This window comes from Moschus berezovskii, chromosome 20 (assembly GCF_049115385.1).
Source record: "Moschus berezovskii isolate FMDL1 chromosome 20, NW_MosBer_1.0, whole genome shotgun sequence".
NCBI classification, from domain to species: Eukaryota; Metazoa; Chordata; class Mammalia; order Artiodactyla; family Moschidae; genus Moschus; species Moschus berezovskii.
In genome coordinates, this window is record NC_142479.1 from 61,859,172 (window position 1) to 61,929,081 (window position 69,910).

Consider the following 69,910-nt stretch of genomic DNA (forward strand, 5'->3'; position numbering starts at 1 on the left):
CTGCCCCATGCACGCCACGTGTCTGCCCTCTCCGAGCTTCTCCTCAGGGCAGCCCCGGCACGTGTGCCTGTTCACTGTCCCCGTCTGCTCAGGGAGCTGGTGCTTTCCCTGCCTAAACACCTCCTATCCCCCAACCCCACCCCTTCCTTTGCTGCAAAACTCCCCCAGTCACCATCACTCCCTCCCACCCCCTTCGCCTGTTCTAATGCAGTCGTGGTCACCCTGAGTGCTGGGGACAGGAAGTAGGGGTCCAGCTTTGCCCTGGACCCAGAACAGTGGGAGGGGCTGAGAAGGCACCCCTCAGCCTAGCCGGGCCCTGGGTGGGGGACCCAGTGAGGCCTTCATGAACTCCTGTATTCAGGGCTCATCTGATACCTGGGGCGGAGGGGCTGCGTCAGGGCAGGCCCTGGGCAGGTCCCGCCAACCTGCCCTGTGTCTCTTTGGCAGAGCCGGATTACCTGCTCCTCCCACCTCCCTCATGTAGGTGTTTCTATCTTCATCCTGGGCTACAGGAGGGGAGCCCCCAGAAAGCCCCCTTGGGTCTTCCCTCCTCAGACACCCTCACCCTCTGTGCCCGGAGCCCTGCCCATCCCATGCACCCATCCCCCTGCCACTCTCCCACCCACGGACTTCTCAACCACAGGCGATGTCCCCCTCGAGGGTGCCCCCAAGGTGGTCAGGGGCTCCTGCGCAGGTGAACAAAGGAGGGAGTTCCACCCATTTTCTGCAAGGCCCCAGATGAGCAAACCCCCTTCTGATCTTAATCCTGAACACAAGAGCCAGATCCTGGTAATCTTCCCCATCCTCGCCCTGGTCACCCTCCTCAGTCTACTGATCTGCACAGTGGCCTGGTGCCAAAGGTGTCGCTCCCTGAACTTCAAGCTCCAGAAGGTATTGGCCACTGAGCCTGGTCTGTGGGCTGGGGAGGGGTGGGGTCATCTCAGACCCGGCATAGACACTGCCCCATGGTCTGGTATCCACCAAGACTAGAGAGAGAGTGGGGAGTGTTGGAGGTCCCAGAGAGCCAGAACCCCTCCCCCAGAGGACTCCAGTCACAGGCCCAGAACACAGATGCCTCCCCTCCAGACAGGCCACTGAGTCCACACTGGCCCTAGGACACCCTAGAGGATGGCATGGGGGCTTCCTGCTCCTTCCAGGAGACCTAAGAAGTGCGGGCAGGGATGTTCCTACAGGACGCACTTGGAGGCAAAGGTGTCCGTGTGGGGTTCTCATCCCTCCCTTCCTCCCTCTCTCCCCAAGTCAGGCAGCTCTGAGCCCGGGGTGCGGAGGCTGAGGCTCTGAGCCCGGGGTGGGGAGCTGTGCTCACCGTGCACACTGGACTATGCAGAGGGGACCTGCGGGGAGACCAGGCTGAGGACTAGGAAGCTCGGCAACTTCCTGGCCTCTCCCTGATGGACATGCCAGGGAGGGCTCCTCAGCAGGTCCTGAGGCCCAAAGTACAAAACTCTCAGGTTCCACAGCACTTGACCTAACAGGACACTCCCCCTCCTCCACCCCACCCAGGCCTGGGCTCCCCCCCTGGGAAGGAGTGCCACGCTGCGGTCACCTGGGAGATGCCCCAGTCTGGGGCCTCAGCTGATCGTGGACACTATCTTGTCTTTAGAACATGAATAAGAACCAGTTTGAGGGACCTTCCAGGAAGCACTTGTGGAACCGAATGAGGGTATCAGAGGCCTGAGATGATGCATGGGGGCTCCTCCGCCACCCCCAAAGGGTAGAGCAGCCCCTCTGGATGGGAGTCCGGACAGGTGGCTGCTGGTGGAATCTGTGTCCAACCTCCCCAGTCTCCCCCAGCCCTGGGGCTCCCCTCTCTGCCACCTGCCCCACGTGCTGCCCCTTCCTGTTCCCAAACCGGGCCCCAAATTATATATGCCAGATGTCTTTACAAGAAAAACTGTATAACTCCTGTGAGTGTATCCTTTTTTTTGGGGGGGGGGGTGGCAGTATGTCTTTTTTTCTTCCTTTCCTCTTTTGTTCCCTTATGATTTGATGACTTTAGTGCTGTGCTTGAATTCCGCTGTGACCATGAGACTCTGGTACAGCAGTGTGTATATACGTGCATGATTGCTTTAAGTCGCTGAGCTCTTCCTGCCAATGCATTTCAAACATCCTGCGTGTGTGCTCTCCTCCTCTTGTGATTACTGGTTTTGTATCATGTTTGCGTGTGTGCATGGTTTCCTACTTTTACTGTATGTTTGCCTTTAGGTGAGCCCTCCCATTTCATCCTTTTCTTGTTTCCCGTTGTGACCTTTTCTTTTCAGCATAGAGAAGTTCCTTTAAAGATAGAGCTGGTTGGTGGTTCATTGAGTGTATTCTTAAAAGGTACATATAAGGTGATAAAAGGTTTTTCTAGAAGTGCTACCTTCAGCGCTTTGCAAAACGTCCACATTGCTAACCCTCAATGAGTACACTAAACCTACTAGCAAATCATCGAAAGAGCTGAGAAATATATCTTTAAGTGAAGAAAATGAAAATCTGAAAGAAGCTGCTGTGAGTCTTACAAGCTAAAAAGTCCCAATGAGGGCTTCCCTGGTGGCCCAGTGGTTACAAATTCACCTTGCAATGCAGGGGACGTGGGTTTGATCCGTGGTGAGGGAATTAAGATCCCAAGTGCCGTGGGGCAGTTAAGCCTACATGCCACAATTAGAGAGCCCATGAAACCCGACACAGCCAAATAAATAAATATCAAAAAAACAAAGAAGTCCAAATACATCCAGAAGGCCAGATATCTGGGAGTCCTCACTCACCATGAAGAATCTCAGATTGGACACGATGCACGGTGCCTGGTGAATGTGTCCTCACAGGAGGATAACAATCCCAGAACAGCTTCGCTGGCATCCAGAGTCCAGTCCAGAACTGACTGTATTTGGATCTTCTAGGTTAAAGAAAGGTTCATGCCAGAAATGCTGGGTTTGTTCTACCCCCTGGGCCAGGCCCCTAAGACACAGTGGGTACGGCATGGGGACCGCCATGCTTTGGGGGCCGTGGAAATCTGTTGCATTTTGCCTAAAACAGACCAAAGGTGTTGATGCTTTGAAAGTCATTCAAAGGTCATTTCAATATTGCTATTACGGTGGGACGGGCCCACATTAAGTCATTCAGCCCCTGCACACCCAAGGCAGGAAACCTAGAAAGAAATACTGTCTGGGTCTTTGACTAATTTTAATTTTCTACTTGTTGCTTATCTGTATGTTCAAGGATTCCTCTAAAGGAAGGTTAGCCCTGAGTCCTTGCAGTGCCCTAGAGACCCTTCCGTCCAGGCCCCCCTTGCTCCTCCCAGCCACACTGGCCCTCTTGCAGGCCCTCAGAAACCCCAGGCACTCTCTGGCCTTGGGGACCGTGCGTGTGCTGATGCCTCTGCTTGGAACCCTGTTCCCAGGTACACCGCCTGACCCTCTCTCACCTCCTCAGTCCTTTACTCCTATGGCCCCTTGAGCTTCGGCCCCAACTCTCCCAACAGGTGCTGTGTGTCCTGCCGCAGATCTGCTCATCCATCCCTGGAGCCATCTTCAGGCCACCAGCCTCTAGTCCGTTTCACCCTCTGCCCTTGGCACTGGCACTGGCACGTGCGGACACCCAAGGAGTGCTGGTGATGAACAAAAGCAGGATGAAGTTGGAATGGGGCGTGTTCTGACAAGCTTGATGCTTTTATTGCTTCCTGCCACAATTTTGCTAGGATCCTCTGGGCCTTTGGCAAGATTCTGCCCCTGAAGTAGATACCCCATCATTCAAGAAGTGTCTGTAGGTTGATGGACAGCCCCTGCCAGGGGCAGTCAGTTCAGTTCAGTTCAGTCGCTCAGTTGTGTCCGACTTTTTGCGACCCCATGAATCACAGCACGCCAGGCCTCCCTGTCCATCACCAATTCCCGGAGTTCACCTAAACTCATGTCCATCGAGTCGGTGATGCCATCCAGCCATCTCACTCTCTGTCGTCCCCTTCTCCTCCTGCCCCCAATCTTTCCCAGCATCAGAGTCTTTTCCAGTGAGTCAACTCGTCGCATGAGGTGGCCAAAGTATTGGAGTTTCCGCTTTAGCATCAGTCCCTCCAATGAACACCCAGGATTGATCTCCTTTAGAATGCACTGGTTGGATCTCCTTGCAGTCCAAGGGACTCTCAAGAGTCTTCTCCAGCACCACAGTTCAAAAGCATCAATTCTTTGGCGATCAGCTTTCTTCACAGTCCAACTCTCACATCCATACATGACCACGGGAAAAACCATAGTCTTGACTAGATGGACCTTGGTTGGCAAAGTAATGTCTCTGCTTTTTAATATACTCTCTAGGTTGGTCATAACTTTCCTTCCAAGGAGTAAGCATCTTTTAATTTCATGGCTGAAATCAGCATCCACAGCAATTTTGAAGCCCCCAAAAATAAAGTCTGACACTGTTTCCACTGTTTCCCCATCTATTTCCCATGAAGTGATGGGACCAGATGCCATGATCTTTGTTTTCCGAATGTTGAGCTTTAAGCCAACATTTTCACTCTCCTCTTTCACTTTCATCAAGAGGCTTTTTAGTTCCTCTTCACTCTCTGCCATAGGGGCGGTCAGCCCAGCAAACTTAATCTTCCCCCACCCCAAACCTCACCCAGGACCCCAAGCCATCAACACAGGAAAGTCCAGTCAGAAGAGGGAGTTTCCAGGGAGGAAATATCTTAGGGCTTTCTGGCCATGCGTGAGCCCCGTGCACACACCCGGCACACGCACACGTGGCTTTGGGGCCAACACTGGAAGCTTGGCCCTCTAGCCCAAGGACCCCAAGACAGAGAAATGTCTTCCTCTTCCTGGTTGCCCAGAGTCTCTTCTTCAAGGACCTCCGAGCCCTCGGGGTCACGGTCCAGCCATGGGTCTCCCTCTGCCCTGGGGGCTGCTCACCAGGACCCTGGTGCACCAACATACTGGATGGTAGCCCAGCTGAGCGGTCTCCAGCCCTTGCTCCCACAGGAAAGAGAATCGTGAGCCACTTGGGCAGCCACAACCTGGGCACATGCCCCGGGCCTTTCCCTACGACCACACCCAGACCCCAGGCTGCAGAGCTGACAGACAGGATACTCCAAGTTTCTGGACCTAAATCAGGTCCCAGCAGAAAGTGAACCAGGAGACCGGGGCATCTGGAAGCTGACCCCATCCCCACCTGGGGACCCCCTTGTCTTTCTCCTGGCCCTGCCCTGCCCATTCTTGCCCTCCTTTCTCCTCTCCATGGTGTGCAAGTGGGGCAGAGGGGGAGGATTGCGGGCTGACCAGTGTTTTCCTAACTAGACACTCCCATGAGAAAGTCAGCCCTGAGCTTCTGAGGGCGGCAGGAGCAGCTTGAGTTATCCTGGATGATCGGGAGGGGTCTCTGACAGGCACTCAACCTGAAGGCCATGTGACCAGCCCCCAGCTCCTCCCCAGGCTCGCCCTAGAGTGTGGCAGGAAGGCGCGCTCCAGCCTGGAGCTCATGCACACCAAGAGGGGATCTCTAAGAAAATTAACACAAAATCACCAGTACAAGTCCTGGGACAGAAGCAAACGCTTATTTGGAATGAGAAAAGAGATCACAAATTTTATAAAGCATCGAAAATATACAGGAAGTAACAATATTTTAGAATTCACTGACACCGCAGACCATTCTCTCTCTCTCTCTCTGTTTTTTTTTTTTTTTTTGGCTGCATAATTTCACTGCCTCCTCTTTGGTGGCCTCTTCAGATGACCACAAAAGAGCACAGAGAAATATCATTCTTATGAAAGCACAAGCCTGGCCGGAACAAGACGTTTATGATGGATCAGGATGTGCTTGGCCTGCTGGGGATGTGAAACAAGTGCCTTGGCTCCCTACAAACACAGGAATTTCAGAAAATTCTACTTTTCAAGAGTCTCACACAAAAAGAAAAACGGGTAGCGGGGGGAGAGGGTGCAGTTATAAGAGCAGTCCTGGAAGTGACATGTGTGTTGACCAGCATGCACGAGTACCACGGCCTCTGCCAACAATCTCATGTTCTATACACCTCACCTGACGCTGCCAGGCACCGAAGGACACGGATCCTTTTCGTCCACCCCTTGAATGACATATCTCACACTTTCCTGTCATGAAGCCAGAGAGCCCGCCCAGAGCAGGGGGCGTGCAGGGAAGAAATCTGTACCTAGAGGCCATAATGAGTTGCAAATGTAGTGGTTTAAAACAACAGAATCTAATTTTTTCACAATTCTGGAGGCCAGAAGTTCAAAACCAAGGTAGGGTTGGTTCTTCCTGGAGCCTCCGAGGGAGACTGTGCCCCAGGCTTCTTCCAGCTTCTGGGGGTGCCAGCAATGTGTGCTTCCTGGGCTTGTGGCCACACCTCTACACTCTCTGCCCCTGTCACCACACAGCCTTCTCCCAGTATCCAAAATCCTCTCTCCTTATAAGGACATCAGTCGTATCGGGATTAAGGCCAGACAGGATGGTTTCGTCTTGACTACATCTGCAAAGACCCTGTCTCCAAATAAGGTTCCATTCACAGGTCCTGGGTGGACATGAATTTGGGGGAGTGCCATTCACCCTGGGGCTTCCTAGGTGGTTCAGCAGTAAAGAACCTGCCTATAATGCAGGAGCTGCAGCAGACGTGGGTTCAATCCCTGGGTCAGGATAATCCCCTGGAAGAGAGCATGGCAACCCGCTCCAGTATTCTTGCCTGGAGAATCCCATGGACAGAGGAACCTGGTGGGCTACAGTCCATGGGGTCACAAAGAGTCAGACAGGACTGAAGTGACTAAGCACAAACGTCTTCAAACTCAGTGTTCCATTCCTCTCCCAGATAGACAGCAAAACCTTCATCGATCTTAGAGTCACTGGCACACCCATAAATAGACCTACCAAATCAACTAAATGTATCCTAGCTCAACTTCCTCTTAGCCAGGCCTCAGAGATGCTCTGGGCCAGACTGAGGCCGCCTGACACTCAAGCAGACTGGAGAGAAACAGGGTTCTGGATCACCGCGGTTACACACTTTCCCCAACTTTTCCATAATACGCCATGCTCCAGGCTATGGGAGCGTCTGAGGCCTGATTGTCAGAACCACACAGTAAAACCGCCGGGGCCCACTGGATAGGATGTTTGCAGGAGATGGTGTCCACACTGTGTTCCAGCTCAAACCACCTACACACAACTTCTAGACACCATAGAGTGGATGGTTATTCCTATACAGGAGGTGCGATGGGGTCCAGATACTTGAAGGGCAGCACAGATCCCAGGTCAAAGACCCACCTCAGCCCCACATCCTGAAGCTTCCCTGAGCGTCTGCTGTGGGTCTCTCGACCATCAGAGCTGAGACCACCGCAAGCCTCTACCACACAGTGGAACTTTCCAGCCCTACCTCATGCCACATTGCTGTGGGCTCAGCTCTGGGCTCTACAAGGAGGACACACCCAATTCACAGTCAGTGGGTGCTCAGCATGAAGAACACTCTGGGCTGTGCCCTATAGATGCCGGATTGATGTAACCACATGAAGATCCAAAGACCCATGGACACCCCAGACTCAGTCCTGCTTAAGAGGAGATTCACCATCCTCTTTAATTCACCCTGGGCCATGAGGGAGGCAGCGGAAGGGGACTCAGCCTCTAGTCCACAGTCCTCCACCCAAGGAGGGGATGCCGGCACCAGTGGGCCCAGAGAGCCTGGGGAGAACCTGGCTGCTGTGGGAGCCTCGGCCCTGGGAGAGCTGCCACCATTCCAGCCCCTCAGCCCAGGGTCCCAAAACTACGAACTGATGCCCATGTGGTCACCATTGTCCTGGCCTCCCTACAACACCAGAGGCTGGGAAGGACTGACCTCTCCACAACAGCCCCGGTAGACATGAATGAGGACTTGGGCCTGGAGAGGAAGAATGGTGAGTGGCCCAGAGACTGAACAATGGGGCCCATCGCAGCATCAGGAGAAAGGGACACAAATACCTATAACTGGGAGGGAAGTTCCCTCTCAGATGGATTTTTTTTTACCATATGAGCCTCCAGGGAAGCCACAGAGTGACCCTCGAAAATGCTTTTGCATCTGGATGACCCTCCTCCAGTGTTTGGGGTTCCCAGCCACATCCCATAGCCACACAGACCAACTGGATTTAACGTATTCATTTCCCTGGAATGGAGCAATATTGTTTTTCTTTCTTTGATAGAGTTTATGTGGGCAGCTAGCAGCTGAAACCAGATATCTCAAAATATCCATCTCCCCATCATGGCTGAAAGCCACCTATTCTTGCAAAGGATTCTGGTTTCAGACCACCTGCCCTCCCAGTTCATGGGGAGCGTGCCCATCTCCCCATGTAAGAAGAGAGTGGCTGTGGGTTCACGCCCCTTGTCTCATGGGTGCCTGAGGCAGGCAGGGTCCTGCAGGCTGGGTGAGGGGTGGCAAGTGAGGGCGCGGAAGGGACTGGGTGCCTGTCACCACTGTCACTCAGAGTTGTTTGCCATCGATGGCTCCCTGCTCCCACCAGTGGCAGAAAGCTCAGTCTTGTCACTTCCAGCAAGAGTCAGGCCGTTACCTCTGCCACCAGCCCAGTGTGCCCCTGGATGTGGCCCTGTCGGTGCTCCCCGATCTGCTGCCTAGAGACTTGTGGGAGTCGGGGTGCCTTTGGAGTTTGGGTCACAGGCGCCCCTGCTGGAAAGTTCCCAAGGAGGGAAGGCAGCACCACACCTCTGCTCAGATTTCCTCTGACTCCCTCCTCACTGCCTCCCCAGTGCACAGGTGGTGGGGGAGGTACACCTTCCATCCTGGCTTTCAGGACTCTGCGTGTGGCCCTGCCACCACCGGCAGGAACGGATGCTACCCTGTGACCCAGGCTGGGGTTCCCCTGGTTCCCGTGAGACACAGAGCAGGGCCTGAGCTCCGTGACCTGTGCCCAGCTACCACCGCCCCTCCCTACAGGCCACCGAGGGGACTTAGGGTTCATGCTCTGGGGTGCATGGACTAAGGAAAGTCTCTGATCTGATGCTGATCTGGACGAAACCGCCCACTCTGGCCCCACCTGAGAAATGGAGAGGTGGCCCCGCAGACACAGAACCCGTCACAGACCTTCGCTTAAATACACCGAACACAAAAAACTTAAACCTGGGATGCTTCTGGTAGTCTTTCTTTTTTTTCTCTCACCACGCTGTAAAAATAGCATCTCCTTCAAAACACACATTCTAGGAGGCTAAGAGAAAATGCTGAGGATTAAACACTCTGGGCAAACCATAGCAATGCGGCCTCACCGACTGGCGGCGTGCCCTCATAGCGACCGGGCTCGTCACTGTCTGTCATCTGAGTGGATGGTTGAAGCGTTCGATGAATAACACATTTTTCAGTTAAAAACCATTTCTAGGATTTATTTCAGTTTATTTGCTTGAAGTCAGAGAAAACCCAAACTTGTACGGAGAATGAGCTGGGAGGTTCAGACATTTGACACAGACACAGGCCACACTCACTCAACTTTCGCTCCATGATGGTCCTGCCCGCAGGCTGGAGACTGTCCTGCACGGGAGAAACCACAGGACACACGTGGGCAGCCCTCGTTACCGCCACGGACCCCACTGCTGGACACGCGGGGGGATGCCATGAGGGGACATCCTGAAGGGAATCATGAGGGGACCCAGAGAGGAGGCACTACGAAGGGATAATCATGAGAGGATGCCACAAGGAGACACTATCAGGAGATGTCATGAGAGGACACCATGAGGGCAGCCATGAAGGGAACATCATGAGGAGACGCCATGGGGGAAACCATTGGGTCCACCATGAGGGGAACAGGATCAGGGGACGCCATGAGGGGATAATTAGGTGAAGACACCGTGAGGAAAGAAACATCATCCGGGGAAGCCAGGAGGGAACATCCTGAGGAGATGCCATGAGGAGAATATCAAGGGGAACAGCCATGTGGGGAACTTGAGGGGAACCGTGAGAGGACTCTCAGAGGGGATATCAGGGGGTGTGCCACGAGGGGACATTGACAGGCACACAAACTGCCCCACAGAGGCAGCACAGCCATGCCTCCTATTTTACCTAATGGCTCAGCTCTCAGCTCCATGTGGGAAGAATATGCCACCCCTGGCTGAATGAAGACCTCGCCTGGAAGCAGGAGCATGCAGATGACAAGGACCCTTCTCAGGTGCCCCTGATCCTGCTGTGCGTTGCACTTTTGTTTAAGGACCCATAAAGATAAGACTGAATCACACCCGTAAGTCTTTGGGTGGTGAAAGGCTTATGGACACTGGGGGCTTCCAGGAACCCTTGACTTGCCCCACTGGCCTGTGGCAGGCCCCTCAAGTTCCTGGGGATCCCAACGACACTGGGGAGCAGCCCTGGGGCAGCAGCATCCGCTCCCAGGCCTGGGACTCTGGTGCTGACTTACTGTTTGCCAGTGGCATCCCCTGGTGGTGACTTCAGGCTGCATGGACTGCTGTGTCCCCACCCCAAACCACAGCCGCGAGAAAGGCGCCCCAGGCCAATGCTGGCCTGGCTCTCATCAGAACCAAAACTAAGAGCCTGTCCTTTAAAACATCTGAGAACGCCCGACTCTGATCTCCTCTGGCCTCTATTTTCTGATCTGTGGAGTCAGGATGTTGCATTCTCAGGGTCCTTTGTTCTCTCCTGGCAGAGCCCTGTCTGGTGGGTGGAAGGCATGTGGAAGCCATCCCCCAGTCCAGCTCTGTTGCCACACCAGTCCCACAGACCTGCTGTGAGTGTGCAGTTGTGTCACGTCTGTGAGTGCGGGTGTGCAGTGCCTAACTGTGCATGCATGTGCCCCTGGTATTAGGTGGGTTCCCAGGGCCCTTGGAGCAGGCATCTTGGTTCCTAGATCCCTCCTGCCTCGGCCAGGTCTAGTGAATTAAAGTCAATAGAAGACTTGATTAATAACCATAGGACCTTGAGATGCAGAGGGCTGGACCCCAAAGGCAGGAACCACAAACTTAGAGGACTGAGAACCAGATGTTGGCCAAGGCCACTTTTGGGAAGGATTTTCTGCTTATCTGCGTTTTCCAAGGCTTCTAAAATGAACATAAACTACTGTGGAAAGAAAACTCACAGCTGTAACATTCTCACCCAGTCTGTAGCCTGTGTGCACAGTCTGGGTGAAGCAGAGACACAGAGAAGCATCAAGAAGGGCAAAGGGGCGACCCATCCAGCCTTCCCCTGCAGATGGAAAACCCAGGCCGTGCAGAAGCCTGTGAGCAGAGTGCGGGTGTGTGGGTGTTATGTCACTGTGCTGGGTTCGACAGCAAAGGGGCGGGGGGCGGTGCTAGGGAAATTAAAATGGAGGAAGCCTTGTTCAGGTTTCAGAAGCAGGAAAGCAGGCCTCTGACTGACTTCTGATCTTGCCCAGAGTATGTGTTGCTTGCAAACACACAAACTGTCCCCAGCAAGTCAAGTGGCACTTTGGATAAGAAAGGGAATGAGGCTTGGATTTTCTAGAGCCCCTGGAGTTCTGGGGTCCAGAAAATCTTGTGACTTCCAAGGTGAAACAAACAACATTGTAAAAGTTAAAGAAAAACCAGAGCTGGATTTTTGCACATCCACTGATGAAGATATTAGCTTGCAGCCTGGGATTATAAGCGGGAGCCTCCAAAACTGCAATTAAAGTCTCACCTGCGTGATGCAGACCTTTTCCCAGTTGGGACTCCATATGGCTGTTACTGAGGGACTTTCCAGCTCTGGTTAAGTCTGGATGTTGGTCGGCCCCAGGTGATGATGTGTGTGCTGATAATTTTCTCTGTTGTTTCTATTGCTCTTCTTTAATGGCTGTATATTGAAATTAAGCCAAATCATCTTCTAGTAAATATTGAAATTGTTTATTGTGTGACAAGTGGTTTCTTGATGAATCTTTCGAACCAAAAACAAAAGTAAAATTTTCAGCAAAATGATGAGTGGAGGGGGGACTCTGAGGTCATCCAGCCAGATGTGATGTGGCACCATCCTTGAGGACTGTTTTACCTCTTCTGGTGAAAATTGAGATTCTCTGCAATTTCAACACACTGTGCTGGCAGCAGAGGTGCCAATGAACACTCCCTGTGATGCCGGGAGCAAGTGATCCTGTGGCGGGAGTGGTTTCCAAATCGGGTCCTGGAGCTCATCTTTGTACTAAGACTCCAGGAACAGTCATGCTTGTCTGGGGTTCATCCTGTGCCAGGCCACAGATGACATGTGTGTGCTTACCACAGGGCATCCAACCCTGAAACAGTGTGAGACCAGTGCCGAGAAACTTCAAAACAGCCCAGTTCATCCAGACTGGTGGGGCTCAGGGCCCTCAGAGCTGGGTGTGGCTCCTCAGCTGGACTCTAGCCTGGGTCAGGCCCCTTGAGAACCAGAGAAAGAGAAGGTGCCGTGTCAGAATCCAAGGCTCCGAATCCTCAGCCAAAGGACACTCTCATGTGGAGAAACCTCTGCAGCCTGTTCAGGGTCTGGCATTGACTGGTTCACACCCTGGGCATCTTGCTCTGGAAATGACACTCTCTGCCCTAACTTTCCGTTCGCCACCAGATACATCCACGACTGAGCATCGTTTGCACTTTGGCCCAGTCTCTTCATTCTTTCTGGAGCTGTTAGCGATCGCCCTCTGCTCGTCCTGCTCTTGCCCAGTATCATATTGGACACCTTCTGATCTGGGGGTGGGGTGGGGTGGGGCGCTCATCTAGTATCATATCTTTTGGCCTTTGCATGCTGTTCATGGGGTCCTCATGGCAAGAATACTGGGAGGAGTTACCATTTCCTCCCCCAGTGGACCACGTTTTGTCAGAACCCTTCACTATGTCCTGTCTCTCTTGGGTGGCCCCATGTGGCATGACTCACAGCTTCACTGAGTTACACAAGCCCCTTCACCACGACAGGGCTGTGATCCATGAAGGGGCTAAGAAGGTGTATGTGCCATAATCATGACGCTGGAGATTCTTATGGGTGGTTGCCCAAACATCTCAGCAGAGGCAGTGGCCGGTCTGCGATCTTTTGGTGGACTTTGCTTTTTGGGATTTGGTGGCAATTCCTTTTCATTCTTTCCTGATTCTGCAGAAAGAGAAATTGTAGGAGCAAGTCCTCGGAACACTCCAGCACAATGTTCAGTACCCCAACTCATCTTTGCCGCAATAGAAAGGAGGTCACCGTAACTGTGACTTGGGAATGGGCTAGGTTATCGGCCTGGTGGATGGAGGTCACACCCTAAACACAATCTCTTCATAGCCAAGCTTTTCGAACAGGCCGAGTAATGGGGCAGAGTGACATGCTGTCCCTGTGGTGGGATAGGGCCTGTCTGGGGAGAAGGAAACGTGCCTTGTGCCAGCCACCCCACGCCCGGCCCTTGGTTAAAGCTGCAAATTCTGCTTCGTTTTGGAAAGCAAGACTCTAGATGTTGACTCTCAGGACATTTGGGCTAAAATGTACTCACATACTCAGACCCAGACGACATAGGAATTCTCTGTCAATTTAAATGCCATTCTCTCAGTAATAGAAGTTTACAAGTCATTTGTATCAATGGCTTGGGGAAACAGGAGTTGTGGGTGGTATAAGATGTTTCCCCTTTTGCAACAGTCTTATAATTAGGAAAACCACTAAGAAAGATGCTATTAAACCATGTACGTGGTCTCCAATCTAAGCTGCAGGCCAATGAGTAAAGGAAGCACATTGTCCGGGTGTTAGGAAACCAAAACTAGGAGGGCCAGGAATGCGGTGCAGGAAGCACTAGAATCATCCACTAATTAAAGCCATTGCTGCCCCCCCTACCCCCAGGCTTGGCTTCCAAGCCACTGCTGGAGGAAACTGGAGAGACAGGGTGGAAACGGCAAAAAGGGGCCAGGCTAGTTGCTGCCCTGATTCTGGTCACTTGAGTTTGAAGGAGGAGGAGGAACTTGCTGCTCTTACAATAGGTTGCCAAGCTCCACATTTCTGCCCTGTGATCTTGACTTTCCAGTGTGTCCTGATCCCAGTGAAGATCCTCATTATAACGCCTCCCTGTCTCTGGAAACCCTTCCACACCTGTGCAGTTGGCGCCCTCTGCAGGGTGGCTCAGCGACTTACAGGTTCATCATGCCCTCGCCCCTGGGGGACAGGTGTGCTTTCCAGGCTCTCCTAAGGAAACTGGTCAAAGGAATGTCTCAAAATAAAACCTGGCAGGGAAAGTGCATCAGATGTCAGGGTGGGCGAGTTGGAGGAGGAGAGAGAGATGAAGAAAGGTTGTGAGGTGATGGCCAAAGCAGGACAGTGGCAGCAGTCTGCCCGAGGAATTGCAGGAGACCTTTGTGATGACCCCTTTTTCCTGGCCAGCAGGTGGGGGGCCGTTTGTCCAGCTCTGGTTTCCTTTCGTGTGTCCTGAGGCTCTAGTATCTTCCATCCCTCCAACCACTGGGATTCAGAACAAAACAGAAACCCAAATCCCACTTTTCCACCATGAGGACAGTTTAACCTGAAGCCTCGCAAAGGAAACATGAAAGAGAAAGTCAGAAGGCTTTAGCTCTAATGAAAGAAAAATATAGGTCCTTTGGGCATCTTGGCCTTGATTCTCCAGTGCTTTGATGTGATCTGAAATGACTGTGTGTCTTGCAGTCCGATAGAGAGAGCTCTGGCCACTGATCAGCCCTTGAAGCTAGGCACCCCTCTCCCTCTGGGACCAGTAACAGGGGAAGGTTTTGCCCCTGGGAGGGCTGGCCACAGTGCCTGCCTGTGGGGCTGGCTTGGACCCACCTGAAGCAACTCTGTGGCCACCAGGTTTGTGAGGTGTGGGCCAGCACGTGGCATTGCTCGGGGACACCTCCCCCAGTGTGGTCCAGGAGCAGCAGCAGCTGGTGACAGCACACAGCATCGCAGCTGTCCAGACCTGCGGAACCAAAGCCACACGTGACCGGGTGTTCCGGATACACGCAGGCAGGAGACAGGGTCGTTCACACCAGGCACTGTCCTGAGATCTGATGTGTCCTGTGTGTTTATGAGCGGTGTACTGCCCTCTCCTCTTCAGCAGTGCTTAATTCTAAAATTAAATTCTCCTGGCAGTTTTGAACCCCAAACCTGTCCTTGAGCTTTATTCATTGTCTGACACTAGGATAGCAGAGATTGCTCCCAGCCCCGTGGCTCCATGCCATTCACCCATGTGAGCACACGTGCGCCTGTGTTTGTGAGAGCACCCGGCTCTGGGTCAAGCCGAGCCCGAGGGCAGTGGCCACCGTCATGGTGCAGGTGGGCTAACGGAAGTGCACGGTGAGCCCAGCAGGACAGCACCGGGTGCTTTGGGGCAGCCTCCTGTGGCATGAGGGGCTCGAGCCACACTGAGCTCCAAAGTCAAGTCACTCTGCAGAATCTCAAAGCTGTCTAAGTGAAGATTAAACAAAAGGCAAAAAACAAAAAGATACATGCAAGTTGTGCTGAAGTCTGTTTTGAGAAAAAGGTGATCTGGGTTGGAAGGAGACACGGGGCAAAAGTGCTCCAGGACACTCTCTTTCCTCCGAGAACTGCCCCGCGACAGTGACAGCGCCACATGCAGCCAGGGCAGGCCCAAGTGTGATTCTGACGATGACAGTGTCACCAGGGGGAGGGGTTTCTGGCTGCCTGGACCCCTGAATGACCTTGTAGCACAGGCCCCCTGCACAGGCTCCCAGGTTAGGGGGGAGGCTCCTGTTTCCACAAATCCCCCACCACAGACCATAACCAGGAGGCCCCTCTTCCAGCAGACGGCACGAGGGGAGACGTGGTCAGGGGAATATGTTCACAGGGAATCACCCGCACCGGAGGCCCCTCACCACGAACAGACCCTCAGACCAGCCCCCAGCATGCTGACTCAGACCTGCCAACAAGGGGCCCAGTTCAGAATGGTATTCCAACCCCCCTCTGCCCAACATCAGCTGCCTAGAAGGCCTGTCCAGTTAGAACCAGACATGAAACAACGGACTGGTTCCAAATTGTGAAAGGAGTATGTCAAGGCTGTATTTTGTCACCCTGCTTATTTAACTTATATGCAAAATACATCGTGCAAAAGCTGGGCTGTTTGAAACACAACCAGGAATCAAGATTGCTGGGAGAAATATCAATAACCTCAGATATGCAGATGACACCACCCTTATGGCAGAAAGCAAACGGGAACTAAAGAGCCTCTTGATGAAAGTGGAAGAGGAGAGGGAAAACGCTGGCTTAAAACTTGACATTCAAAAGACTATGATCATGGCATCCGGTGCCATCAGTTCAGTCGCTCAGTTGTGTCCGTCTCTTTGTGACCCCATGGACTGCAGCATTCCAGGACTTCCCGTCCATCACCAACTCCCAGAGTTTACTCAAACTCATGTCCATTGAGTTGGTGATGCCATCCAACCATCTCATTCTCTGTCATCCCCTTCTCCTCCCGCCCTCAATTATTTGCAGCTTCAGGGTCTTTTCAAATGAGTCAGCTCTTCCCATCAGGTGGCCAAAGTATTGGAGTTTCAGCTTCAACGCCAGTCCCTCCAATGAACACCCAGGACTGGTTTCCTTTAGGATGGACTGGTTGGATCTCCTTGCAGTCCAAGGAATTCTCAGAAGTCTTCTCCAACACCATAGTTCAAAAACATTAATTCCTTGGCGCTCAGCTTTCTTTATAGTCCAACTCTGACATCCATACATGACTACTGGAAAAACCATAGCCTTGACTACATGGACCTTTGTTGGCAAAGTAAAGTCTCTGCTTTTTAATATGCTGTCTAGGTTTGTCATAACTTTTCTTCCAAGGAGTAAACTTCTTTTAATTTCCAGGCTGCGTCACTGGTCCCATCACTCATGGCAAATTGATGGGGAAACAATGGAAACAGTGACAGACTTTATTTTCTTGGACTCTAATCACTGTAGATGGTGACTGCAGCCACGAAATTAAAAGACAATGGCTCCTTGAAGAAAAGCTATGACCAACCTAGACAGCATATGAAAAAGCAGAGACATTACTTTGCCAACAAAGGTCCATCTAGTCAAAGCTATGGTTTTTCTAGCAGTCATGTATGGATGTGAGAGTTGGATCATAAAGAAAGCTGAGCACCGAAGAATTGATGCTTTTGAACTGTGGTGTTGGAGAAGACTCTTGAGAGTCCCTTGAACTGCAAAGACATCCAACCAGTCCATCCTAAAGGAAATCAGCCTTGAATATTCATTGGAAAGACTTATGCTGAAGTTGAAGCTCCACCACTTTGGCCCCTTGATGCGAAGACTCAGTTCTTTGCAAAAGACCCTGATGCTGGGAAAGATTGAAGGCAGGAGGAGACAGGGACAGTAGAGGATGAGATGGTTGGATGGCCTCACCGACTCGATGGAAATGAGTTTGAGCAAGCTCTGGGATTTGCTGAAGGACAGGGAAGCCCGGCATGCTGCAGCCCATGGGGTGGCAAAGAGTCAGACATGACTGAGTCTCTGAACTGATCCTGAGAAGGCCTGCCTGGGTGATAGGGGCCTCAGTGAGGCTGGTCCCTGTCTGGTCTCACAGCCTGAACACCCAGCACCTGCATCCTCGAGCAGGTGCCCACATTTCCAGGTTCTTCTGATTTTAGGGGTGAGGCCACGGACAGCCTGTCAGACCAGCACCATTTCCCAGAACAGCGGGCACAGTTCAGGGCGGCATGGTGAGCCCGGGGGTCAGTAGGGTGAGGCTGTCTGGCTGACTCAGCTCTTCTGTGCAGACGTTGCTGAGGCTTGGCTCTCAAGGAAACATGGACCAGTTGTAAACAGTGAGGAAGGAACTCAACTCACCGCCACCCACCCTGACAGGTCTTCTCGCCTGCCTTCCAGACGTCTCAGCTTTCTGGCAGGATAGCCCTCACGGGCACACGGAGGCAGGAGGCTGGGCTGCTCCGTGGTCTGGCCTTTCTGTCAAGACCTCTGTCTAGTCCCTTGTCTGGTTTCTGAGACAGGATGACTTCCCGCTCCCAACAAGTGCCTTCCCCACTTACCTCCCCTCCCCCTGGCAGAGTGCAAGCTGAGAATGCAGGAGTGATGAGGAATTCCAGGCCCAAGACCACTTCATTTGTTCCAAGTCCATGAGCTCTTTGTGTGCGTGTGAGTCACTCAGGCATGTCCAACTCTTACTGACCCCATAGACTGTTGCCCACCTGGCTTCTCTGCCCATGGAGTTCTCTAGGCAAGAATAGTGGAGTGGGTTGCCATTCCCTCTTCCAGGGGTTCTTCCGGACCCGGGGATGGAAACTGAGTCTCCTACATTACAGGCAGGTTCTTTACCATCTGAGCTCCTGGGAATCCCGTCTGCTACTAAACAGTAGCAAACAATCCCCACATTCTTTTAGCCTCTGAATCCTTTTTTGAACCCCTTATCAGCTGAGCCAGTGAAAATCCAAAGGCTAAATGGAAACTGGGTGGCAGATACTCCATGTGCGAAAACGATGCAGTGAAGGAGTGTGGGGCCTCCATTCACACGCCACCAGTCGAGTCCCGAGATTTTGGGCCAAATAGCAACAAAACAGGTTTTGTGAATAGTATGCATGTTTTATGAAGCAGGTGGGACTCAGAGTTTTCTGAAAAGCATACTCACCGCCTTTTTTTTAGCAGTCTGACTCCAAAAGCTTCCCAGGTGACTCAGAGGTCAAGAATCTGTCTACCTAGCAGGAGAGGCAAGTTTGGTCCCTGGGAGGGGAAGATCCCCTGGAGAAAGGAACGGTAACACACTCCAGTAGTCTTGCCTGGGAAATCTCAGGGATGGAGGAGCCTGATGGTCTACAGTCCACGGGATGGTAAAAGAGTTGGACACAACTCAACAAAAAAACAGGAGCAGCCACCCCCAAAGTGGGGAGGGGCTGGGTGGCCGGCTCTGTAAACATTTGTTCCTCCACCCCAGGGACACCCATGGCTGTGGAGCAGGACTCTCGGAGAACCCACTGTGCTCAGAATGGCTGGCCATCACCCCGCTGGAAGAGCAGGGACCTCGTCAGAACAAAACACCCTTGTTTACTGACCCCTCGAAGAAGGAAACTGCATGCTGTCTCCCTCCCTCACCCCCGCCCCAGGGGGCCCAGCCTCAGTGTGGACAGTCCCCTGGGGTTCCCATGAAGCCGGAGAAGCTGCTTGGCTCTGCTCTAAGCCTGTGGACCTCCCCCTCAGGCTGACTCTGGCACATTCCAGAAGGTGGGGACCTGAACCCTCAGATGTGTGCTGACCAGCTGAGGCCCAGGCACCTGGACCTGTCCCCAGGGCACCTGCCATCAGCCTCCTGCTCTCAGCCCTCCTCAGGGCCCCTTGTGGGAAAACACCCAATCTTAAACTTTGACCCTCAGTCACTCTCAGACCTGGTGGCCTCTGGCCTGTATATTCTAGCCCTGTGTCAGGACGCTCTGCCAGGAGGGGAGGTCAGAGTTCAAATGAGGATGCAGAGGAAGAAAGAATGCCCCAGGGCTGGGGTGAGGAGTCGGAGGACAGGAGGGGCATCTTTGCTCCTGAAGCGTCCGGGAGCTGAGGGCCAATCTTCTCAGGCCAGGAAGGCGGGAAGACCCTTGAAAAGTCTGACCCCTACTCAAGGCTGAGTGAGCCTCTGAACAGGGTGGCATTGGGGGGAGTGTTTTGCGGGGGATGCAGTTGACTGAAAGGAAATCACATAGTGAGAGAGATATGATGGAGTGAGAGAATCCGTCCCAAGAGATGGGAAAGCCCAGCTCGTGGGGCTTCTGGCCAGGAGTACAGGTGGACTTTCCTGGTGGCGTTAGTGGTAAAGAACCCTCCTACCAATGCAGGAAATGTTAGAGACCTGGGTTCAGTCCCTGGGTGAGCAAGATCCCCTGGAGGAGGGCATGGCAACCCACCCCAGTATTCTTGCCTGGAGAGTCCCATGGCTACAGGCCATAGGGTCGCAGAGTCTGACACGTCTGAGACGACTTGGCACGCACGCACAGCTGGTGAAGGATACGTTTGGGCGAAGGTGATTCTACTGCTTGCTACAAAGAACAGATATATCTCAAGTTAAGGGTAACAGTGCTTTTCTTTGTGTGGGAAAACACAAGCCTCTGGGGTCATTGAAATTCTTCCTGAGTTACACATCTAACCTTCTAAGGGGCTGCTTGTTCAGAGTACACAGTGTCCGTTAACATCTCTAATTCCTCTCTGAGCACAGAATTTCACTGTGGGTCAGCGGCTCAGAGGATCAACCTTTGCAGAGTGAGCAAGACACTCTTTGTTCCTCGTTTGTGTGCACGGTCAAGCCCACCTAGCTGCAACCCTCAGCTGAGTCACTCAGGGATGGCCCCTCGGCCTTGGTGACAATCCAGGAGTTCCGGGGAGCTCCCCTCTTCTCCAGATTGCCTTGGGGTGACCTTCTACCAAGGAAAGGCAGCATGGTGATGCCAGGTTCCCACAGCCTTCCCCTGGGAAAAGCCACGGATGGGTTAGAAGGTGGAGAATTTGGCTTTCAAAGAACCCATGGTTTTGCACTTAGAGCCAGTGGGCATTTCAGTCTGGCCCCAGCCCTTCCATCCACAGCCCCGGTGCCTTGGGATGGGTCTGAGATATCTATGTGGGGAGTCATCCTACTCTCCCTTCTCCTCCCATCAACCCCTCTCTCTTTAATCTAATAAAAATTGCTGTTTATTCTTAAAGAACACAATATTCTCTGATTACTTGAGCACAGGATTGTTGTAGAAATTCTGGAGGAAAAAAAGTTGAAGACACTGTAAAAACCTGTAGTTCCCAGACTCAGACTTAATTCCTGATGACATTTTATGTTCTTCTAGCTTTTCTGGAAGTATATGTTTCTATGGATTCAAAAGGAAGGGGCTTCCCAGCTGGCACTAGTGGTAAAGAACCTGCCTGCCAATTCAGGAGATATACGCACTTGCCGGCTCGATCCCGGATCGGGAAGATCTCCTGGAGGATTGCATGGCAACCCGCTTCAGAATTCTTGCCTGGGAAATCCCATGGACAGAGGAGCCTGGTGGGCTGCACTCCAGTGGGTCCCAAAGAGTCAGACACATTTGAAACGACTTAGCATGCACGCAGATACACGTTTAAAGGGAAACTGGGATGATGCTGTCTGCACAGTTGGGGCTTTAGGCTGCCTGGTTCTGCTGATGCCCCGACAGTACTGTCAGACGTGCCCAGGCTTCACACAGCCCCTCAGTCCACACCAGACACGTCCACACACAGGAGCTGTGTATGGAACCTGTAGCTGACGCAGCTACTGTCACAGGAGCGCCCCCACTCAGATCCTCTGCTTCCCGCAGACCCTCAGGTGGTCCCAGGAGCACTGGCTCCTCCAGGTCAGAGGCACTTCCAGGAGCAGGCCCCTCTCTGCCACACGACAGACCCCAGGGGCCCTCTGCCTTGACGACCATTTCAAGCAGCCCCTGAAGAAGGTCTTTCCCAGCTCCCAGCTCCCCCAGGAACAGCTGAGGAGTCTCCCTCTGTCCGCAGCACTCTTTCTGAGATGCCTCTGGGAAACTCCCTTGGAGGCAGGGCATCTCCCAGGTCAGAAGGAGGCACATCCCTGGCTCTGGCCTGCCCTCTCATTGGTCTGGGGTTAGAGTCTTCCCAGAGAAGCGTCCTGATTCTCGGGTAATTCTGGGAATGGAGGCAGAAAGTTGAAGGAGAGAGCAGACTCTGTGTGTGAAAGTTCCTCCACCACCTTCTATGGGGGTCACACAGGGTGACTGGAGCAAGAGAGAGCCGAAAGCCGGGACGTGTGGGCCACTCTCACGCTCAGTGGGATGAAAGGAAGCCTCTTTGAAGGGCTCTAACTTTTATGTATGTTTTTGTAACTGCTCTGTCCCTCCCGGGCCTGCTGGTCCAGGGACTTCCCGGGATTGCGGCATAAGCCTCACCCTTCCTGGCGCTGGTTCCTGCTCAGCCCTCCACAAATGTTTGCTGAATAAACAAGAGTTGATTTGGGAAAGAATTCACACTGTCAGAACAGAGTACTTTAAGCAAATCAATAAATAACAACACAAAATCAACAAATCAACAAGTCAACACAAAAATGGTCCTATCCTGCCCCCCTAAATTCCCTTGCTAGGGATGCCTACCACTTTACAGGTGAGGATTCTGTGGGGAGCAAGTTTGAACACCCCAAGTCATCTGGCACCCTGGCAGTTTCCGAGGGTGCTCCCCCAGGACCCAAAGTAGCCAGGCCAGTCCCCCAGGAAGGTTTGAGTCGGCTCAGGGACTCACGTCCGGTATCCCCAGCTGCAGTGCCTGCAGCCCCACCCGTGACTTGCCTGCCACGCCCCAGGTGATGTCAGGGAGTGCGTTATGCTTGCACAGGACTTGCCCTCCAAGGAAAACACCTGACTGAGCCCCACCGGGGGCAGGACACCCACTCTGAGCTCAGAGGCACTAGAACAAGAGGGAGCTTGCTCTTTAGGGACCAGGCGGAAGCGGAGGCTGGTAAGCCTGTGAGGAGGCAGGGGACAGTAGCAGGATGGGTGTTTAACTGAGGAAAGGGGGCAGGAGGTGCCTCACTCAGGGACCACCAAGGGATGGGGCCACCAACCCCTTCATTGCACCGTGCATCGTGTACATAAACAGCAATTCTTGTGAGTACACCAGAGATTCCCTCTAGGGATACCATCCCGGGAGACTTACTTTCTGTTTACCTCTTCTTTAACTTCTATGCAGAGTACATCATGCGAAATGCCGGGCTGGATGAAGCACAAGCTGGAATCAAGACTGCTGGGAGAAATACCAACAGCCTCATAGATGCAGACGCTACCACTCTAAATGGCAGAAAGTGAAGAGGAACTAAAGAGCCTCCTGATGAGGGTGAAAGTGGAGAGTGAAAAAGCTGGCTTAAAACTCAACATTCATAAAACTAAGATTGTAGCATCTGATCCCATCACTTCATGGCAAAGCAAGGGAAAAAATGGAAGCAATGACAGATTTTCTTTCCTTAGACTCCAAAATCACTGTGGGTGGTGACTGCAGCCATGAAATTAAAAGACACTTGCTTCTTTCGGAAGGAAGGAAAGCTATGACCAACCTAGACAGCATGTTAAAAAGCAGAGACATCACTTTGCTGACAAAGCTCCATGTAGTCAAAGCTATGGTTTTCTCAGTAGTCATGGACAGATGTGAGAGCTGTCCCATAAAAAAGGCTGAGTGCAAAAGAATTGATGCTTTTGAATGGTGGTGCTGAGGAAGACTCTTGAGAGTCCCTTGGACAGCAAGGAGATCAAACTAGCCAATCCCAAAGGAAATCAACTCTGAATATTCACTGGAAGGATTAATGCTGAGCTGAAGCTCCAATACATCGGCCACCTGATGCAAAGAGCTGACTCACTGGAAAAGACCCTGATGCTGGAAAAGATTGAAGTCGAAAGGGGAAGGGGGCAGCAGAGGATGAGGTGGTTGGACAGCATCACTGACTCAATGGACACCAATTTGAGCAAACCCTAGGAGATAGTGAAGGACAGGGGAGCCTGGCATGCTGCTGCCCATGGGGTCACAGAATAGACACAATTTAGCAACCCAACAACAACAGCTTTTGTAAATGCTATGCAATAAACACATTGTCGTGATAAGGGGGAAACAGTGCTCTAATGTTTAAATCACCTAGTGAGCCCTTCCGCTTCCAGGCAGAGCTGCCTCCCCCTGGTTACTGTGGCCACTGAATCTCTATTCCTGTTGCCCCATCAGCAAGGTGACCTCAAGGTACACTGACAGGGCTCCTCCCCAGAGAAGAGAGTAGAGTGTCCAATCGGCGGTGGCCTGCGCACCAGGGTCTGGGCAGCCCGGAAGCATCAGGGACCCTGGAGGGGGCTGTGGGGACCACGTGGCTCAGCCAGACTGGCGGAGTCCGCCTCCTCCCTGACTCTGTGGGGGGCCACTGCAGGAGTTAGACCCTCAGGACCCAGTTACTCACTGCACGTCGGGGGTGGGGCCAGAGCCAGACTTACCTACCCCCCCTACCCCACTGTTCCCTGAAGCAGCGACAAGCACCCCAGTTAATAAGCACTTCCGTAAGTAAAATGTTATACTATTTTGAAGAAAATAAAAGAATGTTCAGATAAACGGAAAGGCATATCTGGGTGTCGGTTGAGGAAGGATTAATACTGAAAATGTGATGCTTTCAAAAAATGAAGAGTAAAGACAAATAATTCCCAAGAGCAATGAAGGCTGGGGCAGCTTGGGACTAAATAACCAGATGTTGGAGGAATGTAGCCATTTCAGAAAGCAGACATCGTGCTTCCGGTGACTCCATCAGAAAGAGAAACATTAATGGGTCAAGAATTTTAGTCTTACATTTTAAATCTTAAAAATTTCTAAAGCACGGACATTCCCTGGTACTCTAATGGTACAGATTTGGCACTTTCACTGCTGTGGCCTGGATCCAATCGCTAGCTGAGGAATTGAGATCCCACAAGCCACGTGGCACGGCCAGCTTGGCTGAAAACATTCTGGACCTGAGAGTGAAACAACGACCGTGACGTGAATGCTGACATCTGGACCGCAGGAGCCCTAGGGAGATCACTGAAAACAAAGAGGAAGGATGTGCATTTCTTGGAGTTTAGAAAAAAGAAGAAAAGAAAATGCAAGATTTTGGTTTGAAAGGGGATATAGGCACTAGGGTGAGGAAGTAAGAAAAACACTCCCCTCCCCTAACCAAGGGCTTCCCTGGTGGCTCCGTGGTAGACAATCTGCCTGACAAAGCAGGAGATGCAGGAGGCACGGGTTCAATGCCTGGGTCAGGAAGATCCACTGGACCAGGAAATGGCAAACCACTCCAGTATTCTTGCCTGGAGAATCCCATGGACAGAAGACCCTGGTGGGCTACAGTCCACGGGGTCGCAAAACACCAGACACAACTTAGCCACTGAGCAAAGCACAGCACTCCTAACCAAAGACAAGAGGAAAAGTTTCAATCTTCCCCATAAGGATGATGTATATAGGAATGAGAACAATTGGATTCTTCCTCAGCTGCTCTGGATATAAGGCGACACTGGACCGGGGCTTTCGAAATATCGAGGAAACGAGAAGTCAGGATTCTGGGGCTGTGAACCCAGCCTCAAAGCTCACAAACACAAAGCCCTGTTTAAACACACTCTTAGGCCCATGAGCCCTTGGAGGGTCTGCACTCCAAGACCTGCCCTGAAGTGGGGGAGCCGAGTGTCTGAGATGGCAGCAGACATGTGTTCATGAACATGGCCACATGCCTCGGGGAAGCTGCTAAACCAGAATGAGAGAAAAGAAGTCTACATATGTCAGCATGGATGGGTGAGGGCTGGTCCACAAGGATCCATAATCAGATGCATGGAAAGAGGACTCAATGATCAGAGACTGTCAGGTTGGATAAAAATCTAGATAGCTTCTACTTACAAGAGATACACTTACCATGTGGACACAAATGGCTGAAAGTAAAGGTCTTTAAAATGATCTACCATGAAGATTCTAACAAGAGACAGTGCTGCTGTACCGATATCAGACAAAAGAGACTAAGATAAATGGGATGATTAGGGTGAAGCGGGTCACTTTCTGAGGACAAGGGCTCAGTTTACCAAGAAGGTACAGTAAGTCCCCTACATACAAACCTTCAAATTGAGAACTTCCAAAAATGCAAAAGCGTGTTCGCATGTCCATTCCTGTGAGTTGATTCACGTGTCTGGCGTACATTGTCACATGCACGCATCCTCTACAAGTACCTGTGCTTTTGTGCACCTTACGGTATTATACAGAGTGCAGTACCTTTATTTCAGGCCCAAGACCTGAGAGAACATAGAACAGTACATAACGTTTGCAGCAGTCCTTCAGAACGCAATCCAGTGTTCCCATGTCATCAGTCTACTGTCCAGACATCACTGATTTGTTTTTCAAGGGGACAGACAGAATTGAATTCAGTGAGGAACTGGAACCTACGCCCGTGGGTCATCAATGAAATTGCAGCTTGCCCTCCGTCTCCTAATGCTGATCATCTTTCATCTCTGCCATCTCCCGCCTCCTCTCCCTCCTTTTCCAGTTAGCAACTCTTCCTGCCTGTTCACTTGATGCCAGACCCTGCATGCCAGTACTATACTACTGGACTTTTCAACAGACTGTACTGTAAGATTTAAAAGTTTAACTTTTTGTGTTTGTTGGTTTGTTATGTATTATTCGTGCAAAAAGTATTATAAACCAATTGGTCTTCAAAGGTGGCACTACTGGTAAAGGATCTGCCTCCCAGTTCAGCAGACATAAGAGATGTGGGTTCAGTTCCTGGTCTGGAAGATCCCCCGGAGGAGGGCATGGCAACCCACTCTAGGATTCTTGCCTAGAGAATCCCATGGACAGAGGAGCCTGGCGGGCTGCAGTCCACAGAGTTGCACAGAGTCAGACATGACAGAAGCAACTTAGCACGCACGCATTGCAAACCGATTACAGTGTAGCAGTACTACGTAGCCATTGTGTTAGTTGGGTACCAAGGCTAGCTTTGTTAGACTCACAAATTAGACTTGTGAATGTGGTCTCAAAACAGAACTGGTTCATATGTAGGGGGCTCACTGTATAACACTTGAAATATTTTTGCATCTAATAGAATAGCGTCCAAATATATGATAAAAGAATGTTAGAACCACACGGAGAAATGGATGATCCTCTGTCTTCTGAGCAATTCCAACCCACCTCTCCCAACCATTGACAAATCAGCTCAAGCTGAAAACATGTGGCAAGTACATAAAAGATCTACACTACCCCACTGATCACCTCGATGGGAGGGACCCCAGAAGATACAGGGATATCTCAAGGACCTGAGGCGTTTACAAAAATTGTGTGTGTGTATGGTAACTGAGACACAAAATGGAAAAATGTCCCAGTGAGGGAGCCCAGAGAATGAGGACAGAAGTTAGAAGTCAAAAGTTGCTAACAAAATGATAAACATGCCACCACTTCTGGAATATGAAGAATGTGCTGCTGAATGTTTGTTTGTAGTTAGATAAGAAATCAGAACTGAAATCGACAAATTCCTAGAACCAAGAGAAAACGAAACTCCACCCTTCACATAATGAAGCACATGCTACGATTTGAGGGTGAAACTTTCAAGAGAAGTAAAGGGACGACATTGAGGGAGCCTAGGGCCCTTCAGAGACAGGGTCCCAGGTTGCACAAAAAAGATGCACGCCTTAGACAAGCGTGAGTGTTTGTATAGACACAAGAAATGTCTAGCAAGCTCATAGAGGAAGTGTCCACAAATGTTACCTCTGGGAAGTAAACAGGAGTCCCAGTGAGATACAGCACAGTTCATTTATCTTATCTTCTTGGGACATCTGAGTGGTTTCAGTTCAGTTCAGTTCAGTCGCTCAGTCGTGTCCGATTCTTTGTGACCCCATGAACTGCAGCACCCAGGCCTCCCTGTCCATCACCAACTCCCTGAGTCCACCCAAACCCATGTCCATCGAGTCAGTGATGCCATCCAACCATCTCATCCTCTGTCGTCCCCTTCTCCTCCTGCCCTCAATCCTTCCCAGCATCAGGGCCTTTTCAAATGAGTTAACTCCTCACATCAGTTGGCCAAAGTATCGGAGTTTCAGTTTCAACATCAGTCCTTCCAGTGAACACCCAGGACTGATCTCCTTTAGGATGGACTGGTTGGATCTCCTTGCAGTCCAAGGGACTCTCAAGAGTCTTATCCAACACCACAGTTCAAAAGCATCAATTCTTCTGTGCTCAGCTTTCTTCACAGTCCAACTCTCACATCCATACATGACCACTGGAAAAACCATAGCCTTGGTTAGACGGACCTTTGTTGGCAAAGTAATGTCTCTGTTTTTTATTATGCTAAGTTGGTCATAACTTTCCTTCCAAGGAGTGTCTTTTAATTTCATTGCTGCAATCACCATCTGCAGTGGTTTACTTTCAACATAAATTAGTTTCAATTTCAAATGCTTTAGCAAGATACCCATTTTCATCAAAGTCCCAGGAGATCTCATCCTGTAGGGTCAAGACTCTAAGTGCTCAGCTGACGCTCAAGGCCCATCAGTGTGTGGGACTCTTCTCTCCTCCTGCTGCAACAGCCCCTTCCCAGGAGTCCCCAGGAGCTGAGGGACCCTAGGCAAGGCTGGATGGGAGGGGAAGCAAGGACTGATTTGGAAGGTGGCCTTGGGATCAGACCCTCCTTCCAGCACAGAGGGGAATGGTGGGCAAGCATCAAACACGACGTGTGGCAATTTGGTCCCCAGGCTGGATCATATGTGAGACCCTTCTCTACTGCCTTGATGGCCCTTGGGATGGGGCCAGGGACCCAGGCCTCCGAGCCTCTTTGTGGGGAGGATGAATTTCACACTGACTTTTGTGCTACCTTCCTGTGAGGACAACCGACTTTGAGGTTTATTTATCCACTGGGCAAAGGTTACTCCTTTGTCACAGACAGGACTTTGTCCTGTTAACCCAGTTCCAGACACCAGGTGGTTGGTCAACCTTCAGGCCCTGAGTCCAGCTGGAGAGATGGCCCTTCTTGCCCCTGATCTTGAAGATCTGCTCCACCTGTGGGGCAGCTGGAATGTTCTGTCCTGTCCAGTCTGGGCCCTTCCTCTGCCACCCACAAAATTCAGGGATCCCCCAGAACTTGGTTCTGTATCCTCCTGTCTTTACATGAAAGCCGAGCATCACCCACACCAGCAACTCTCTGCCCACCTGACGAGGACTTGCCCAGCCGAGTCCACAGCCTCTCCCCTGGAGGCCCAGAGACACCTCTTTGCCCCTTACTCCGCTCTACACCCTGCCAGCAGGTCACTTTGGGTAGTAGTGGAAGGGGACAGTCCACATGCCACTCAGGGGGCACTGCGGACCTCTGGGCTTCCTTACCCACCTCCAAACCACCAATAACTGTGGGGTCTCCCTTCTCCATACACCTTCGAGGCTTCTGCACCCCCATGGAAGTACCTTCAGACTCACTGGCCCCACCCCACTCCTGCCTTCCAGGGGGTTTTTTTGGAAGTGCAGGTCTGATGAGGGACGTCCTACACTGAACAGAAACAAACTCTTTCTCCTACCCCCCAACCCCTGCCACAGCATCCATGCTGGGTCTCTCTCTCCAAGCCTCTCTCCTGGGGGGTAAGGGGGGCAGAGCCAGGCCCAGCCCTGCACATGCCCCTTTGTCTCTGGTCACCCTTGACTCGTGACTCCAGCGCCCCAGGTGTGAGCTCACAGGAAACATGCTGTCCGCAGCTGCAGCTGCACACCTGCCCCTCTGCCACAAGGAAGATGAAGCTTGGAGGGTGTAAGCAGGCAGGTTAGGCAGCGGGGAGTGACAACAGCAGCCTTCCTCCTGGTCTGCAGGAAATCTGGGCCCTGCAGGAGAGAGCCCAGAAGCTACCAAGGCTGGACGTGGACCAAGGACTCCAGATTCAAGTCAACAGCAGCTGCTTGCCTCCAGCAATTTGAAAAAACCGAAGTCTGGAGTCGAACAAAGAAGGATTCAAACACCTCTGTCCTTCCCCACCCCTGTGACTCTCACACATTCCCCTTATTCCCCACTTTCAGAGTCTCAAAGAGAGACTTCTAGCTTAGGGATTTTTATAGGCACCAAAACCATTTGTACATGAGAAACGTACACAGCCCTGTAAGGAAACTCCCGGCTTCCAGCGCTCCTCTGAGGTCAGCACCTATTGAACTCCACCCTCTGAGAATGAGGGCACACAGGTATGCCCCAGGGACACCTGTTTTGGCCACAGAGTGTCTCCACACCCAGCCTGCTAGGGCCCTCCGTGGGGAGGGAGCCGGGAAGAGGGGCTGCTTCTGCTCAAGGGCTAATGAAGGACAATTTATATTTTAAACTTTACCATTTGCTCCTGTTCACTCTTGCTCCTTATCCCTGCCTGGGTCCCCGGCATGACTTCTATCTAGGTGGACCCAACTTGCATTTCTGACAGTTGCAATCAGGCTCTGAGGATTCTCAATGGGCAGTGCTCTGCCCAGTGTCTGTGTGTGTGTGGGGGGGTGGGGTGGTGATGCGCACAGCAGGGGACTGGCAGGCCCCCAGATCCCCGCAGGGGTGTGAACACCCAGCTCCCCAAAGGAGGATCTGTTCAGACAGAGCTTGAAAGTGGAGAACTCCAGGAACCGGCTCTCCTGGACAACTGCCACCTACTGTTTTCTTTAGAATGATCATCTAATGCCCTGGTTCTAATAAAAATACAATAAGGAATTCACTAGCAAGAAAATCATCTTTTCCCCTGAACTCAGGGCAGTTCCTGAAACTCGAGTGACTTCCCATAACTTGAAGTCTCCTTCCTGAATGTTGGACCTGGGTGTCAGACCTCACGTGCAGGGATTCTGAATCCTCCTTCCCGCCTCCTTCTTGCCTGGCTCCGCCCTGGAATCATCATTCGGGATTAGTCCAGCCACGCAAAGCAGCGCACAGATAGGCTGAAGCTGCGGACCAGCAGGGCAGGCGGAGTGCAGGAGCCGCGGGCGTGGAGGAGCCAGGGTACGGGGCGCAGGTGAGAGCTTGAGGGGCGGTGGCCGGGGCTCCTGGTGTCGGACCGCTAGGCGCACTCAAATAGGGGCTAGGGTGATGGAGATGGGGCGCTGAGCTCTGGGCTCTGCGCTGTGCGCCTCCGCTGAGGAAGAGAAAAAGACAGACTTCGCAGTCCTGGTGGGGAACTGTGTCTCTGCAGGGCGGCCCCAGGCTTGGCTCTGCCCCTCCCCGGAAGGGCAGAGAGTTGGCATCTCGAGCTCCTAGACGTCCACCCATCCGCACAGAGCCCCTGCTGCCCGGGACCACATCTGGGACGAATAGTGTTCACATCCAAGCCAACACGGCCGCTCTCATGCTTGCCCACACGCTCACTTTCATGCATATGCACACTTGTGTGCACTCACAAGCGGCACACATGCACACCCAGCTCCTTCACTCACAAACACGCATTAAAATAGAGCGAAACCTCTGAGACTTCCCCTGCGGTCGGGGAGGAGGGGCACTGCACTGCCTCTTTCTAAGCTCTCCTTTCATTTTTGGTTAAGCTGCAGCAGCAATCTCTGAATTCAATTCACCACCCACTACTGGTGAATGATCTGCAATTTGAAAACCAATTTCCATTCCCAGTGCCTGAGAAGCCAGAGCCCCTGGGAGGCCCACATCCCCTGGGAATAAATGATGAACGTGGTGGGGAGATACAGGCCACGCCCCCAACCCGCCCCATCCCGAGGGGGCAAGCAGCAGGTGCAAGGAGGGGGAGGATTCTCAGAGGAAGTGCCTTGTGAAAGAGACTGAGAAGTGGCCCAGCTGATGGGCTGGCCATCAAGGGTTTACAGGCTCAGCCCCCAGGCCTGGAGGAACTTCTTCCTGCCCAGTAGGGATCCCTCCTGGCCATAGCAGCAAGGATAGGACACAGCAAAGGCACCCCGGACTGGGGCATCCCTTCTCTCTGAGTCAGGGCTGGGGCTCCCTTGCAGCTGTCTTCTGAAGGTGGTTGGTTGCCTCCCTCCACACTGTTGGTGAAAGGCCTGGCTGGACAGCAGGGTGCTCACCTTCCCATGTAAATATCCAGGTACATATAAGTTACCAAAGCCTTTGCGTGGGAAACCTGGTCCAGCTTCTCCTAGGAGGTGCAGGAATGGAGATCCCTGCTGACCGAGAACCCCTGAGCCCCTGGTCAGCTGATAACCCTCAGGTCCACATACCTGCTGCCTCAGTTTCCCCAAGGTCCTGTGGTAGGACAAAGTGCTGGCAATGGCACGCACTTTCCAGGTGTTCCACTGACTCCCAAATGTGATCAGGTCCCCAGTGACAGCACAAATCCCAGCTGTGCCCCCAGCCTAATATATGTAGATACCAGCACCTGTGAGAGTGATCTGAGGGACTTATGAATTGTTGCCACACTTTTCCCAACTCCAGAATTCTCAGGGCCCTCCAGGTCTTGCCCCGTGCATGCAGTCCTCCTGTACCACCCCCGACCCTCTGCCTTCTCCCCCTTCTCTTCCCCTGTTGTGCCCTGGCCTGTCTCTCTCCCATTTTCCTGTCCTTTGCAGCATCAGAGACAAGAGGAGAGACTCAGGCAGAGGAGTGGAAATGCCAAACTTAAAAACCCATCTGAATTTCAGATAACGAATCACTTTGAAATGTAAATATGTGGCAAATATTACATAAAATATGCCTATATTTAAAAATAAGACAACAGTGAAACCCCAGACTGACAAGGGCGGCAAAGGTGCCTGAGGACATAGGGAGCTCCCCCATCCCCAGACCAGCTCCTGCATCCTCAGTCCAGCTTCTCCATCCCAGACCAGCTCCCCCGACTCCATTTCAGCTCCTCCATCCTCAGACCAGCCCCTCCATCCCAGTGCAGCTTCTCATCCCCAGTCCAGCTCTTTGCAGGCAGCCCTTCTGCTCTCTATAAAGTGGAAAAGTCTGTGTTTCCACTGTACAGATTTGGTTTAGTTGAGACTTGTCTATGTTTTCGAGGATCTGCCCAACCTTGAGTTCTTCCCAGCTCCTAGGTTGTATCATCTGATGATGAGGAGCCAGGCCCAAGGTGGTTGGAGTTTGGGGGCAGAGGCTGGTGGAAGGGACCCTGACATTTCCTTGTCAAGATTCTGGAACCCTCCAGGGGTTTTCCTGGTGAGGAAAACCTCAGGGAGCACATGAAGTTGGACTGAGAGGCTCGTGTATGTGAGGGCAGAGCCCTGCCATGGCCTGGGGCAGGCTCAGAGAAGACTGGGGATTTTGGGGCAGTGGGAAGAGTGGCAGGGAGTCCCAACCAGTGCCCGTCTGGGGGCCCACACCTTCAGCAACCTTGGACAACATGACAGAAGATAGCCAGGGGTCACCTGTGCACAGGCCATTCTCCCTCAGGAGGACTCCAAGTGGTGGTAGGAAGTCTGTGACACTTGCTGGTTTCATATCTTCTGGTCATTTCATTATCTGTGAGAACATACCTATAAATAGCACATCTAGTGACTACAGAGGGGTATTTAAGGTGAAGCTAAAACAGATACTAATGTTTAAAGAATGAGTCAATATAAAATAATTTTAGGACATAGGGGTATGTGAAAAGGGAAAGTGTTAGTCGCTCAGTCGTGTGTGACTCTTTGTGACCCCATGGACTGTGGCCCACCAGGCTCTTGCATCCATGGGATTCTCTAGGCAAGAACACGGGAGTGGCTTGCCATGCCCTCCTCCAGGGGATCTTCCAGACCCAGGGATCAAACCCAGGTCTCCAACACTGCAGACAGATTCTTTACTGTCTGAGCCACCAGGGAAGCCCAAGAATACGTTAATGGGTAGCCTATCACTCACTGGAAAAGACTCTGATGCTGGGAGGAATTGGGGGCGGGAGGAGATGGGGACAACAGAGAATGAGATGGCTGTATGGCATCACCAGCTCGATGGACATGAGTTTGAGTGAACTCTGGGAGTTGGTGATGGACAGGGAGGCCTGGCATGCTGTGATTCATGGGGTCGCAAAGAGTCGGACACGACTGAGCGACTGAACTGAACTGAACTGAACTGATCCCTTCTCCAGGGGATCTTCCCAACCCAGGAATCGAACCGGGGACTCCTGCATTGCAGGTGGATAATTCTTAGGACATAGGGATATGTAGTGCTGTGAAAACCACAGAGGTGTGGGTGGGGAGGCTGGCAGGGCGGGGAGGCTGGCGAGACAGGCTCTCTGAGGTGTTTCCCTGGCAGGTAGACAAAATATGAGACACTGAGAGCAGAGGGTGGTTTGGGGGCCTGACTTCGGCTCAAGGAACCCCACACACCGTTCTCAGGGGGCCGTGCCCTCACTGCCTGAAGACACCAGCTGTCCTCCCACCTGACCGCTGGACTTCAACCTGCTGCTGTTTTGCTTTCCTTTTACTCGTCAACACACCCGCTCCCTCCCAGAGTCCAGTCAGCGTGTGTTACAGAAACACCGTTTTGCTGAGGTCCCCGCCTCTCCATGTCACCTGGTCCAGGTGCAGACCTAGGTTGACCTTTGACTCATTCAGCTTTGCCTAGGCACCTGCCCAGAGCTCACTGAAGGGGACTGACCCCACCCTTCATGTGGCATCGGCCCTGCAGGGAATTCTGAGCAGGTCTGCAGGGATTCAACGCCTATTGTAAGCAGAGCATGTGGGTGACCCTAGGGGCCCTCCCCCCAGCACTGTGTGTGTGTGTGTGTGTGCATGACAGGGTGTTCTCCCAGGGAGTGGGAGTAGGATCCTGGAAGCTTCTGAAGATGGGGTGGCTTTGCCAGGCTAGTTTGTTCTGGCTTCACACGGAGTGAGACCCTGCGTGGTTCAGGATTGTGAATGAACCCACTCACTCATTTATTTTCAGTCAACATCCTGGTGGTTCAGAGAATCTGCCTCCAAGGCGGGAGACTGAGATTTGATCTCTGGGTCGGGAAAATCCCCTGGAGAAGGGAAGGGCAAACTACTCCAGTATTCTTGCTTGGAAAATCCCATGGAAAGAGGACCCTGGTGGACTACAGTCCATGGGGTCACAAACAGTTGAACAGGACTGAGTGACTTTCACTTTCACTTTTCACTCAACATCCCAGAAAGCATACTAAGAACTTGAAACACAACTCCCTAATTAATGGAATGGATAAAAGCTGGACAATGGTCAGGAAAACGTGATGAGAAAAGGTTTTGAGGGGGTGAGTTTCCTTCTGGATACTATAGACCCGTGGCTGTCTCCCTCCCAGAAAGAACACACCTGCCCTTCCCACTTAGTCTCCTGGTCGCACTGGGCATTCGGTGATGTTGCCAGGTCACCAGCAGGAGGTTCCCCCTCTCACACAGTGAGGGATCACTGCTCTCAGAGCACAGGCTTAGGTGGCATTCTTCCTTTGGTTCCCTGGCGGGGGGTGAACCCTCCATGTGACCCTGAGGACACCTGCCTGCTCCAGCCTTGGGGTCAGTGGGCAGGCCTCCCTGGACGCGTATTCTTCAGCCTGGGGAGACTTGGCCTGCCTCCCTGTTGATGGGACACCCAGGCCAATGTTCGATGGGGAAGAGGAGGACCAAAGGCTGTTCCGAGGTCAGTGGAAGCAGCAGAGTGGCCGGGGTCTGAGGGGAGAACTTGAGGAGGCTGGAAACGCTGGGGGTCCTACCCAAGGCTTCCTCCAGGACAGGTCAGTGGCCAGAGATGAGCACACAAGATGAATCTCCTGCCTGCTCAGGCAGGCTCAGGGTAGGACATCCCTGGGCAAGGGTCTCCCTGCAGGCAGCCCCGAGAGTTCTGGCTAGGGGGCCAGGAGTCACTGTCCACCACCAGCAAGGATGCCTTTGGACCCTATGGGTCCCTGGGTATCATTCTGTGTATGAGAACCTTCCAATTTAAGAAAAGTTATTTTATAAAAAATACTCAGGAAAAGAATTGAGCAGATCTTATCTGAGATGCCTGGAAAAGCCCCAGCACAGGAAGTTGCAACAGCTCTTTCTAGAACCTTCCATCACATGAGGTTCTCAGCAGCAAGTAATAGTGATGAGCTATTTATGCCCCATCCTGGCAATTGCTGAAAGGCAGCTACTGGATTGTGTCCACCTGTGCAATCTCAGCCTCTTTTGCATTGTGCTGAGCAGGTTGGGGCAGGATCAGGGCAACTGTCTCTCCTCACTCAATCACCAAATTCTTGGTTTAAAAAAATTAATTAAAACTGTGTTAATGTTCTTGTGAAAGATGAATGTCCAAGGAAAGATAAACAGCCATAGAGAGAACCTGCCTTCCAGGGGTGAAAACGCGTGATGGCCAGCATAGTGCTTGTGCCACGTGGCTGGGCAGGGCCTGAATAGCCCCACGTGGTGGGGGAGCCTTGGCCGGGGGACAGGGAGCTCCACTCTTCCGTGCCTCAGCACCTCTTGTCCTTTTGGAAAGGAAGCAAAATTAGACCTGTGACAGGCCACTTGCAAACAGACCTTGAGGAATATTCAGGATGTGAGCATAAAAATAGACAAAATTTGACCATGATGGATATTCCACCATCTGGGAAGCCTTTTAAAAAGGATAGTCTAAACAAACAAACAAGAACTACTTTAAAACAAAACCCTGAAGCCTTCAAGGAAAAGAAGACAGGACGACATAAACTCGTGGAGTCTTTATTCCAGAGACGATCTAGGGAGAAATGATCTAGGGAGAAATGACGATCTAGGGGAAACGTACCCACCCTGGAAGGCAGTTTGTTTCTTTAAGGGGTAAAAATCTTATAAACTGTAAGGAGAAGATAGATACTCCCAGGAGGATGAGCAAAGGGTTTGCAAAGGCAGTGACAGTGTGGAAAGGGCCAGATAGGATGAGCTTGTCAGCCCTCCACAGCACCAGGTGTGACCAGGAAGAGGCTGAGCTGGGAGCCAAGGGGACTGGGCACACAAGCTAAGACACAGGGAATCCTTGCACCCACTGAAGTCAAGCTTTCAGGATGCGGGGAGGCAGACCTCACCAGCTGCACACCACAGTGTGAGGTCCAGACGCAGAGAAATGGACAGAGCACTCCCTCCTGTGTCTGCGGTTCGTGCCTGATCGTTCCAGTGAGGGGAAAGCTGAGGTCTGGAGAGAGAGGGAGGGGCCCTGTGAGTGTCCTGGGGCAGCCGTGACCAAGGGCCACAAACACAGGATCAAAAGAACCAAAGTTTGCCCTCCTCCGGTTTGGAAGCTGTAAGTCCAAAATCAAGGTGTCAGCACGGCTGCAGGGAAATATCCTCCTCGTCTCTTCAGCTTCCGGTGGCTCCGGCGTCCCTTGGCTTGTGGCCGCATCCCTCCAGTCTGTGCCTCTGTCGGCTCCGGGCCTCTCCCTTGTCTGTTTCTGACAAATTTCTCTCTTCTTACAAGAAAGCAGACACATTACATTGGGGCCCACGCTGCTCTAATACGACCTCCTCTTTATTAATGACTGCAAAGGCTCTATTTCCAAGTAAGTTCACCTTCACAGGTTCCGGGTGGACATGTGTTTTGGGGCCACCTTTCACCCTTCCCTGATGGCTCAGTGGTAGAGAAACTGCCTGCCAATGCAGGAGATGCGAGTTTGATCCCTGAGTCGGGAAGATCCCCTAGAGAAGGCAATGGCAACCCACTCCAATATTCTTGCAAGAGAAACCCCATGAACAGAAGAGCCTGGTGGGCTACAGTACATGGGGCTGCAATGAGTCAGACATGGCTTACTGACTAAACAACAAGATTCACCCCAGTACATACAGTACAGAGGGCGAGAAGAGAGAGACAAGTAGCGGGCTGTCTAACCTGATTGCACGTGTGTAAAATCACATACATATGTGTGCACAGAACACGTGTCTCTCGGGTGACCTCTTTCTTGCTCAAGTACAAATGTTGTACTTATGTGAGAAGAGAAGGCTGTCCTTCTGACAATAAATTAGGAATTGAAGCAAGTTTAGAAAATCAAGGGAAGCGGGAGACAGCAGCACCAGTCACGGGGTCTGGGGCTGAGATTGTCCCTCCCCATGTCATTCTCCTTGTTTGACCCAGAGTCTCCTGGAGTCAGGACTGGGGCTGGTCGCCAATGGCCCCCAGCTCCTGAAAGCAGTTACATCCACAGCTCCCTTTGCTCCTGGCCCTTCTGCCCAGTTCCCGGCAAAGTGGGAAAAAAATCAGAGACACTGAATTCAAAACCAAAGGGTACCAAATCCATGGCATTCTAGAAAAGGCAGAACTCTGGACACTGTAAAAAGATCAAAGGGTGTCAGGAGTTGGGGGGAGGAGGGATGAATAGATGGAACACCGAGGATTTTTCGGGCAGTGAAGCTACTTTTTGTTTTTGTTCAGTCGCTAAGTCACATCCCACTCTTTGTAACCCCGGGGACTGTAACCGCCAGGCTCCTCTGTCCTCCACTATCTCCTGAGTTTGCTCAAATTCATGTCCATTGAGTTGGTGATACCATCTAACCATCTCATCCCCTGTGTAGTACCTAATGGTAGCTACATGTCATTATGAAAAGTGAAAGTGTTAGTTGCTCAGTCATGTCTGAGTCTGTCCATGGAATTTCCCAGGAAAGACTACTGGAGTTGGTTGCCATTTCCTACTCCAGAGGATCTTCCTGACCCAGGGACTGAACCCTCATCTCTTGTGTCTCCTGCATTGGCAGGCAGATTCTGTACCACTGGGCCATCTGGGAAACCCAAATGTCAGTTTTACTGGATGCCAAAGCCTGAGATGAGCGTTTGTTTCAGAGGAAGTGGAATTCAGCTTTCTGAACTATAACTCACGGGTTCCACAGGAAGACTCTTTTTGTTGAATAAAGCAAATCTGGAGAGTAGTCCAAGTGTCCCCAAATGCCAATTCTCAGAATGCAAGAGTGGAAGAGGGCCTGGGAGCATCCAAGGTGGTCTTAGGTTGGTGTCAGGTTCAAGTGGCTGCAGATGATTCTGTGCGTCACGGCCCATTTCTACAGGACACAAAGCTCAGGGAGTTTTGCATGTTTTATATAAAAGTCAAGATCACCCCAGCAATATAAATGGACTTTGTCTCCCAGGGACTTGTTTTCTGTCTCATCTGTGTTTTTCATCTGTCTGCCTGTGGTCCCACTGCAGACATTATAAAGGTGTAGAGAAGGGTCAGGACACAGTTGGGTCAGGGAGGAGCTTGGGGACCCTCGCCCACCCTGGCCAGAGTGCAGCCCCTCTCACTGGCTTCTAAAGGAGCCTAAGGGAACTCTGACTCATCAGCTTTCCTTCCTCCAGGGCGTGTCCCAAAAACTAGTAAGGAGGACCAGGGACCCCTTAAAACTCCTCCCCGTCCTGCTGGCCATGCTGAGCTCAGCGTCCACTCTCCTCGCTCCCAGGATGTTCTGGGTCCTCTTGTTCTTGGCTGCCTTTAGGAGTGCTCAGAGTGGAAGTAAGTTGCATGGTCCCAACTCTGCCGGTGGGGGTGGGGGTGGGGGAGGAATGCAGCAGGGCTAAGATGGGTGTGGGAGGAGAGCCCAGGATCAGGCCAGGAGGGGCCCAGGCTCCAGGCAGTGCCAGTGAGCCCTGGAAGGGCAGTCAGGGGATGTCCTGAGGTCCAGCCATGACCCACGTGTGTGACTTTCCCCCCACACAGTCTGGGACAGCCCCAACTGCACCAAGGGTGTGGTTTCTGTGTTGAAGGGCAAGCCAGCCACGATGACCTGCAGCATCTCCAATGCCTACTCCCACATCAACGTCTCCCTGAAAGCGAACCACACGGCACCCTGGAAGCTCATCTTTAATGTAAATGCCTCAGGAAACTTCTTCCAGGATGGATGGCAGCTCTGGGTTCAAGAGGGCGAGGCGCATCTGGTGATTCACAGAGCCCAGGTCACCCAGGCAGGGCATTACAAGTGGAGTCTGATGGGGTTACAGAGAAATATCGAAATCACCACCCTGAACATCTCAGGTGAGTGGAGCGGGGAGTGGGTGTTTGACCCCAAGAGCTTCTTTGAGGTGGGGGAGCCACTAGGAAGGAGTGATTCCTGCCCACCCGAGGTGCCCAGAACCATGGAGATGAGGCCTGAAGAGGACTTCCACCCTGCCCCACGCACGCCACGTGTCTGCCCTCTCCGAGCTTCTCCTCAGGGCAGCCCCGGCACGTGTGCTTGTTCACTGTCCCCGTCTGCTCAGGGAGCTGGTGCTTTCCCTGCCTAAACACCTCCTATCCCCCAACCCCACTCCTTCCTTTGCTGCAAAACTCCCCCAGTCACCATCGCTCCCTCCCACCCCCTTGGCCTGTTCTAATGCAGTCGTGGTCACCCTGAGTGCTGGGGACAGGAAGTAGGGGTCCAGCTTTGCCCTGGACCCAGAACAGTGGGAGGGGCTGAGAAGGCACCCCTCAGCCTAGCCGGGCCCTGGGTGAGGGACCCAGTGAGGCCTTCATGAACTCCTGTATCCAGGGCTCATCTGATACCTGGGGCGGAGGGGCTGCGTCAGGGCAGGCCCTGGGCAAGCCCCGCCAACCTGCCCTGTGTCTCTTTGGCAGAGCCGAAATACCTGCTCCTCCCACCTCCCACAGGTAGGTGTTTCTATCTTCATCCTGGCCTACAGTAGGGGAGCCCCCAGAAGGCCCCCTCGGGTCTTCCCTCCTCAGACACCCTCATCCTCTGTGCCCGGAGCCCTGCCCATCCCATGCACCCATCCCCCTGCCACTCTCCCACCCACGGGCTTCCCAGCCACAGGCGATGTCCCCCTCGAGGGTGCCCCCAAGGTGGTCAGGGGCTCCTGCACAGGTGAACAAAGGAGAGAGTTCCACCCATTTTCCACAGGTCTGGAGATGAGCAAACCCCCTTCCGATCTTAATTCTGAACACAAGAGCCAGATCCTGGTAATCTTCACCATCCTCGCCCTGGTCGTCATTTGCATCCTGCTGATCTGCACGCTGCCCTGGCACCGAAGGCATGGTTCCCTGCTCTCCAGGCTCCAGCAGGTTGGACCACTGTGCCTGGTCAGTGGGCTAGGGAGGGGATTTTGCTTGGAGTCATCTCAGACCCGGCATAGACACTCTGCCCCATGGTCTTGTACCCACCGAGACTAGTGAGAAAGTGGGGAGCGTTTGAGGTCCCAGAGAGCCAGAACCCCTTCCCCAGAGGACCCCAGCCAGCCAATGCAGTCCCAGGCCCAGAATGCAGATGCCCTCCCCCCCGAGACAGGCCACACTGAGTCCACACTGGCCCTAGGACACCCTAGAAGATGGCATGGGGGCTTCCTGCTCCTTCCAGGAAACCTAAGATGTGTGGGCAGTAGATGTGTCTGAAGATGCTCCTGCAGAGTGGTGTCTGCATGTGGCTTTCATCTCCCTCCCTCCCTCCCTCTCTCCCCAGGTAAGGAGGCTCTGAGCCCAGAGTACCCAGTGCGCCGCACTACGGAGAACGGAAGTGCTGTGCGGAAGACCAGACCGAGGGCTAGGAAGCTTGGAAACATCCTGGCCTCTCCCTAACGCGCACGCCAAGGAGGGTCCCTCAGCAGGTCCTGGAGCCCAAAGTGCAAAACTCTCAGGTTCCACAGCACTTGGCCTAACAGGACGCTCCCCCTCCTCCACCCCACCCAGGCCTGGGCTCCTCCCCAGGTCACCTGGGAGATGCCGCAGTCTGGGGTCCTCAGCTGATCATGGACACTCTCTTGTCTTTAGAACATGAATAAAAACCAGTTTGAGGGACCTTCCTGCCAGCAGTTGTGGAACCGAAATGAGGATATCAGTGGCCTGAGATGATGCATGGGGCCTCCTCCGCCACCCCAAAGGGTAGCGCAGCCCCTCTGGATGGGAGGCCGGACAGGTGGCTGCTGGTGGAATCTGTGTCCAACCTCCCCCAACCCCAGGGCTCCCCTCTGTGCCACCTGCCCCACGTGCTGCCCCTTTCTGTTTCCAAACCACGCCCCAAATCATATATGCCAGATGGCTTTATAAGCAAAGCTGTACACCCCACTGAGTGTATTCTTTGTTGTTGTTGGGTGTTTTTGGAGGTGGGGTGGTATGCCTTTTTTTTCTTCCTTTCCTCTTTTGTTCTCTTATGATTTGATGACTTTAGTGCTGTGCTTGAATTCCTTTTTCTTGTGCGTGTGTATATCTATGATAATAGACTTTTGGTTTGCCATGACCATGAGACTCTGGTACAGCAGTGTGTATATACGTGCATGATTGCTTTAAGTTGCTGAGCTCTTCCTGACAATGCATTTCAAACATCCTGTGTGTGTACTCTCCTCCTCTTGTGATAACTGGTTTTGTATCATGTTTGCGTGTGTGCATGGTTTCCTACTTTTACTGTATGTTTGCCTTTAGGTGAGCCCTCCCATTTCATCCTTTTCTTGTTTCCCGTTGTGACCTTTTCTTTTCAGCGTAGAGAAGTTCCTTTAAAGATAGAGCTGGTTGGTGGTTCACTGAGTGTATTTTCAAAAGGTACATATAAGGTGATAAAAGAAGGTTTTTCTAGAAGTGCTACATTCAGCGCTTTGCCAAGCAAACGTCCACATCGCTAATCTTCAAGATGCGTACACTAAACCTACTAGCAAATCATTGAATGAGCTGAGAAATATATCTTTAAGTGAAGAAAATAAAAATCTGAAAGAAGCTGCTGTGAGTCTTACAAGCTAAAAAGTCCCAACGAGGGCTCCCCTGGTGGTCCAGTGGTTAAGAATTCACCTTGCAATGCAGTGGACGTGGGTTCGATCCCTGGTGAGGGAATTAAGATCCCAAGTGCCGTGGGGCATCTAAGCCGACATGCCACAACTAGAGAGCCCATGAAACCCGACACAGCCAAATAAATAAATATCAAAAAAACAAAGAAGTCCAAATACATCCAGAAGGCCAGATATCTGGGAGTCCTCACTCACCATGAAGAATCTCAGATTGGACACGATGCATGGTGCCTGGCGAATGTATCCTCACAGGAGGGTAACGATCCAAGAACAGCTTTGCTGGCACCCAGAGTCCAGGTCCAGAACTGACTGTATTTGGATCTTCTAGGTTAAAGAAAGGTTCATGCCAGAAATGCTGGGTTTGTTCTACCCCCTGGGCCAGGCCCCTAAGACACAGTGGGCATGGCATGGGGACCGCCATCTTTGGGGGCCGTGGAAATCTGTTGCATTTTGCTTAAAACAGATCAAAGGTGTTGATGTTTTGAAAGTCATTCAAAGGTCATTTTAATATTGCTATTACGGTGGGACGGGCCCACATTAAGTCATTCAGCCCCTTGGGTGGAGAGGCAGGAAACCTAGAAAGAAATACTGTCTGGGTCTTTGACTAATTTTAATTTTCTACTTGTTGCTTATCTGTATGTTCAAGGATTCCTCTAAAGGAAGGTTAGCTCTGAGTCCTTGCAGTGCCCTAGAGACCCTTCCGTCCAGGCCCCCCTTGCTCCTCCCAGCCACACTGGCCCTCTTGCAGGCCCTCAGAAACCCCAGGCACTCTCTGGCCTTGGGGACCGTGCGTGTGCTGATGCCTCTGCTTGGAACCCTGTTCCAGGTACACCGCCTGACCCTCTCTCACCTCCTCAGTCCTTTACTCCTATGGCCCCTTGAGCTTCGGCCCCAACTCTCCCAACAGGTGCTGTGCGTCCTGCCGCAGATCTGCTCATCCATCCCTGGAGCCATCTTCAGGCCACCGGCCTCTAGTCCGTTTCACCCTCAGCCCTTGGCACTGGCACATGTGGGCACCCAAGGAGTGCTGGTGATGAACAAAAGCAGGATGAGGTTGGAATGGGCGTGTTCTGACAAGCCTGATGTTTTTATTTCTCGGGGGAGCCTGGTGGGCTTCCGTCTATGGGGTCACACAGAGTCGGACACGACTAAAGTGACTTAGCTGCAGCAGCAACAGCCACAATTTTGCTAGGATCCTCTGGGCCTTTGGCAAAATTCTGCCCCTGAAATAGATACCCCCTCATGCAAGAAGTGTTTGTAGGTAAGTGGACAGCCCCTGCCAGGGGTGGTCAGCCCAACAAACTTAATCTGCCCCCACCCCAAGCCCCACCCAGGACCCTGAACCATCAGCACAGGAGCATCCAGTCAGAAGAGGGGGTTTCCAGTGAGGAAATATCTTAGGGCTTTCTGGCCATGCGTGAGCCCCGTGCACACACCTGGCACATGCACACGTGGCTTTGGGGCCAACACTGGAAGCTTGGTCCTCTAGCCCAAGGACCCCAGGACAGAGAAATGTCTTCCTCTTCCTGGTTGCCCAGAGTCTGTCACTTCTTCAAGGACCTCTGAGCCCTCGGGGTCACGGTCCAGCCATGGATCTCCCTCTGCCCTGGGGGCTGCTCACCAGGACCCTGGTGCACCAACATACTGGATGGTAGCCCAGCTGAGCGGTCTCCAGCCCTTGCTCCCACAGGAAAGAGAATCGTGAGCCACTTGGGCAGCCACAACCTGGTCACATGCCCCGGGTCTTTCCCTACAACCACACCCAGCCTCCAGACTGCAGGGCTGACAGACAGGATACTCCAAGTTTCTGGACATAAATTAGGTCCCAGCAGAAAGTGAACCTGGAGACCGGGGCATCTGGAAACTGACCCCATCCCCACCTGGGAACCCCCTTGTCTTTCTCCTGGCCCTGCCCTGCCCATCCTTGCCCTCCTTTTTCCTCTCCCTGGTCTGCAGGTGGGGCAGAGGGTCAGGATCACAGATCTACATGTGAGCACTCAGACTTAAGAGTTGGGGAGGAGAACTGCCCCTCCCAGCCTCGCCTACAGCATGTCCCCTCACTCATGGTACCACCTCCAGCAAGCCTTCCTGGAGGTCTCAACCTCCCGTCACTGTGTGCAGCCCCCCAGCCTACCTCCTGCTCCATCTTGCTCCCACAGCACCTGAAAAAGTGGCACTTGGGAGGTGGTGGTGGCTCGCAGTTGGGCGCTACAGACAGGAAGAACCGTGACAGCCCAGTGAGAGGGGCCCCTGCTCTTCCTCCTGCAGTGAGCATGGTTGGGCTTCTGGGGCTCCTGCTGTTCCCCTTGCTCCAGGCCACCCAAGGTAAGGCTTCCCGACTCTCCATTACCCCATCCCCCACCACACCCCCCAGCAGGCTTAGCGCTTCCACTTAGCCCTCCCCTCCCCACCTCAGACTCCCTTGCCGGGGAAGGGGGGTGATCTCTGGTGACTTTGAGACCTTCCCTTGGGGTCCCGGCAGTCCCTGCCGGGGCTCAGGTCCAGCCTTGAACACTTGGACCCAAAACCATGGGCATCAAAGTGTTGCTGATGTCTGGGTGCAGAGTCTCTGTGGTTGAAACTCTTCTTTCTCTTTATCTATATTTTCTCCTACAATCATCAAGGCTGTCTTTGTCCTGAGAAAACATCATCCTTCTGCTTGCCTTTTGTGCAAAGTTCTGCAGTGAGAAAGAGACCTTAGTTCCACAAAGTGGGATGGGGCACTTGGCGGGTACAATTCTTTTGCCCCTTCCCCCAAAAAAGAGCTGCAGAATTTAGTTTCTGGAGAAGTCGATGTTTGGATTATGTTTGCACCTGGAAGCTGGCCCTGCTGGTCCCCGCTAGGCAGATGAAGGAAATTTTGTGGTATCTCAGGGACAAGCCAGGATGTGCCCACCCCATGGAGCCACTGGCTTCAGGTGCCTGGAAATGGTGGGGAAACTGAGGCAGTCAGTGTTAAAAGAAATAGGGAGAGAAGAGAGTGTCCCCTGGTTCTTGCGGGAACCGCCATTTAAGAGGGGGAGAAGGTGTAGAACTGGGAAGAGTGGCTGGAGGTCTGAGTGCTTTGGAAGGAAGAGGCCCCACCTCCGACTTCCCCTGACCCTCGGGGTGGGGAGAGGTCACAGGTGGCCTGGCCCTCTGGGATCCCTCTGGAACTTGAGGACAGGGTGCTGGCATCATGTGTTACTTGCTCCAAGGCTTCCAAAAGTTGCCTCATCCAGGTGACATGTCAACAGTGGACTGTCCCTGGGCACCTCTGCCCTGCCACCATCCCCTGCACAGAAATGGGTCCCTGCCCTTCTGGCCAGGCCAGTAGTGATGGTGGCTGGCCCTCCTTGCAGAGGTTTGGCAGTCCCCCCGCAAAACGATTGCTTTAGAGGGGGACTCCGTCAACATCACCTGCTCTACCCCGGGGACCCTGCATGGCATCTACCTGAAACAAACGTGGCCGAGCAACAGCGATGTGATTTACTATGAAGATGGGTTGAAGCCCACCGTGGACCCGCGGTTCCAGGGCCGCATTGCCTTCTCGGGGCTGCAAAGCAACCTGACCATCAGCTTGTACCACCTGCAGTTGGCCGACACCGGTGGCTACACCTGCGTGGCCATCATGGACGATAAGATCTTTGGTCCCGGCACCTTGGTCATGGTGACAGGTAGGGAGTGTACCAGCCCTGGGACCTCTCCACCTGCCACTTACCAGCCTGGTCTCCATCTGCCCCTGTCTGGGAATCTTCCCTCTAAGTTTGCTTGAGTTACTCCTTTCAACATGAGCCCAACTCCTCCAGGAAGCCTCCTGGATTCCCCTCCACCCCCCATACACACTCCAAAGCCCCACCCTCCCCTGAACCGCAGAGGTTCCCAGGGACTCCCTCACCTGCCAAATGCCTCTCTCTGTTCCTTCTTCCCAGAGCAACTGCCCAAGGCAGCGAACACATGCCAGGAGTCTTGGCTGATACACTTTGCCCTCCCCACGGCCCTGTCTGTGGGCTTCTTCCTCGTCGGGCTGGGACTGGGAGCAATGTGTGTGCTGAAAAGAACACAGGTCAGTATGGACCCTCAGGTGTCACCAGTGTCCCTAGAAGCCCACTACTCTCAGAAAGCATGATGAGAAGGAGAGTGGGTAAGCCTCGGGGATCTGGCCACATGGGAAACCCCAGCACCCAGGGGCCCTGGGAGCTTAGAGGGTTTGGATGGTGAGGCCCAAGGTGAGAGGAAGCCCAAGAACTGGAACCACCTTCAGGGATGATCGTGGTGCCAGGAACACAGGTCCTGGTCTAGCTATTTAAGGGGGCCCACTCCAGTGTTCTTGCCTGGAGAATCCCAGGGATGGCGGAGCCTGGTAGGCTGCCGTCTATGGGGTCGCACAGAGTCGGACACGACTGAAGCAACTTAGCAGCAGCAGCAAGGTTCAGGGTGGCTCAGCGGGTAAAGAATCTGCCTGCAGTACAGCAGACACGAGTTTGATCCCTGGATCAGGAAGATCCCCCGGAAAAGGGAATGACTACCCACTCCAGTGTTCTTGCCTGGAGAATCCCCATGGTCAGTGGAGTCTGGTGGGCTACAGTCCCTATGGCTGCAGTGAGGTGGACACGACTGAGTGACTAATACTTTTCACAGAGGGCTCCAGAGAGAGCCTTTCAGAGAACATGGGCGTGTTGCATGTGACTGTGAAAGTGCGTGCGCATGTACATACGTGTGCGTGCGTGCATGCGTGAGGCCTGTGAGCGTGTGAAGACCGCGTGCAATCGTGTGCTGGTGGTGGGAGAGGAGGGGCCAACAGAAACGGGGGCCGGGAAGTGGTCAACTCATCCCTGGTCCTTCAGCTTTTGCCCCTGCCTTCGCCCAGCACCTCCAGCTCTGCATCCTCAGAGAGCCAGGCCCCCTTCCCTGTCCAGGGCCAGGATGCAAGGTCAATTCCACCTTACACCTCCCCACCACTGCCCCTGGGGCCCTGCCTCTGCCCACCTCACCCAGGCCTAGGCAGCGCTGGAGAACTGAGGGGCTGGCCTAGGACCCTCCTGGAACAGCTTCATGCAGGCCCCCAAATCTATTATAAAAGCTTCCTGAGGGGAAATTCCTTGAAGACAGAGGGTGCTCCTGAGTGAGCTGCCCCAGTGGGAGACAGGAGGCTTTCTTTCAGATCCAGAAACTCTGCTGTGTGAAGGAAAAGAGCCCAGTGTACGTGATCTATGAGGATATGTCCCACAGCCGCTGTAACACCATGTCCATCCCCAACCAGTACCAGTGAGCCCGGCAGGACCCCAGGCCTCCCTCTGTCCAGCAGAGCTCTGGGCCGACTATCCACCCAGAACGAACACACAGGCAGCTCTCCACAGCAGTCAGGCTCCCACAGCCTCTTCCAGGAAGCCCTCCTTGCCTGCCTCCCACCCTTGAGGCTGCTCCTGGCACCTTGGAACCATTGGGAAGGAAACTTCTGTGTCTCATGGCTACCCTGGCCCTTGCATGGCAGAAGAGGCTGCTCTGAAGGATGGACTTGCCTTGGGGCAGTGGTCAACTTGGGGGCTGGGAGCTGAACTCTGACCCCAGTCAAGTCTTGCCAGAAATAAAGGACTTCTCTTCTCCCCTTTCCAACTCCAGTGTCTATATTTCTCAGCCAGTTCAGAGTCAAGGTGGGGAGGCTTGCCTGACACCTTCTCTGGCGTCGCTGAGGATTTCTGCAGCCTAAAGGATTCTGTGTAAGATTTTCAGGAAGGAGGGAGGGGCCAGGGGACACAAACTCACTCCAGTTCCTGTTATGGCTGAGAAGGTGCAAATCAACCGGAGCCCTCCCAGCCTCGCTGGCCTCCACCACAGGGTGAGCTGAGGACGGAGGAAGGGGAGCAGTGATCTGAGAGTCTTAACAGAGCTGCTGGGCTCTTAACTGGGCTGCTTCCAGTGTGCGCTCATGTTGGGGTGTGATGAACCAACCTTGGGGAAACAAGTGCACCCAGCATGGGTGTGAACTGTAGCTGCATCCTCCTGGTCCTGGGGCCAAGAACTGGTAGACCATGCTGCCCACCAACTGAAATGAGAAAGCCTTTCATCCACTGGGATTGCAAAGATTAAAATGTCTTTAAGTAATGACATTCCTTTTAGCTGGAATTGAGTCTTGGGGACATGATCTTTGGTCACAGAAACAAGATTACAGTGATAGCCATGGCAGTGTTGTTTTCAATAACAAAATCAGCCACTGAGAAACTACCTAGATGTCCAAATAAGAGAACCGCTCTATTGATTATGGTGTGCACACACAGCAAGCATTAAAAAGACCCCATGAAGAGTGAAACATCATGCTAGGACCTTTGCAAGATGCCATAAGGATACAAGCTGGTGCAGAGTATATGTGTGGCCCCACATTTATAAAGTACAGATGGGTGTATGTGGTTGTTTAAACACCTGACAGCACCATTATGTCTACACAGATGAAATAATGGAAGAACAGAAGAGTTGGTTCTGTCTGGCTGTGGGGTATGTGTCACTGGGGCAGGGAGTCACTGGGACACACTGGGTTTGGGATGGGCAGCTTGGGATGTGATCTCAACAGCTCTTGTGAAAGGACCTGCAGCTGGGACCCAAATGGGGAGGCAGAGACAAGGAACACAGCACCCCCATCTCCCAGGGTCCCGAGGAAAGGCAGGCCGCCCTACTGAGCCAAGTACAGCAGGTGTTCACCTGTTACCTGCTGACTCCTGGTCCCCACTCTTGACCACTCAGCAGCAGGTCAGTGGGCAAGTCCTGTCCCTCTGGGACTCAGTTTTCCCATCTGTAAATTAGGGGAGTGAGCCCGGGCTCCCTTCAAGAGCTGGGTTCAGGACTTCCCTGGGGGTCCAGTGGCTAAGACTCCATGCCCCCAGTGTAGGAGGCCCAGGTTCAATTCTTGGTCAGGGAACTAGATCCCACATGCTGCTATCTGAAGATGCCATGTGCCGCTATCTAAAGATTCCACATGCTGCAAGGAAGATCAAAGATCCTGAGTGCTGCGACTAAGATCTGGCACAGCCAAATAAATAATAACAGTAATAATAATTTACAAAGAGCTGGACTCTGTGATTTCCCAGTCACAATGAGTGCCCTTTCCACTGCCCCCACCCTCACCTCCCACCGTAGCTTTAGCTTCTTCCCAGATCCTGAGACAAAAGCAGACAGCACCATCAGCCCATCAGCCCACCTCCAGAGGCCCTTGCCACCAGACGCATCTCTCCACCGGACTCCACCCCAGTGACCGGTGGTCGTGCCCCCCCATCCCCCGCCCTTCCCTGTGGTCTGTGCTGGGGGTCATGCTGCCCACCGTCCTCCCCTCGCATGATCACCCTTAATTGTCTGCTTCTCTGTCCTTTCTAGGGAGGGCAGGGCTGAGTCCCTCCTCCATGTGCCCCCTGCCCCACATTGAGCCCCATGCTTGCTGGGTGTGTTACACACAGGTAAGCACATTGGCATTCAAATACTGCTGCCTTTTTTTCTGTTGTGACAGATGGCCTGAGTGCCCTCTGCGTCTTGGATCTCCCACATCTACCCCTGGGCCTCGATTTCCTCAGCGTCAAATGGGGACTGGGAATTCCCTGGCAGTCCAGTGGTTGGAGCTTTGTACTTTCACTGCCAAAGGCCCAGGTTCAACCCCTGGTCAGGGAACTAGGATCCCGAGAGCTGTACAGCATGGCCAATAAATAAATCAATAAAAAAGGAGGGCGGGGTCTGCTCTACCTGGGGGTGAGGGGCATGAGGACTGACATATCTCGGGGCAGTCCCCTCTCATATCTTGGCTCCTCCCCTCTCAGGCCCCCAAAGCCCTAGCATGGCCACTAACTGTCCTGACACAGGGGCTGGCCAGGGACTGCAGCCAATGGGGAGGGGCTGGCACGGTGGGCAGAGGCGTTGGAGTGGAGGGTCTCGGCCGGCCCAGGGGTGCCCTCCTTCCACTCCAGGTTGGCCTGACCCAAAACCCTGGGCTAAACTCTCAAATTAAAAGAAAGTCTCAAATTAGATTTAAAAGAAAAGATTCAACACTATATTTTCTTCAAAGAGCCACAGGACACCTTTGGGACAATAAGTATGGAAAACATATAAGAAGCAAACACGAACTACAAGAAAGCCAGAGTTATCAATTCTACGTTCTGACAAAACAGTACTGCTGGCAAAGCAGCAACAGAACAAAAACATATAACCAGCATGTACCCGTGTATCTAAAATTAGCAAAATAGGTACGAACAGGAAGGACATAACCACTAGGGGAAATAGATAGATCAACCACTTAAGCCTGAGATTTCAAAATGCCCCTTCAGATGTGAATTACGCTGTTAGTTAAGGTGAAATCCCACACTCATCGAACAGAAAACAGACATGACGCCAAGGCATATGAAAAACTTTTAAAAATGATCATTTACTGTCAAGAGGAGCTGAGCAAAATCAGAAACAGAATGAAGTCTGCAGACTCAACACCGTTGACGTGAGCTACAAACATAACCACACAAAATAGCAACATGCGTTTTATCCTAACTAGACATTCCCATGAGAAGTCAGCCCTGAGCTTCTGAGCGGGGCGGGGGCAGGTTGTGAATTATCCTGGATGATGTGGAGGGGCCTCTGACAGAGACCCAACCTGAAGGCTGTGTGGCCAGCCCCCAGATCCCCCTCAGGCTCACCTTAGAGTGTAGCAGGGAGGTTCGCTCCAAGGTGCGGGCACCATGTGCAACCCAGGGGAGCCAGAGCTCATGCACACCAAGAGGGGCTCTCTAAGGAAACCAACATGAAATCACCAGTACAAAACCACAGACAGAAGCAAATGCTTATTTGGAATGAGAAAAGAAATCACAAATTTTATAAATCATCCAAAATATCCAGGAAGTGATAATATTTTGAGATTAACTGACACCGCAGACCATTCTATTTTTTTTTTCTTGGCTGCATAATTTCACTGCCTTCTCTTTGGTGGCCCTTTCAAATGACCACAAAAGAACACAGAAAAATATCATTCTTATGAAAGCACAAGCCTGGCCAGGACAAGATGTTCATGAAGGACGAGGATGTGCTTGACCAGCTGGGGATGTGAAACAAGTGCCTTGGCTCCCTACAAACACAGGATTTTCAGAAAATTCTACTTTTCAAGAGTCTCACACAAAAAGAAAAATGGGTAGCGGGGGCGGGGAGGGTGCAGTTATAATTGTGTCTGACTGCATCGTGGAGAGCAGTCCTGGAAGTGACACGTGTGTTGGCCAGCATGCACGAGTACCACGGCCTCTGCCAACAATCTCACATTCTATACACCTCACCTGACGCTACCAGGCACCGAAGGACACGGATCCTTTTCGTCCACCCCTTCACACTTTCCTGTCATGAAGCCAGAGAGCCCGCCCAGAGCAGGGGGCGTGCAGGGAAGAAATCTGTACCTGGAGGCCATAATGAATTGCAAATGTAGTGGTTTAAAACAACAGCAATTAATTTTTTCACAATTCTGGAGGCCAGAAGTTTAAAACAAAAGTAAGGTTGGTTCTTCCTGGAGGTTCCGAGGGAGAATCTGCCCCACGCTTCTTCCAGCTTCTGGGGGTGCCAGCAATGTGTGCTTCCTGAGTTTGTGGCTGCATCTCTCTGCCCCTGTCACCACATGGCCTTCTCCCCGTATCCAAAACTGTCTTTCCTTATAAGGACATCAGTCGTATCGGGATTAAGGCCAGATAGGATGGTTTCATCCTAACTTGACTACATCTGCAAAGACCCTGTCTCCAAATAAGTTTCCATTCACAGGTCCTGGGTGGACATGAATTTGGGGGAGTGCCATTCACCCTTGGGCTTCCCTGGTGGCTCAGCCGTCAAGAACCTGCCTGCAATGCAGGAACTGCAGGAGACGTGGGTTCGATCCCTAGGTCAGAAAGATCCCCTGGAGGAGATCTTGGCAACCCACTCCAGTGTTCTTGCCTGGAGAATCCCATGGACAGAGGAACCTGGTGGGCTACAGTCCATGGGGTTGCAAAAAAGTCAGACCCAACTGAAGCGACTTACTGCTGCTGCTGCTGCTAAGTCACTTCAGTCGTGTCCGACTCTGTGTGACCCCATAGATGGAAGCCCACCAGGCTCCCCCGTCCCTGGGATTCTCCAGGCAAGAACACTGGAGTGGGTTGCCATTTCCTTCTCCAATGTGTGAAAGTGGAAAGTGAAAAGTGAAAGTGAAGTCGCTCAGTCGTGTCCGACCCTTAGTGACCCCATGGACTGCAGCCTACCAGGCTCCTCCATCCATGGGATTTTCTAGGCAAGCGACTTAGCACACACATATTCACCCTCAGTGCTCCATTCCTCTCCCAGATAAATAGCAAAACCTTCATCGATCTTAGAGCCACTGCACACCCATAAATAGACCTACCAAACCAACTAAATGTATTCTCAGCTCAATTTACTGTTAGCCAGACCTCAGAGACGCTCTGGGCCAGACTGAGGCCGCCTGACACGCAAGCAGACTGGAGGGAGACAGGGGTCTGGACCACTGCGGTTACACACCTTTACCAAGTTTTACATCACACGCGATGCTCCAAGCCTTGGGAGCGTCTAAGGCCTGATTGTCAGAACCACATAGCAAAGCCTCCTGGGCCCACTGGCTAGTTTGTTTCCAAGAGATGGTGTCCACCCTGAGTTCCAGCTCAAACCACCTACCATAGAGTGGATGGTTATTTCTCTACAGCAGGTGAGATGGGGCCCAGATACTTGAAGGGTAGTATGGATCCCAGGTCAAAGACCCACCTCAGCCCCACATCCTGAAGCTTCCCTGAGGGTCTGCTGTGGGCCTCTCGACCATCAGGACTGAGACCACCAGAAGCCCTTACCCTACTGTGGAACTTTCCAGCCCTGCCACATACCACATTGCTGTGGGGTCAGCTCTGGGCTCTCCGAGGAGGGGACACCCAATTCAGGGTCAGTGGGTGCTTGGCCTGGAGAACGTGCTGGGCTGTGCCTGAGTGATGTAACCACTTTGCAGTCCAAACACAGAACCAGGGCAGCTTTTGTTCTTCTCACTGAACAATTTTCAGGTCTGTGCAACAAATACTGACCAGAGTGGCCATTCTACACGGGGTGCAGATCTAGACCCTGTGGGTACACCCAACCCCCAAGGAGCTGGCACTCCCAGGAGTCAGGAGAGAGAGCTGGAAAGAAGCACTTGGATGCGGGTGACATAAACAGTGTGAGGGACTTCAGGGAGCCGGGGTCAGGGGAGGGCTGCAAGGCTTCATGGGACCAGCCTGGGGACACCCACGGTACCATGCCACAAGAGGGACAGGAGGGCCTCAGCCTGACACCAGGCTGAGGGTCAGGGCTGTAGACAAGTCCATCTGCTGCCCTCACTGTCCCCATGGAGAACTCAGGTCTCTACAGGCCTGAGCAAGGGGGAGGGGTAAACACGAGAAGCCAGGCACAGAGATGAGCAGCCACCGAAATGTCAGTCTACCCACAGCCGGCTGTCAGCCGCATCAGCAGAGGCTGTGGTTGCCACAATAGGGGCTTCTCTCAGGGCACAGGAAGGAGAGGCAAAGCCTGCTGTTCCCCTCACCAAATTCTCATCCCCCCACACACCACAGGCCTCACATCCGCCCCCAACCTTCCTCAGTCCTGCAGCCCGCCCCCCATCCTTCCCCACAAGCCCCCAACCCCCACAAGGGTAATAGCACAAGTGGTGTCTGGTGCCTGTATCCTGGCAACTATCTTTCACACCTAAACCCAGGAACCTGCGACTTATAAAATGAGCCTGGCCCCTGCCACCTTGGCAAATGAAAATCCACAGCCTCAACATGGTCCAGAGACCCTTGGGCACTCTGTCCTGTCCCCCTGCTCCCACCCAGCTACTGGTATAGCCACAGCCCTGGTGGGCCCAGGCCCGACCCCCACGCCCCCCTCACTGGGTCCTGCCCCCACCTCCTCTGGAACCCTTGGCCAGCCCTCTCCACCTGTCTCTGGCTTCTGAGTGCTCCTTTCACCCTCCTTCCCTCCCCTCTGCCTCCTCCCCTTCCCTCTTCTTCTTGGGTCCCCCTCCTCCCTCCCCTCTGCCTCCTCTCCCTCCTCAGATTCTGACCACTCTAGTCCCTGGTGGATGGTGTCCTGGGCCTCCTGAGACTCCCTGGTCTCCCTGGGGATGGATGACCATGGGCAGGTAGCCTGTCTTCTCAGGCTGGGGCTCCCACAGATCCTCAGACCTGTCCCCCAACACATGCATGGCCTCTGCTTCTCTCAGGCTCAAGCCCTGGGCTTCAGGCATTTCAGTCCTCAAAAGGTCACAGTCTTCCTCCCCCCAAGTGACAAAACCAAGTCAGGGTGGGTAACTGGCCCCCCTGAGCTCCAATTTCTGATGGATGGCCCAGGAAGGAGGGCTCCCTGCCGGTTGTTACAAAACTCAGGTTCTGCTGCTCGCCACCCAGAAGCCAATAATTCAAGAGACAAGTATCTGTAGAGAGGAAAGTTGCTTTACTCACAAAAGCCGGCAATCTGGGAGAAGGTGGACTCATGTATGGAGACCAACTCTGAAGATTCTGCTCAGACAAGACAGTTTTTATTTTTTATTTTTTTATTATTTTTAACACCAAAAATATTTTGTACTGGGGTATAGCCGATCAGCCACGGCAGTTTTTAAAGGGGAAAAAAGGGAAAGAATCTCAGTGAGTCACTGAGGCAGGAAGTCGGGCGCTACATCATCCTCCTTTGCGTGCATTGGCTGCCTCTCTCTTCTGATGTTATCTTGCCTTTGTGATCTGCCTGCAGGATTGTGAGAGCTGGTCATTTTTTAATTCCTCAGTTCTTCGTTCTTACTTCTTTTTATCTAGGAAACAAATCAACAGATTAAGCAAGGCATGGTGTGCATTCAGGAACGCATAAGCCAGGAGTTAGCTTAAGTTACCTAGTGATCTTGTTCCTAGAATTAGAGTCTTTTAAGGTTGGAAGGGAACAGAAATGGGCAAATAGGAAATGAGGCAAAAGAGCTGCTTTCATTTCCCCACTGTCAAATATCATTCCATTAGGATTATGGATGAAGTTCCATCTTCTGTAACTTCACGCTGATATAAGGCCCCATATGCCTAAGAGTGGAAAATGTCAACATGGGCCTATAGCATCTCTTTGCTGATTATTTTAGTTACCCACTTACATATGTGGGCAGAGCAAGCTACAATTATTTTGATGTCCACAAAAGGTATAGATTATTATGAGAAAAAATGTTAATCCCATTCTCTTGAGGCCAGTTCTTGGAATTGTGATAGCCATAGATTCAGTGTGTTTTCCTGAGACCCAGGTTCAACCCCTGGGTTGGGAAGATGCCCTGGAGAAGGGAATGGCAAGCCCCTCCAGTATTCTTGCCTGGAGAATCCCATGGACAGAGGAGCCTGGCGGGCTGCAGTCCATGGGGTTGCCAAGAATCGGCGACGACTGAACAACTAACATACACACATAGATTCCATACGGCTCGAGTTGGAGCAGCTTCTTTCGTGGCTGTGGTCTGGTCCTCACACGGTTAGCTTTTTCCCTCTGGTGGCAGTTACAGTATCTGTAAAAACAACTCAAAAATGTGCTATCAGACTCTTTGTGACTCTGTTGTCCTGATCATTAACTGTTTAGCTTTATATTTGGGGAGGGGGGTCTGCAGGGTTCTGCTTGGTTCCAAGGAGAGACCCCACCTCTCCTTGAAAGTAAGGTGTCACCACCAAGTCCTGTGGTTGCATTTCAGGAGCTGCATCAGAACCACTGCTGCCCCACCCCCACCCCATTCAGATACAACAGCCCCAGGAAATGAAAGGGAGGGGGCTCTGCTTCACTGAAAGACCTGCAAACAGGGGAATATCCCCACTTGACATTTGACACATGGGGACTCAGAAGGCCAAGTGACACGGCATTGGGCCTCAGTCCCCCCATACCCCAATACCCCCCATACCCCTTCCGCATAGCTCCATACACCCTCCAGGATCCCTATCCTGTAAGACCCCACCCATCTGGTAAGATGGGACTTTCCGGCTCTCCTAAAGGCTCAGGGGCCCAAAAGCCCAAGGCCCTTCCCTACAGCTTCTGGCAGCAGCAGCCTGCACCCCTCTCTGTGCTCACAGCTCAGCATGGTCTTGGGGCTTCCTGAGTCAGAGCAAACCTGCCTAGATGCATGGAGAAAGGCCCCAGAAAGCTGAGGGACCCCATCCAGGACTCCTGTCAGTCATCACCATACCCACAGTGGCCACCAGGGTGGCAGAATAGTTTCTAAGAGATTGACTCAGCAAGATGTGGTACCCTGGGTCCCAGGGGTCTTTGAGGAGCCTCCTGGGCTACAGCTGAGTTGAGTCCAAGAGGTACCTGTCCCCTGTATCATAAGCTCCAAGCCCGCTCTGGCCACCCAGCTCTTCCTCACCCACAGATATGGGAATGCCACTCAGGATCTGGGAACAGCTCCCAGAGGCTACAGGAGATGGCCCACCTTGTCTGTGAACTTGCCAGGACCTCATAATACTGGGCCACCACCATGGGGAGCCAGCCCAGGCCTACAGCTCCTGCAGGCCAAGTTCACCCAGCAGGGCCTACAGGTTGATGCTGTGGAGGCCAGGCTTCCTGTTTTTCACAGGTGGGCAGGGAGCCCACATCCTGCCTCTCCTAGCGGTACACTTCTCTGAACATACTCTGCTCCAGGGCAGTGTTCTCTCCATTCTCAACCATCGTCTCCCCTCTCCTGGGGCCTCCACCAGGTGCCTCCACAACAGGAACACAGTTCTCCCCTCCAGGATCTCCACCCTCTAAGACCCCACCCATTGTGGGTAGACTCTCCAGCCTGGACCACCCTCCATCATTCCAGGATCCCCACACTGTAAGACCCTACTCATGGTGGGATGGCACTCTCTGGCTCTCCTAAAGGTGCAGGCACCCAACAGCCATCCCCCACAGTCAGGCCAGGAGCGTGAGGCCAAGAGGATGTCCCACCTGCTCAAGGCCACATTGGTCCCCACCTGATAGGTGACCTCAGAAGGAAGATCTCTTCAAGAGGGACCCCAAGCCCCATATTTTGTGATTTTACCATAAATAATTTGAGTAACAAGGCATGGGACTCTCAGCAGGGACCCTCAGCTCTGCCTCAGGCATGGGTGTGAGTCGTGTGATCTCCGGAAGGAGGGATTCCTGGGGGAAGATCAGAGGGCCAAACCATGGTGCAGGGTGTTTTGGGCAACCCCACTTTCTCTCCTGAACATGGTACATGGCAAGAAGTTCCAGGCTATACTTGGTACATCCAGAGAACAACCACCTTACCTCCTTCTACCTACCTTCCCCCCCTACACACACCTTCTGCCTGAGTGTCTCACTTCACCTAGACTCAAGTCTTTGGTCTTGAGTCTCCTGGGTGACCAGGCAGAAGCTGGAAAGATCCCCTGCCCACTCTTGCAACTCCTTGGGTCCCAACCTCCCCGTGCCAAGGGGCTGTCACTTGCCAAACTACAGGGGTGGAAAACAACCCCCCAAATTAACTGTCCTCCTATGATCCTCCAGCCATGGCATCCTGGGGACACACTGATGCCCCTCACTTGGGCCTCATCAGCATCATCAGAAAGGATAGCTGGTGTTGAATGGGATCTCTTGTGACATGACCAATCACATCATCTTGCCTGTAGCCAGGTCACTTAGAAGTGGGACTACCTCTCTCATCCCTTCCCGACATTGTATGTCCTCCAGGTCAACCTCAAGCATGCTGGACTCCTGCCTGGACCCTTTTCTCTGTTCCAGGGCCTGGGATCCCGCCATCATGTGCTGCCCCTTCCTACTCACCCAGTTCTCTTCTGGCTCCCTGCTGTTGTCACCTCCCCACTCTTCACCCAGAGAGCCTGCTCTGAGCTCAGATCTGCCCCCAAGATGCCTCCATTTCTGCCCTCTCGTGTCTAGGCCAAACCCTGATGGCCCTACCCAGTCCATTCTGGACACTTGTGACTAGGGGGTCCAGTTGGGCCCACTTGTCATAGCCTCTCCCTTCCCAATATCTCAGCCGGCTATCCTCCCATTGCCCCCAAAACCCCTGGCTGGTTTTGTAGGACTGACGTCTTCTTCACCCACTTCCTCTGGAGCCACGGGAAAGGTTTGAACAAGCAAACGGGCCCTGAGGAGTGGCTGTGCCCATGGCACAGCCTGCACACACACACAGCCAGCACACCCACACACACACACCTTTCTTTCCCCTGGCTTGCCTGTGACCCACCCTCTTCTCTGTCTGTTGGAATCCTCAGACCTGGCTCCTGGCTGCCTTCAAGGGCCTTCAGTGCTCCCAGGTGTTGAGCTCCCAGATGGTGTCCCAGCACCCAGCCTGGTAGAGCGTGGTGGCCGGGCAGGATCTGAACCAGGTCCCCCAGTCCCTGTGGGTGCTGTGGAGCCCAAGGAGCCTTAACCAATTCATGTCTATGCAGCGGCAGCTGCCTCCCCTCAGAGTGATGTGAAGCGCAGAGCCTCCTGCCCTCTGGCGGCAGGACCAGGATAAGGCAGGGAGCCGGCCCTGCTTGTGTTCCTGGTTTGACACATCAGGCCAGAAGGGGAACACCAAGTTCCTGGAGTGCAGCCCCTCACTGACAGGTGGGGAACCTGAGGTCCAGGCACAACACGGGCCTTTGACAGGAGACAGAGAAACTCCAGCCTCGATATGACTTTCCCAGTGGGCTAGATGCTGATTATGGACCGGTAAGATGGTCTCACCAGACTGTCACCTTGTCCCCAAGAAATGAGCATCCCCACAACATTTCTGATGGCTTGGGGGTCTTGGGTTTGGGAACTTTAACAATCAACCTGAGAGGCTGGAGTTATGAGGGCCAGCAGGGCTCACACCCCAAAGTAAAGATTTGGGGATAAGGAGAGGACAGAGGGCAAGGATCCAATTTTCTTCCTGGGAAAAAGCACTCTGGAAATGGATAAGAATGAGAGGAAGGAGCAGGCAGGTCTCAAACAAGGTAACAGCTGATGTGGATGTATGAAAAAAAATGCTCACCCCCAAGTAAAGAAAAGCAATTGGCAGCTGCCAAGTGCAATTTTCACCTGCAACTGAGCAAAAGTCTCAGAAATCTCAGAAATACAGGATTGGCAATGTTGTGAGGATCAGACCCCTCACCATACAATATCTTGTTTACAGAGGTGAACTCAGCAAAAAACGCAGGCCAAAGGAGCCCTCAGCTCCCATCAGCTGAGACCTGTGGCTGTAAACACAGGACCTGTGGCCCTCATTGCCAACCAGAGAGGCGTGCTGATACAGCCAGGCAGGTGGAGGACACCTCACCCCTCAAAATGGCTGGACAATTCGACCTCAGCAGATGTGGAGGTTTTGGGCCACGGGGGTATGGGGCACAGGCATCACTAATTGTTCATTTACCCGAAATCCTGCAGGGGCCCACGTCAGCCCTAGACCAGGCTCCAGGTTTTATTTTTAAAGAAGAACAATTGTATTCGAAATTTTAATAAGAATCTAAATAGAGCCTCTGTACTTTCATCAAGTGGTTTTAAAGCACAGATATCACTAAAGATGAAAGAATATTGTCCTGGGTTCTGTCATGCGAGGTGGTCCAGGTGCTGGCGGCAAGACACTGGGATCTGCTCCCACCGTCACTGTGGCCCGGCGCTGCTCTGTTCCTTTTCACCTTCTATTGCCCTTACTTCTCGTGTCAGGTTTCTTCTCTTTGCGTTGAGGGCAGCAGATAGGAGATTCCAGATCCTCCACTGCATTCAGTAGAACAAACTGCAGCCACAGAGCGGGTGTCTGCAGAAAGAGGACCGTACTTCTGAGGCCCCGTGGGAAACTGAAGGAAGCAGCAGCACCCTCTCAGGTGACGTCATCACTCTTCTGATTTCTTGCTCATTTAGTCATCGTGGACACAGGTGGTAATCGTTGATGAGAAGTGATGAAATTATTCCTGTAACTGAGCAGAGCAGTTTTACAGACACTAAACTCCCCACCAAAAGGCAGACATTCACGTCCATGAGCCCATAGCCCCCAAGCCTTCTGGAGCCTAAGGATACTGTCAACCCCTGTGACACCTCCTGGTTACCTCACCATCAACCAATCAGAGAACTATGCCCGAGCTGATCTCTGAGGGGCACCCTGGGATGCCCCTCCCTCATCTGGCCTTTAAAAAAGCTTTCCTGAAACCCATCAGGAGTCTGGCCTCTCCCAGCACTAGCTATCCCAGATTCTGTTTATGGTGTGCGTGCTAATTTGCTTCAGTCACGTCCTACTCTTTGCAACCCTATAGACTGTAGCCATCCAGGCTCCTCTGTCCATAGGATTCTCCAGGCAAGAACGCTGGAGTGTGCTGCCATGCCCTTCTCCAGGGGATCTTTCCGACCAAGTGATCGAACCCTAGTCTCTTATATCTAATGCATTGGCAAGCCAGTTCTTTACCACTAGCGCCACCTGGGAAAGCCCCCTTTTAAGGCTTCTGACAATAAGTGCTGCACTTTCCTTCACCACTGGGTGTCAGCAGATTAGCTTGACTGCAGCAGACCAAGATTGGTTGGGTAACCAATATTCCTAGGATGATGAAGTAGCAAAATGCCTCAAGATACAGGAAAAGTAAGAACAAGGTCAGTGGACCACAGTGGTAACTGCAAGCCAGGCGATGATTTATTCTATCTGGAATAGAATAAAGGAAACAAAAGTAACACAAGGAAACAAAAGTAACCTTGTGTTCCCCTTGTGCTTTGAAGACCTGTAAAAATTAAAGTCACACAGACTTTAGAACTGCCCACTACCTGAGGTGCTAAACAGGCACTGGAGAGCCAGTGTTGCTTGCACCTGGCCCCCCGAAGGTGCAGCTGGGGTGCGTGGGGGCGCCACCTGGAAGGGCAGAGAGAGGATGCAGGAAGGGGAGGAGGGCAGGGTGGGAGTCACTATAGGCCGGGGAGGGGGGAGAAACATCACGGGGAGGGAGAAGGAGCAGGGTAGGGAAGAGGAAGGTGGGTGCAGAAAAGGGAGGGTGTGCAGGCTCAAAGCCCAACACACACCCACCTGCAGGTGCTGAGGGGGCGGAGGGAATGGGGGAAGCTAGGTATCCAGGCCGCTCCAGACCAGACTCTTTTGGAGGCACCCCTGAAGTAGAGGAGCCTGCTGAGCTGGGGGTTGCCCCCTCTGCACTGCAGGGACCACTGAGGATCAAGGGAGGGCCAGGAGGCTGGCTTGGGACCAGACCAGACTCTCCAGAAGGGTTTGTGAGAGCGGTACCCGTGGACAGAGACCCAGAAAGCAGGGCACGCCTGGGAGGAGATCCCCCTCCGTGTCTTTGTCAGAATGCGGAGCCTCAGGGGACCCGAGCCATGGCACCGACCCTCCAACCAGAGTCCAGGAGTCAGCCCATGAGTGAAGGGGCTGATTGCAGGGCTCAATGCCAACCCTCCCACACACACACTGAGGGTCAGTGCCAATGCTGCTTTCTCCAGCAGAGGCACAACTCAACTGCTCACTTTATATGCCATCTGACTTTTTGCAAAGGTGCCAAAGTAACACAGCAAACAAAGGTAAGTCTTTTAACGTATGAGGCTACAATAACCAGACATGCATGTGACAAAAAATGAATCCTATGTTACACCGATAATGACGGAGTAAAGGCACAAAGTGAAAAGTGCAAAAGTCACCCAGTCGTATCAGACTCTGACTTCATGGACTCTAGCTCTCCCAAGCTCTTCTGTCATGGGATTCTCCAGGCAAGAATACTGGACTGGGTTGCCATTCCCTTCTGCAGGGGATCTTCCCAACCCAGGGATTGAACCCAGGTCTCCTGCATTGCAGGTGGATTCTTTATCATCTGAACCAATCTGGGAAGCCCCAAAAGGAACGAAATAGGTGATTAAATAGTTAATCCCATTAGGGGATTATAAACAAAAGAAATACACGAGACTCTTGTAAGTTAATGATTACTCAAGAAAGCAGTTTTGCTTAACCACAAAACCAAGCAGGCTTGCTTAGCAACAAAACTGTACAACAGATGCATGAGACATGCCCCCAAACAATAAAACAATGAGGCCTACATTTTGCCCAGTGAACTCAATAAGTTAGGACATGCTCTCTGAACACATAAAAAACAATGATCTGTGGACCCAGCTTGACCATATAGGGACAAGAAAACTCCCCTGCTCAACCTGGAGGAGGAACTGATGATGGAAGCATGATGTCTACTCAAGAAAGACAAGAAGAACTTCTCCTCCTCCCCACTTTTCCATTGATTATAAAACTGTAGCCCAGTAAGTTCTCAGGACATGGTACCCCCTTGCCCGCCTGTGTGTAGGTCTCATAAGCATCCTATTCTAATAAATCACTTCTTATCTATCACTTTGCCTTCCGCTGAATTCTTTCTGTGCTGAGACATAAAGGACTACAGTATTATATCTCTTCAGAACTCCTCCCAAAATGACACCCAACAGTTTCAACATTGTGTACAAAAATTAATTTACAATGCACCGTAGATTTAAAAGTGAAAGCTAAAACCCTAAAGTTTTAGAGGAAAATATCTTTTGACTTAGGGAAAGGGTTCTTAGTTCTGAGAAAATGGAGAAATTTGACTTCATTGGAATTCAAAAAAATTTCTGTTCAAGAAAATCCACTGTTAAGACAATCAATCAGCAATCCAGAGGATGAGAGAAAATATTTGCAACACTAATAATCCAGGCTATGGTTTTTCCCGTGGTCATGTATGGATGTGAGAGTTGGACTGTGAAGAAAGCTGATCGCCATAGATTTGATGCTTTTGAACTGTGGTGTTGGAGAAGACTCTTGAGAGTCCCTTGGACTGCAAGGAAATCCAACCAGTCCATTCTAAAGGAGACCAGTCCTGGGTGTTCATTGGAAGGACTGATGCTAAAGCTGAAGCGCCAATACTTTGGCCACCTCATGCAAAGAGTTGACTCACTGGAAAAGAGTATGATGCTGGGAGGGATTGGGGGCAGGAGGAGAAGGGGACGACAGAGAATGAGATGGCTGGATGGCATCACCGACTCTGTGGACATGAGTTTGAGTGAACTCCGGGAGTTGGTGATGGACAGGGAGGCCTGGCATGCTGTGATTCATGGGATCGCAGAGAGTCGGACACGACTGAGCGACTGAACTGAACTGAACTGAATATCTGACAAAGAATGATCTCCAGACTATATAAATAACTCCCACTGCTCTAAATGAAAAAATCAGACTTCCCACTTGGAAAACTCCATCCTATCTCACTTTTGCTTTTTTGATCACATTTGCAAAAGGGTCAGACAAAGCATGGACCTGAATGCAGCTGCCTTTTATGGAACAAAGTCCATGGTTTGGGGGTTATTTCCATTGCACCTTGATGGGGAGAGCCAACCAGCCCAAGAAAGTAAATTGGGAGCTGTCATCAACTGAAGGACACAAAGCAAAAGCACCTAGATATAAGCTAGTGTATCAGAAATTGGAATATGTACTTTTTTCCAGATGTAACAATATTTCTTTTAGATTTTGTTTTTTAAATGTGGACCATTTTTAAAGTCTCTATTGAGTTGTAAAAATATTGTTTCTGCTCTATGTTTTTGGTCTTTTAGCCACAAGGCAAGTAGAGTCTTAATTCTCTGACCAGGGATCGAACCTGCATCCACTACATTGGAAGGTGAAGTCTCAACCACTGGACCACCAGGGAAGTCCCCAGATGTAATAACTTAATTGCCTACGTGATAGAAAGTTACATAAAATATACACTAGCCTCCTTACTCTTCAATCACCAAATACCCTCCCTGCAACATGACTAAAGCTGTCAAAGGGAGGTGTGCTGCTCAGAATTACCAAAAGCCTGAAAATCCTCTTTTGCAGCACAGAAGTTTAGGGGTCCCATTAGACTAACTACACTTTTGCTATCTTAAACAAGGGCTTGAACACTGGGAGGGGTATTCGGAAATTCCTTTTCTGGGTAAAATCCCTTTTAAATGCCCTCCTGAAAGTTACCTGTGATAGTATGTTTCTAATATTATTAATTCACAATAAACTGTGGAACATTCTGAAAGAGATGGGAATACCAGACCACCTGACCTGTCTCTTGAGAAACCTGTATGCAGGTCAGGAAGCAACAGTCAGAACTGTACATGGAACAACAGACTGGTTCCAAATAGGAAAAGGAGTACGTCAAGGCTGTATATTGTCACCTTGCTTATTTAACTTATATTCAGAATACATCATGAGAAACGCTGGGCTGGAAGAAGCACAAGCTGGAATCAAGATTGCTGGGAGAAATATCAATAACCTCAGATATGCAGATGACACTACCCTTATGGCAGAAAGTGAAGAGGAACTCAAAAGCCTCTTGATGAAAGTGAAAGAGGAGACTGAAAAGGTTGGCTTGAAGCTCAACATTCAGAAAACAAAGATCATGGCATCTGGTCCCATCACTTCATGGGAAATAGATGGAAAAACAGTGGAAACAGTGTCAGACTTTATTTTTTTGGGCTCCAAAATCACTGCGGATGCTGATTGCAGCCAGGAAATTAAAAGAAGCTTACTCCTTGGAAGGAAAGTTATGACCAACCTTGATAGTATATTAAAAGCAGAGACATTACTTTGCCAACAAAGGTCCGTCTAGTCAAGGCTATGGTTTTTCCCGTGGTCATGTATGGATGTGAGAGTTGGACTGTGAAGAAAGCTGATCGCCAAAGAATTGATGCTTTTGAACTGTGGTGTTGGAGAAGACTCTTGAGAGTCCCTTGGACTGCAAGGAGATCCAACCAGTCCATTCTAAAGGAGATCAATCCTGGGTGTTCATTGGAAGGACTGATGCTAAAGCTGAAACTGCAATACTTTGGCCACCTCATGCGACGAGTTGACTCACTGGAAAAGACTCTGATGCTGGGAAAGGTTGAGGGCGGGAGGAGAAGGGGACGACAGAGAATGAGATGGCTGGATGGCATCACCGACTCTGTGGACATGAGTTTGAGTGAACTCTGGGAGTTGGTGATGGACAGGGAGTCCTGGCGTGCTGTGATTCATGGGGTCGCGGAGAATCAGACACGACTGAGTGACTGAACTGAACTGAATATTATTAAAATGCCACTGTTGAAAAAGAAATTTAAGTTAAATAACCCAGTTTTTTTTAAATGGACAAAAGATCTGTTATTTTCAAAAGAAGAAAAAAGTGCTTTAGTAGCACTCATCATGAGAACAATGAAAATTAAAACCACAATGAGATACCACTGAATTCTATTAGACTGGCTACCATGTTTTTAAAAGTGCTGATGAGGATATAGAGAAATTAGAACCCTCACACACTGTTAATGGCCTGAAAACTGAAGGCCATGATGGAGGAAGATCTGTCAGCTTCTGGTGAAACAAACACACTCCTATCCTTTGACCCAGTCCTGGCTATCTGCCCAGAGAAACAAAAACCTATGTCCACTGGAAGGCTTTAAAAAGAATGTTTGCAGAAGCTTAATTTACAATCACCAAAAAATGAGCCAGTCCAAGTGTCCATCAACAGGGAGTTTACAATGGGGCCCTACCAGCAACCAAGATGGCAAACTATCAATGCAGGAAACAAGAGTGGGTTCCAAAAACATAATACTAAGTGAAGAAACTTTACACAAGAGTGTGCACTCTGTGCTTCATTTATATGACTCCTAGAAAGAGCAAAACTATAGTGGAAATAATCATAAGAGTGGATGTCTCTGTACAGTAGGGGTGAACATGGAATGGGAAGGGCAAGAAGGAACTTTCTGGGGTGATGAGCATGTTCTGTTTGTCCTGTGTCTTGGGTCACACAGTAGTGTGTATTTGCTAAAGCTCAGCAAAACTATGATTAGGATTTATGTACTTCATTGTAAATTTAACATTAAAAATCTGTAAACAAATACTACATGCTAATCCAAGCCAGGCTTCAGCAGTATGTAAACCGTGAACTCCCAGATGTTCAAGCGGGTTTTAGAAAAGGCAGAGGCACCAGAGATCAAATTGCCAACATCTGCTGGATCATGGAGAAAGCAAGAGAGTTTCAGAAAAACATCTATTTCTGCTTCATTGACTATGCCAAAGCCTTTGACTGTGTCGATCACAATAAACTGTGGAACATTCTGAAAGAGATGGGAATCCCAGACCACCTGACCTGCCTCTTGAGAAACCTGTATGCAGGTCAGGAAGCAACAGTTAGAACTGGACATGGAACAACAGACTGGTTCCAAATAGGAAAAGGTGTACGTCAAGGTTGTATATTGTCACCTTGCTTATTTAACTTATATGCAGAGTACATCATGAGGAGTGCTGTGCTGGAAGAAGCAGAAGCTGGAATCAAGATTGCCGGGAGAAATATCAATAACCTCAGATATGCAGATGACACTACCCTTATGACAGAAAGTGAAGAGGAACTCAAAAGCCTCTTGATGAAAGTGAAAGAGGAGAGTGAAAAGGTTGGCTTGAAGCTCAACATTCAGAAAACAAAGATCATGGCATCTGGTCCCATCACTTCATGGGAAATAGATGGAAAAACAGTGGAAACAGTGTCAGACTTTATTTTTTTGGGCTCCAAAATCACTGCGGATGCTGATTGCAGCCATGAAATTAAAAGACGCTTACTCCTTGGAAGGAAAGTTATGACCAACCTTGATAGTATATTAAAAAGCAGAGACATTACTTTGCCAACCAAGGTCCGTCTAGTCAAGGCAATGGTTTTTCCCGTGGTCATGTATGGATGTGAGAGTTGGACTGTGAAGAAAGCTGATCGCCGTAGAATTGATGCTTTTGAACTGTGGTGTTGGAGAAGACTCTTGAGAGTCCCTTGGACTGCAAGGAAATCCAACCAGTCCATTCTAAAGGAGATCAATCCTGGATGTTCATTGGAGGGACTGATGCTAAAGCTGAAGCTGCAATACTTTGGCCACCTCATGTGACGAGTTGACTCACTGGAAAAGACTCTGATTCTGGGAAAGGTTGGGGGCAGGAGGAGAAGGGGACAACAGAGAATGAGATGGCTGGATGGCATCACCGACTCTGTGGACATGAGTTTGAGTGAACTCCGGGAGTTGGTGATGGACAGGGAGGCCTGGCGTGCTGTGATTCATGGGGTCGCGGAGAGTCGGACACGACTGAGCAACTGAACTGAACTGAACTGAATGCTATGTATGCTAAAGTATTTGGGGGGAAATGTGCTTATATTTCAGAGTAGGCAATGGCAAGCCACTCTAGTACTCTTGCCTAGAAAATCCCATGGATGGAGGAGCCTGGTGGGCTGCAGTCTGTGGGGTCGCTAAGGGTCGGACACGACTGAGAGACTTCACTTTCACTTTTCACTTTCACACATTGGAGAAGGAAATGGCAACCCACTCCAGTGTTCTTGCCTGGAGAATCCCAGGGAAGGGGGAGCCTGGTGGGCTTCCGTCTATGGGGTCACACAGAGTCAGACACTACTGAAGTGACTTAGCAGCAGCAGTGCTTATATTTGCAATTTAATAATATTATAAACACTAGAAATATATAGGTTTATGTTAATGGTTTAATAATAAGCACCTGCAAATCTATCTTCAGCACCAAAACTGGAGCATTTCCAAAAACTTAAGTCTATTGGTGAGCTTGTCCCCATCCCTCTCCCCAAAATGTTCAGCATCTTCTTGCTTTAAAGGGTTCCTGCCGAGCCTTCCTAAGTGATCAATGCAAAGAAACAGAGGAAAACAATAGAACGGGAAAGACTAGAGATCTCTTCAAGAAAATTAGAGCTACCAGGGGAACATTTCATGCAAACATGGGCACAAAAAACGACAGAAACAGTATGGACCTAACAGAAGCAGAAAATATTTAGAAGAGGGGACAAGAATACACGGAAGAACTATACCAAAAAATATCTTCATTACCCAGATAACCACGATGGTGTGATCGCTCACCAAGAGCCAGATATCCTGGAGTGTGAAGTCAAATGGGCCTTAGGAAGCATCACTATGAACAATGTTAGTGGAGGCAATGGAATTTCAGCAGAGCTATTTGAAATCCTAAAAGGTGATGCTGTGAAAGTGCTACTCTCAATATGCCAGCAAATTTGGAAAACTCAGCAGTGGCCACAGGACTGGAAAAGGTCAGTTATCATTCCAATCCCAAAGAAAGGCAATGCCAAAGAATGTTCAAACTACCACACAATTGCACTCATCTCACACATTAGCAAAGTAATGCTCAAAATACTCCAAGCTGGGCTTCAGTAGTATGTGAACCGAGAACTTCCAGATGTTCAAGCTGGATTTAGAAAAGGCAGAGGAACCAGAGATCAAACTGCCAACATCACTGAATCATAGAAAAAGCAAGAGAATCCCAGAAAAACATCTACTTCTGCTTTATTGACTATGCCAAAGCCTTTGACTGTATGGATCACAGCAAACTCTGGAAAATTCTTACAGAAATGGGAATACCAGACCACCTGACCCGCCTTCTGAGAAATCTGTGTGCAGGTCAAGAAGCAACAGTTAGAACTCAACATGGAACAACAGACTGGTTCCAAATAGGAAAAGAAGTACATCAAGGTTGTATATTGTCACCCTGCTTATTTAACTTATATGCAGAGTACATCTTGAGAAACGCTGGGCTGGAGGAAGCACAAGCTGGAATCAAGATTGCCAGCAAAAATACAATAAGCTCAGATATGCAGATGACACCACCTTTATGGCAGAAAGTGAAGAACTAAAGAGCCTGTTGATGAAAGTGAAAGAGGAGAGTGAAAAAGTTGGCTTAAAGCTCAACAATCATGGCATCCAGTCCTATCATTTCATGGGAAATAGATGGGGAAACAGCGGCTGACTTTATTTTGGGGGGCTCCAAAATCACTGTGGATGCTGATTGCAGCCAGGAAATTAAAAAACGCTTACTCCTTGGAAAGAAAGTTATGACCAACCTACACAGCATATTAAAAAGCAGAGACATTACTTTGCCAACAAAGGTCCGTCTAGTCAAGGCTATGGTTTTTCCAGTGGTCATGTATGGATGTGAGAGTTGGACTGTGAAGAAAGCTGATCGCCGAAGAATTGATGCTTTTGAACTGCGGTGTTGGAGAAGACTCTTCAGAGTCCCCTGGACTGCAAGGAGATCCAACCAGTCCATCCTAAAGGCGATCAGTCCTGCGTGTTCATTGGAAGGACTGGATGCTGCAGCTGAAACTCCAATACTTTGGCCACCTGATGTGGTGAGCTGACTCATTTGAAAAGACCCTGATGCTGGGAAAGATTGAGGGCAGGAGGAGAAGGGGACGACAGAGGATGAAATGATCGGATGGCATCACCGACTCGATGGACATGGGTTTGGGTGGACTCAGGGAGTTGGTGATGGATAGGGAGGCCTGGCGTGCTGCAGTTCATGGGGTCGCAAAGAGTCGGACACGACTGAGCGACTGAACTGAACTGACTGAACGGATTTAGATGCATAACAGTAAGCGGGCTTGTGGGTGTAAATACTAAAGTGGTGGTGTTCACTGGAAAACAGACTTTGCTGAGTCTGAAATTATCCACTGAACGAAACCCTGAAGGGCAGGTTGGGGTGAGGCGGAGCTCTGATCTCTGGGTTATCAACCCTGGACGAGCGCTTTGCTGGAGGAGAGGAGGCGGGGGATTCGAGCGCTCAGAGCTGGCCTGCCTTACCGAGTCTCCGGAGGCTGTTGGGAACCCCGCCCCCACCCCCGACTCCAGCCCCCCAACCCCGGCCCCGTGACCCGGATTCCTAGGGCGGACCCTTCCGACTGGGCTTCCCGGCCCGCAGTAGCCACAACAACCCACCGCAGCCCAGCACCTCCTAGGCACATGACTGGACCTGACCAATCACCGTACCACAAGCTGAGGCCTTTGCGATTGGGCCAGAGGTTGACACATGATCCTACGTAACCAATCAGAGCCCAGGGGAGCCTATTTAAGGCTGAGCCGGCTTCACGTTCTTAGCCCGGCCACCTAAGGTCTGTAATTCTTTGAAGTGAGTTATTGGGTTGGCGGCGATCCCGCGGGACGCTGGGGGGTTTAAAGAGTTGCGGAGACGCGAGAGGCGCCCGCTTGGACTACGTGGCCCTTGCTGCATTCCCCAGAGG

General features: G+C 51.7%; 3 protein-coding genes and 2 long non-coding RNA genes across 8 annotated transcripts in view; 3 read left to right on the forward strand and 2 right to left on the reverse strand.

The window, feature by feature from the left end:
- Window positions 1-905, forward strand: part of LOC129537951 (secreted and transmembrane protein 1) — a 2,216-nt gene extending 1,311 nt beyond the window's left edge. Inside the window, 2 exon segments of the mRNA XM_055397842.2 lie at window positions 695-772; window positions 775-905. Of these exon segments, the coding sequence (XP_055253817.2) occupies window positions 695-772; window positions 775-905 (209 nt within the window).
- Window positions 906-30,135: 29,230 nt separating this feature from the next.
- On the forward strand, window positions 30,136-42,120 carry LOC129537956 (secreted and transmembrane protein 1-like). Of its 3 annotated transcripts, none has more exons than XM_055397853.2 (6): window positions 30,136-30,336; window positions 38,517-38,670; window positions 38,875-39,189; window positions 39,769-39,801; window positions 40,052-40,212; window positions 40,915-42,120. In XM_055397853.2, the coding sequence occupies exons 2-6, from the start codon at window positions 38,583-38,585 to the stop codon at window positions 40,993-40,995; spliced, it is 678 nt and encodes a 225-aa protein (XP_055253828.2). In that variant the 5' UTR covers window positions 30,136-30,336; window positions 38,517-38,582; the 3' UTR covers window positions 40,996-42,120. The 3 variants fall into 3 exon arrangements, with proteins under 3 accessions (XP_055253828.2, XP_088685365.1, XP_055253843.2); XM_088829239.1 differs by having other exon boundaries at window positions 30,136-30,323; XM_055397868.2 differs by having other exon boundaries at window positions 30,139-30,336; window positions 40,607-42,120.
- Window positions 38,951-44,172, reverse strand: LOC148774771 (uncharacterized). Its single transcript, XR_016035554.1, has 4 exons — window positions 44,053-44,172; window positions 42,769-42,945; window positions 42,114-42,242; window positions 38,951-39,089 (listed from the first exon to the last, which is right to left on the reverse strand). It is a non-coding gene; the product is annotated as an uncharacterized LOC148774771 (long non-coding RNA).
- CD7 (CD7 molecule) lies at window positions 43,980-47,513 on the forward strand. Its single transcript, XM_055397881.2, has 4 exons — window positions 43,980-44,243; window positions 45,260-45,574; window positions 45,830-45,963; window positions 47,062-47,513. Exons 1-4 carry the CDS (start codon window positions 43,982-43,984, stop codon window positions 47,167-47,169), a joined length of 819 nt encoding a protein of 272 aa, XP_055253856.2. The 5' UTR covers window positions 43,980-43,981; the 3' UTR covers window positions 47,170-47,513.
- A 6,928-nt stretch (window positions 47,514-54,441) lies between these two features.
- Window positions 54,442-58,311, reverse strand: LOC129537981 (uncharacterized). 2 transcript variants are annotated; one of them, XR_008682137.2, is made up of 3 exons: window positions 58,071-58,311; window positions 55,331-55,431; window positions 54,442-54,711 (listed from the first exon to the last, which is right to left on the reverse strand). It is a non-coding gene; the product is annotated as an uncharacterized LOC129537981 (long non-coding RNA). The 2 variants fall into 2 exon arrangements; XR_016035416.1 differs by having other exon boundaries at window positions 55,245-55,431.
- Window positions 58,312-69,910: the final 11,599 nt, after the last annotated feature.

Coding starts and splice junctions, on each gene's coding strand:
- CD7 (XM_055397881.2), top strand. CDS start 43,982: ATGGTACCACCTCCAGCAAGCCTTCCTGGAGGTCTCAACCTCCCGTCA. Junction 44,244..45,259: donor CTTGCTCCAGGCCACCCAAG/GTAAGGCTTCCC, acceptor CCCTCCTTGCAG/AGGTTTGGCAGTCCCCCCGC. Junction 45,964..47,061: donor GTGTGCTGAAAAGAACACAG/GTCAGTATGGAC, acceptor GCTTTCTTTCAG/ATCCAGAAACTCTGCTGTGT.
- LOC129537956 (XM_055397853.2), top strand. CDS start 38,583: ATGCTGAGCTCAGCGTCCACTCTCCTCGCTCCCAGGATGTTCTGGGTC. Junction 39,802..40,051: donor GCTCCTCCCACCTCCCACAG/GTAGGTGTTTCT, acceptor CATTTTCCACAG/GTCTGGAGATGAGCAAACCC. Junction 40,213..40,914: donor TGCTCTCCAGGCTCCAGCAG/GTTGGACCACTG, acceptor TCTTGTCTTTAG/AACATGAATAAAAACCAGTT.